At 34.4% G+C, this 72089-nt stretch overlaps 1 protein-coding gene across 1 annotated transcript; it reads left to right on the top strand.

The window, feature by feature from the left end:
- Positions 1–24107: 24107 nt before the first annotated feature.
- On the top strand, positions 24108–47916 carry LOC149555262 (GDSL esterase/lipase At4g10955-like). The gene is made up of 2 exons (XM_089833608.1): positions 24108–24185; positions 46773–47916. The coding sequence occupies exons 1-2, from the start codon at positions 24136–24138 to the stop codon at positions 47752–47754; spliced, it is 1032 nt and encodes a 343-aa protein (XP_089689734.1). The 5' UTR covers positions 24108–24135; the 3' UTR covers positions 47755–47916.
- The last annotated feature ends 24173 nt before the right edge of the window (positions 47917–72089 follow it).

The following is a 72089-nucleotide window of genomic DNA, read 5'->3' as shown; positions in this document are numbered from 1 at the left end:
ACTATCCAATGCACTATCTTTGGTTCAACCATGAACTCACTAAGAGAGTTCATTGCGAGTGCAATATTTGGTCTGCTATTGACCAAATACATAAAAAAACCAATCAACTATGTATATAAAGTGGAATCTACATCCTTCTCCTTGGATGTATCTACCTTCCTCCAATTTGTGATCATGGGTGTAGACATGTTTTTTCAATCCTTCATCCCGAATCTCTACAAGGTCTCAATGCAATATTTGCCTTAACCAAGGAGAATCTCTCCAACTATCTACCACACCTCCATGAAGACAAATTAGTGCATACTTGTCCTAAATCCTTCATCTCAAACTCTTTTACAAGAGCTCTCTTGCAATCCTCGATGAGCCCTAGCGCACCTATAAGAAATAGGTCGTCCATGTAAAGAACAAGAATAAGAACATTACCCCCAACCACCAAGTACTAGAGGTGAGCATCTACTTCACTTTTCACAAATCTCTTTTCCTACAAGTATGTATCAATGTGCTCATACCACTTTCTAGGAGCCTGCCTAAGTCTATCTAAGGCTTTCTTCAATTTGCACACATGCGTCTCCTTACTATGTGATACAAAGCCTTTTGGTTTCTCTATGTATACCTCTGCCTTAAATTCACCATTAAGGAATGTTTAATTGAGATCCATTTGATGGATTTTCCATCCCATTTGTGCTACAAATAAGATCACACCTCATGTAGAAGTATACCTGGCCATTGGAGAAAATGTCTCCTTGTAGTCTATTCCCTTCTTTTGAGAGAACCCCTTGGCCATGAACCTTGCCTTATATTTCTTGATGCAACCATCTCAACCATTCTATATATTATAGATCTAGCATGATCCAAATACTACTCTATCTATTTGTCTAGGCACTACCTCTCACACATTGTTCTGCATTATTTATTTATACTCCTTAACATAGTATCTTGCCATACCTAATGTTGTGTACCCTCTTGATAGGTAGAAGATTCACTATCTACCAACTAACTAACTAATGCCATGTAGTCATTAAACTTGACTAGTTGTCTCCACTCTCTTGTACTCCTTCTAGGAGCTCCACAAACTCTTGAGTATCCCTTTGTGTCTCTTGAACTTGACAATTCCTACTGCCAACTATAGAGGATGAAATATCAACCTCTAAGTCTTCTAGATGCATTCCTTGTTGCTCCATCCTCTGTGAATCTTCACCACCTGATCCTACACTTGTACTAGTAACTATACTTGTGCTTTGTTGCCCTTGTCTAGGCCTTGGAGTTTCTACTAGTTGTTCACTACTGATTATTTGCTGGAAAATCTCTGGACCTCCTAATTTCCTTGTCCTCCGTGAACTCAAAATCATGTCTAACAATAATTCTTTTGGTCCTGGGGATAAAAATCCTATATGCCTTTGAGGTTTCACTATACCCAACAATGTACCCCCTCTCTACATTCTAGTCTAATGTGGTATGTGTATTGCTTGGAATATGACAATATACCAAACTCCCAAATATTCTAAGGTGACCAACATTTGGCTTCTTTCCTATGAAAGCTTCCTCTAGTGTCATATTTTTTAGTGCCTTGTGTGGAACCTTATTATGAATGTAGACTATTGTACTACATGCCTCTACCCATAAATAATGGGGCATGTGTTGGTTATGTAGCATAGTTTGTGCCGCCTCCAATATAGAATGGTTCTTCCTCTCACCAACTCCATTCTGCTATGGATTGTAAGGAATAGTCCACTCTCTCTTGATTCTATTTCCTTTGTACTCACCTCCATTGTTTGACTGAAGAACATTTATTTTCCTTCCTGTCAAGTTCTCCACAAGAGCCTTGAATTCATGGAACTGACTGAAAACCTCATCCTTGGTCCTCAAGAAGTATATGCAAGTCTTCCTGGAGAAATCATTGATAAAAGTAGCATAGTACTCATATAATCTAAGATATTTTTTTGACATTGGTTAAAAAACACTTGATTCTAAAAGATTAAGAACACCCACAAATCTGGTATCACTCCTTGGAAAAGATTCTTTTGCAAAGTTTTGGAGCATGCATCTCTTACATACATCATCATGCTCTGTGATCACCTATGGAACACTTGTCATTGTATCATGAATCAATTTGAGTGCTCCATGATGAATATAGCCCATCATCCTATGCCATAGCTCTCTAAGATCTCTAGGATTATTGTTGCTCATGAGTGCCTTAGGAGTATCAAATTGGAATATATAAAGGCGATCACTCCTAAATCCTATAGTTATTTATGATTTCCAATCCTTATGCTTAATCAACACATGTGTCCCTTGAAAGAGTACATTATACCCCCTATCCTGAAGAATAGATGTATAGAAATCAAATTCATACCTAAGCATGGTACATGCAACACATTTTGAAGTGGAATTATCTTTCCATTCCCCCTCTAAAATTGAACAATCTTATTCCCAACTGGGTTGAGTTTGGACAAGTTTCCCATAGAAATTTGGATATTAGTGTTCTCCTCCTTATAACTAGAGAAGTACTCTCCAACTCCTATCATATGAAATGATGACCCACTATCTATATACCAAAAACACTATGAGGTTGAGCTCACCATACAAGCTATAAGTGTAAACTCATCTTTCATTCTACTAGATAGTTCTTTTGCACTTGCCAAAGCTACCACCTACTTCTTTGCCTTCTTCGTTTCTAGGCTATCACTAACATAGTGACCATACTCATGACAACCAAAGCACTTGACCTTAGAAAGGTCCTTCTTCTTCTTCTCGCTTTGTGAATTTGATCCTTTGCTATACACCTTCTTTGCTTTCCCATTTCCTGCTAGGGAAATGTTTTCTTGTTACACCTCACTTTTCTGACTCTTGTTGGCCCCATTGACAAGACTTAGTCTAAACTCCTCATGAGTGAAATCAGTCCATAGTCAATCCCAACTCAATAAGGTATCTCATCCACTAAAAACTTGAACAAAGCCACCCCATTTCTTAGTAAACCTATTTTGGGCTATTCTCAATAGCTCTTCATCACTAGGGCTATCTCCAATAGCTACTAACTTGTCCTTGAAAAGTCTAAGCCTAGTGAGGTAACTTGTGATTTCTTCTCCCTAGTTCATTTTGGTATTCTTCAACATCTCTCTAAGAATCATCTTCCCACTAATGGTAGAATTCTAGTACAGGTTCAAAATGGCATCCCACATCTTCTTTGTTGTATCTATCTTTGAGATATGTGGAACAATACGATCCTTGACAACATCAATGATTATCCTTTTCACCTTGGCATCTTCCTTCTTCTATGTTGGAAGTTGTGTAACTTCTATAGGAACAACTACAATAGTGGTAACATAATCGTTGATACTATTCCCTTCAAACAATAAAGAAAGTTGGGCCTTCTAGACACCAAAATTCGAGGCACCATCCAATCTGTCTTGATCTCTTGAACTAGCTAAAGTCATCTCAAGGGATAAAATCAAATTTTTATTTAATAAATATAAAGAGATCAATTTAGGTTTTATAAACATTGCACTAATACCATGTGAAAATTCCTATTGTAGTTACTAATTATTAATCTCCTATCTTAAATGATTATTAAACTACCAAAAAAAAATTCTTCATGGCTAATATCAAAAAATAACACAAGTGCAACTTCACCAATAAAATATGAAAAGAAATTTACAACACAAAGAACACAATATTTTCAGAGAAATCATCCTTGGGAAAACCTCTATGGGAAAACCAGTTCTACAAATGAGGAATTATATTAACTTCAGCAAAATAAGAGATACAAAATTCCTTGCCTCTCACTAGAAGAACTTTGAAAATCTCCTAATTCTTCCAACTAATATTCCTACACTATTATCCCTGACTCTATCATTGTTCCCTTGGTAATACTGTAAGATAGTTTGCTATCATTGTAAACTCATTTGCTAACATTGCAAATGCTTCTAAAAACGTGTACCCCAAATTCCTCCTTGACCCACTTTTATACTACTCTTGTTGGAAAACGAATGGTTGAGATTGATTCTTAGTTGATAGTCGAGATTAAAACAACTTAATAATGCTAACCAAGTCAGTTTCTAGTTTCTTCTAAAAGTGGTCTATTAATTAACAAATATTTGTCCCAACTCTAACTAATTTATTAGTAAAAAAATTACTTGCTAAATAATAGCATATGAACAAACAGTTGTCCAAGCTACCAAAACTAACAATGTCAACTTGATTTCTAGGGAATGTTGTAATAAATATGTACATCAGAAGACATGCTAGTTTGTATGAATCATTGGACAATTTACACATGACAACATTTGGTGTCACAATAGAAATACTTTCTAGCATTAAATTTATCGATCAATTAACTAAAAAAGGGCATTAAACAGACAATCCTAATAACTTATTTTTTGAAGGAACCTAAAATGAATATAATGGGAAAGACTTCTAGAATATGATGGTTACTTGTGTATAACTTAGATTTTTTGAGTTCCTATGAAAACGTCTAATTACTACATGAAAGAAATATCAACAAATAAATATTGAGTAATCCTTCTCAAAAATTATAAATAATGTAAGAACTTCCCAATAAACAAAAACTCCTAGAATGAGAATCCTTAGCCTTTAACATAGCTTTATTTGACCAAAGAAGAAGTTTAGATTAGTTATGTGGAGTACAAGAGCATTTTTTTGAGATTGAAGAAGAAGAGAAAGAGTGAACTAAGGGAGTTCATAGCTAAATTGTAGGTGGGTGATCATGAGTATTAGAATGAGATGCTTGAGTTTCTTTGGATGATATGTATAAGGTGCCAATAATTGCATGAAGAAAAAATTATTTTCTTTTTCTTCCCAAGTCATTAGCACAAATTTTATGGGCTATACTACATGTACAAGGAGGTTTTCTAAAATGCCAAGATAGAAACCAGCCATCATAAGATTTCTAGAGTTTATGTGAAGTGTATCATAATTATTTATTATCTTATCATTTAGTTGTATGTAATTAAATCACTAATTCATAATAAGTAAAGTGGGAAAGGGTCTAAACCCTTCCAACAAACTGAACATCATGTCTAAAAGAAACAAGATAAGGATATGAGTAATGAAACCTACTAAATATAAAAAATAGCTTAAACAAACATGACAAAAATTTGAAAAACAAAAATGGATGTGTAGTTGAAAATAAAATCCTTGAATTACGTCACTAGTTATTAGTTAAGGAATACTTATATTTTAGATTTTAAAGTGTACATCCTTTCATTTTGAAGGTAGATCCTTGTTTACAAGTATAGGATTATTTTGTACCAAAAATGATACATAATCATTGATATGTCTTGTATAAAAAACATGTAAGTACTATCTGTTGGGAATATAAGACTGCCAAAGATGTGATTTTCTATAATTGGTTGATTATACTATACTAATTTACATACAAGAACTAGGTGTTATTGAATTTACTATTGTGTTTTATCTCTCAATTGTCTCATTAGCTCTTTATATTAATTTATTTTATTTTTTATTGTTTCAACATGCTATCCTATTTTATTGTATTTGTCATAGGCAATATAGTATTACATTCACTTTTTACTATTATGAATTTGTTTCCACCAATTAATATTACTAATTCTTTGTCATTAATATTTGTAAAGCTTTGTAATTTATTTACCTATTTTATATGTTATGAAAAATATTTCTTTCAAATTTGATTGGTTCATTTTATTTGGTGTTATATGACCCCTTTTCTTCTTTATCTTATGTTTCTTTCACCGAGATTTTTGAAGTAAACATTAGTTTTTATTTTCATTTGTTAAAATATTTAGTCTAATTTTAACTCTTTTGTATCATAATACCTAAACTAAAGTTAAAATTGAAACTTCTAATTCTTATTTTTTGATGAGATAGAATTTATTTAAATTAAAGTTAAAAAAATTATATTCATATTTTTTTAGTAGTATTGTGTTCATCCACAAAATGTAATTAATTCAAAATTAATCAACTAGTGAGAATAATTTATTATAATTATTAAGTTAATATATTATTTAATTATATCAATGATAATTGAACATTTTATTTTGTCAACATTTTATTTTGATATGTCTCATATATAGAGTTAATATAACAATTTTACTATACATCTTCCATTTTATCTTTTCTTGATGAATAGTCCTTTTCTATTAATAAATAATATACTAAGATTATAATTCACAAAAAAGGGTCATGGGATACAAGATCACCTCATGAGAGTTCACATGGCCGAAGCTAGAATCATAAACTATTCATCAAAGAAAACATTTAAAGAAACCTTAGAAGGCTAAAGCAGTGCCTACTAATGGAGGTGGCTCATCACAACCATGGAATCCCTAATCATCTTTGGAATTGGGAGGTAGATTGGAAACAATCTAGTCATCGGTAGTAGCATTAGTGGCCTACTTAACATCCTTCATGTCTAGTCGTGGAGGTGAAATTGCCAATTCTAGGTGAAAAGGTCATTTCCCAAAGACCACTAGCTAAGCGTTAGGAGGAGGAGCCAGGGACCAGCTAGTGCCACCATGGGGTAGGAAAATTGAGTGGCACCTCCATCCATCATTGGCATTGCTGGGAGAGCAGTGGCAAGAAGCCTAGGAATGCAGAGTGTTGCGAGAGGTTGCCTGAAGAGTTGCACCTCTAACGGTAGCCTGTAGGCATCAAGGTATCAACTGAGGCATCTGGAGGTACCTTGGAAATAGTTTAAGGGGAATTTCCCAAGTAATTAAGCAGCTCTTGCAAGTTGGCCACCTTCAAAGCCACCTTGTTTGCTTGCGCTTGAATCTTCATCATTACATTATTACAAATGCACACCTTAGTGTACATAGAAATATTACTATCAAGAAAACTATGAGTGAAAAGAACAACATTTCTATCTTTCCATAGACTGAATAAAATTTCCATCCTAAAGGTATGCCAAATCTAGGTAAATTTTTTAGGGATCCTGGGGGAATCACTCAAAATAACCATATGCGAAGAAAAGGGTTGTGGCCAAAACAACTTAAAAAAATCATGAACCCAGTTCCAATAATTTTGAGCACGTCTACAAAACCATAAAATATGTAGGAAAGACTCTAGTTGTCCATAGAATGGACATCAAAGATCCAAAACCCCGATATGCTTGATCTGAGGCCCAAGGGGGAGACCTTGAAAATCTAGGAACCAATAAAAATGGGCAATCTTGGGTTTTGTAATAGCACTCCAAATAGTGTTCAAGTGCTTTCTTCATTGAGAAAGAGAATATTGCAAATGCCATCTCTGATTAAGCATATCCACCATTGGCAAATTGGGAGAAAGTCATCTATAACCTAGACTTGGTTTGTAATTGATGAAAGGAGTGGAAGGATACCACTTCCAATTAGTGCACCAAGGTCTAATAGAATGAATACCCAATTTATGAATTAAGTGCACTAGAATTGCAAAAAGAAATAATTCAAAAGTCTACCGATTTGAACGGGCAAGATGGTACTAGACTTGCATATCTTCCCAAGATCTGAAACTCATGGAAATCCTAGAGAAAAGATCTTTAGGAGTATTGATGCCTTGTTTGAAAAAATGAAAAGAATTGGCACCTTGAGTCTTGGCAAGGGGAATAATTGGGATGGCAAACAAGGGAGACCATCAAATGTTCTATTGATTTAAAGAGAGCCCATCACAAAACTCATCACTAGACCAGCAAAGCCAAGGCTTTATAGCTTCCCAAGCTTTCCATATGCTCTTGATTACAAAAGAGCCCTATATGAGGATAGGCTCTTGCATGATGAGAAGAATGTGAAAGCCAATCCCCTTCCATGCAGGCTTGTTGACGAGAAATCCAGAATGCAATGTCAAACCAAAATCTTCCAGGCTTCATCTCTAGTGATGGCATGAATAATCCATTTGGCACATAGAGAAATGCTTTTCTTTTGTGTGGAAAGTAGGCCAAGGCCTCCAGACTCTTTTGGGAGACAACAAAAATCCCAAGCAACTCTGTGAAAGCCATGATGATCAAAACCAGAGGCCTAGAGAAAATCACGGAGCAATCGCTCTAATTTTTTATGGGAGGCTTTAGAAGGAGCCCAATAAGAAGAATAATAGACATACATTGCTGCAAGAACTTTTGAGAAAATTTGAAATTTTCCTGCAAGAGAAAGCAGTTTTGTAAGCCAATAATCCAATTTCCTTGTAATCTTGGCAAGCACTATTCCATAGATCCACTAGCGATGCTTGAAAAGAAAAAGAAATGCCTAGAAAGTGGAAGATCTCCCCATGAGTGACCCATTTCCATTCAAACTGGCTAAGCCAAGGTGGCACTAGAAAAAAATACTGGCAATAACAGAGCATTTTATGTCATTGAATAGCAGAGCCAAAGGCTTGACAAAATGTGTCAAGGTAATTTTAGGCATTATTGATGTTTTCTTCATCCTCCAAAAGACTAAGAAAGGAATCATCAAAAAAATGACCATTGACCAACTAGGAAGATTATTCTAGCAAAGAAATGCCATGAACCAAACCTAAAGATATGGAGTGGGCTAGCAAATAGCCAAACCCTTCAGCAACAATAACATAAAGCGCCAAAGCTAGAAGGAAACCTTTCCTAATGGAACAAAAAAGACCAAAGGTATCAAATTGGGAGTTATTGATGGTAATGCAAGCATTAGCATCTCCAAAGAGCATTCCATAGATTGTAAAAAATTGGGACCAAAACCAAGAGCCCAAAGCATAGCCAAAATAAAAGGCCATTCAATTCAGTCATAAGCTTTAGAAAAAAATATTTTCAGAAAAATAGTTGCCTCTTGGACTTGCGAGCCCACTCCATTCCTTCCTAGACATCAATAATGTTGTAAAGAACATATTTGGACTTGATAAAGCTAGTTTTCTTAGGCCACACAATTAAAGGCAAGAGGTGGCAAATTTTGAGAGAAATTTCTTTGGCAATAATCTTATAAGACACATTTAGAAGGGTAATGGGCCACCAATTTTAAATATCCTCAAGATCTCTAGCTTTAGGTATGATTTTAATGTTTCTTTTGTTAGATCAGGACTAATATGCTCCCAGAGATGTTTGTAAAATTCACAAGGAAACCCATCACACCTAGGAGATTTATCATCTTCCATGGAGAAAACCACCTCTTTAAGGTCTTAGAGGGTAAGAAGTTGCTCATAGAAAGCATGTTGCTCAACTGCTAGGCAGTTTGGAGTAACAAATATACACTTTCTAAGAGTTTCCTCTTGAGCAACCGAATTTTCCTGCAAAGAAAAAATGTTCTCATAGTGATGAACAAATGCTTGCAGGATGTTAGGGAGACTAGAGAGAAAAAAAGTGCCTTGTTTGATTTTTTTAATCCCAAAATTGGTATGATGAGCTCGAAGAGCCTAGAAGAACTCCTTCTAAGCTTTATCACCAACCTCCAACTAATAGAGGCGAGCTTTGATTTAGGCTCCTCAAGCAGTATAATTATCCATAATTTATTTATCATGGCAAAGTTTGGAAAGATAGATTTGCAAATCAACATCAAAAGGATTAAGGGTGAGAGCCTTAGGAGCTTTTTTGAGTGTAGAAGTAGTGAATTCATAAGACCACCTTCTGAAAATTGCCAAATGTCATCCTAGATGCGCAGAAAGTGAGCAGTTCTATTAATGGCATCATTTCACCACTAAATCCACCCTGTTTGGGAATGTTGACATGGCTCTAGATTCTAGACACATAGGATATGAGCAATAATGGAAGCATGCATCAGAATAAATGTGTTGAGAAAGAATTGTGACTTGACAACTTTTTGGATAGTTGTTTGCCATGAAATGGTAAAATAAATGGGATAGTGGTTCGATAATGTCACATCTGGCAAGGGAATGATAGGTAAATTTTGATCCTCAAAAAAGGAGAAAAAAGATTATGCAGTAATCATGGCACCTTCTAGACACTCTAAAATGCAGTCAAAGCCAACTCAAAAGTTGGACCAAGTGTGCCAAACCCCACTATGTTGGCCGCAGTTAGTATTGGGATAAAAAGGTCCAATTTATTGCACATGTAGTACCATGCTTCCCTTTCCCTAGTTGTCTAGTTAAAAGGAAAAATTCCATCTTTGTCAAAGGCCACCTCAACCATATTGAAGTCACCACACATAGCCCAAGTATCTGGCAACAAGTTGTCAGCCAGCTAGCCCCACATTTGAGATCTTTCCACAGCATCATTGGGAGCATAAACATTAATGACTCCAAAAGAATGATTGTTAATAGAAAGCAATAGCCAAATAATCCTATGCATGGGGTCAGAACTATACAAAATAATAGCAGAATGAAGATGAGATGACAAGAAAGTAACTACACCACCTCTGCCAGCTTCATGTTGAGAGGAAAACATAATACCATCTGGCCAAATGATGTGAGATGCAAAAGAAAGCATGAAACTAGAGATCTTAACTTCTTGCACATAGAGAAAATCTAAATTTCCTACTCTATGATGGGTATCCCTGACATAGTACTTTCTAGAGAGGTCTTTAAGACCTCGCACATTCCATGATAAAAAATTCATGAAAATTCTTCCATATCTTCCTTGTCCTCGAGAGAGGAGTAACTATTTTACAAGAAAGTAGAAACTGGGTTAAAGCTAGAAGGAAAATCTTCTAGATTGATGGCCCATCATTTCTCCTCTACTTTCTTAGCACGTCCAGGAGGACTAGGAGAACACCATATATTTTGAGTTGCTTTGGAAGAAGCAGCAAGAGGGGTATGAATCACAACCAAGATGTTAGCCCTAGCAGCCACCTTAATCCCTTGTGAAACACTAGGGTTTGAAACTTGTGGAACGCTAGAGTTTGAAATCTGTGAAACACCAGGATTTGGTTCTAAAAAAACCACTTGCGTCCCTAAACTAGCTGGGGTTTGTGCTCTGGTTGAAATAGGAGGAACCAAAATGATCACCACATATGACTATTTAGGAGCCAAGGGAGCATTTCCCTTGCACCCAATAGTAGTCCATTCTTCTTTATTCCCTTCTGCTAGCTTGGCAGGAACCTCTTTAGGCAAGGGTTTAGCACAAGGCATAGCCAAAGGCCAATCCCTAATCTTGTGTTCCACTGATTGGAACCTATAGTAGGTGTTAGGTAGGTTCAAATAAAGCACCTTCGAAGAGAATGTTCGAGCCCCAATCTGTATTTCAACAGAATCCTTAAGATCCTTGGAAAGATCAACCTCAACACAAACACATTTTTGAGGGTGAGCATTGAAAAGTTTCTCATGTTCCTTTGTGATAACTTTTCCAAGAGTATTGGCAATGGACTCAATAAAAGGCCAACATGTTAAGGGTAAACCTAGGAACTTGACCCACAAGAGAACCCTAATCTTTTTTTCATTAGAGATAGTGAAGTCTCTCAACCATCTTTGAAAAATAAGTAGGGAGGAACACACAGAACAAGGACCATTGCTAAAAATCGTGTCTGCCTACGATAGGTTGGTAAAGAGAAATTTAAAAAAAAACCTTTGGTAAGGTTTTTCATAGCATCAAAGTGGACTCCATGAAGAGTCTAGCTCTTGTTAACCCATTCTTGGAGCATAGCTTTAGGAGGAGTCCTACCCACAAAATACCCTATTAAGGTATGTTATTCTAACCAATCACAAGCAGTATCAAATTCTTGCAAATGAAAGATAATATTAGGATTACCTCATGAAAAACCTTCAAGATGAATTTGTGAGGATGTTTGTTCAATGGAGGCGCCATGTCTATTTGGAGCAGCGACATGATCACCAGTATCAACAATTGGGTCACCACTGGCCGGGACCATTATAACCTAGCCTAAAAGCTCCCCCAGTAAATGCAGTTTGACAAGTGGAAACAATAGAAGGAAAGGTCAGAAAAAGAGTCATACACAAGAAAGCTAAAAGATTGCATGAAACCCTAGCAGAGAGAAAAAACCTAAACACCTGTCTAAATAAAGTTTCACAACTAGGAAGATGGATGAACACTTGCTTTCCTTTTTATCTTTCACTTACTATAACAAATAACTATTATAATATCTGAGTTCCATAATTACAATTTTAGAATATTATATTTACATAAGTACAAATTTACTATAATATGTTCTATTTCAACTAGCATGCTATATGTCATTTTTATTATAATGCACTCTAATAACAAGTACACACCACTGTGGCACTTATTTTAGTTTGAATTAAGTTTCAGTTTCATGAATTGGTTGTCAAACATTTGTCTTATTGGTCTTTCAAAAGGGAATTTAAATTTAAGAAGACTAATTATAAACTTAGCAAATTTTTTTTTTGATGGAGGTCATTCTCAAACAAGTTTTAGGTACTCAATATGGGCCCACGCATGCCTGAAACCTCTTGGGCTAAGAGCGAGGACTAAGGAACATCCACGCTACCAAATTCGCCCAGGGCACGATCCCTACCTCATCCCTTATGATGCCTTCGAGCCTTGCACTCAAAAAGACTTGATCCTAATGGACTCTTTGTGAGCTAGATTCCTTTTAGATGATGGTCTTGTTTTCAGAATCAATTATCAATTATCAACAAAAATAACCAAATGCACTTTTCTTATTTATCACAGAGCATTATGAAATCTATGATTTCCATAACTCTATTGTTTCATAATTTGATAACTATCTTCAAATCTTCTCTGCCTCTCCATGAGTTATATTGAGATCTTTCCTTTTATAGACTAAAGGCCCACATTCTGACCTTTGATCATTGTTCTAGTCTCAAACGCTGGGCATGACAGATATAAATTTTCATAACAACAAAAGAATTATGTCCTCAAATGGAGAAGTGACTAAGCACAATGATAGCCTCTTTTTCTAAGATGCTCAGATACAACTCGATCTTCCATTACCATATTGGGAGAATAATTAATTTATGGAATTGAGAGAGTATAGGTATACGAACATTGGCATGAAGTTTTTATTGAGCTTATAATCTTTTTTCTCAGGGATAAAGATACAATTCGAGCTTTAACATAGAGTAGGTGTTGGTCCACAAGGAGATGATGTCTAGTAGCGAAATTCTTTACGGCACATGTGGCTGGTGAATTTCAAGTTAGATGCAACTACTAGACGTTTAGGTTATTGCTATTTTGAGCAGTTTTAATAATAAATTTGGAGATTTGAAAGGAAGTTTATAAGTTTTAAGTCCTACAGATATATGATGTGTATATTTTATTTGTAGTACAATATGGTGTCTTTCGAGCGGAGTATTTCTTTTTTTCCAATAAGATTACAAGTAGAGACCTTTTCTATTGAAGATGGGTAGTTTCCTATATTACAATTCATTAGCTAAAGTTGAAAATTTAGCGGCTATGTCAACAAAATGCCAAAACCAATTGAATGAGGAGCTCAAGAGGAGTTTTGTGACATCAAATCAGCACTATCTAAATATTATGTTTTTCAGCAAAAGAGCAAGCACATTGAATATCCACAAGAAAATTTGGAAATTATTGAAACAAAAATTGTGGGGGAAGAAGATAAGGAGGAATTTTAGTATATATTAATTTAGAAAAATAAGTTGTTCATCAAAAATAACTGTAAAATCAGCTTGCAGATTCTATGATGGACTTTTGGTTTCGCATAAGAGCTCTGATATGACTTTCAGTTTGTATTCTGTTTTAACCTTTGATCTCTAAGTCTGTTATGCCAACAACTTCACTATATAGAGAGAAGCAATGCTAATCATTTTCTAACAATAAGTAATAAAATTTACTTAAAATTGTTGTATTTTTCTTGTGCACTGGTTTAAGTTTTTCTTATTCTTTGTTGCAGTTATACTCAACAATTTCTACATTGCTACTTAGATTGTAAATACAAGGAAACAGTATCAAAATCATCATTACTTCACTATACACAACCTTGGTAACTATTGTTATATAAAATCAGATCTGCCGACTATCTTTTAAATAAGATTTGCAGACTATCTTTTATAGAGATCCTCAACCATGGTTAGCTTCATGTCCTTTAAGTCATGTACGCCATTAGTCATCATTAGTCATCAAAATTGATAGAGACCTAGAGACCTTAGAGATAATTAATCAACACCCCTCTAACAAGCCAATAGTCTAATATGTTGATATTAGTTTTAAAAAGTTAATTTTTAGTCAAAATGATTAGGGGAGAGGAACCAGTAGTCATGAGGGCTAGCTTCCTCAAAATGTAGCCACTACATGGGATGTCGTAAGACCTTCATTTTTTTTTTTGAAATGTAAAATGGACATTGAACTACTTACAACTAAGGTTTGAAGGTGTGACTCATCACGCAACTCGTTAAAATAGTGCACTTAGTGAAATGTGTCTAAAAAATAACTTTTGAACATTCGACCAAAGCTTAATCTAAAAATTTCTACAAATTGAATTTAAAATTATCATTTGCTATTAATAGAATATTGTATAACTATATGAAATGTAACATATATGCAACTTAAATAGACCAAATAGTTATTATTAATCATAAATATTTGTTATATATAACTTTTATAAATAACACAAAAAGAGAAATACTTTAACACAACAAAATTATTTTTTGTTATAAAAATAAAACATTATTATATAAAATACAACATTTATCCAACACAAAGGGACCATTAGTTGAACACTAATTTTTTTTTGACAATCTCACACATTTCATAAGAAAATACAAGGCATTTATTGGTATTCACCTTTTATATTTGTGATGATATATGATTGATATGTTTTACTTTATGCATATACATTGCTACCCCAATAGTTGTACACATAAGAATAGTATGTGTACACTAAGATCTCAATGTTTATTTAAGTGAGCATATTATGTTTTGAGTGACACACACATATTAGATAGCTATGATATTTTGTTTGAGACAAAAAGTTATTTATTTCATTCATTAATGAATTCATTTATTTATTTTTTCTATAACATTTATAAGTTTTCATGTGTTCAAGTATTGGTATATTTTTTATCAACATTTGGATTTTTTTATATTTACAAATAGATCAACTAATTACAATATATAGTAAAAATGAAATGTGTTTGAAGATTGGACTCCATGTTACGATAGAATGATCAACTATTGGACCCCACTCAACTATTGGATCCTCTCCCCTAGTGGATCCTTAGTGACTATTTAGCAAACTAAAACCTAAAAATTTATATGAAAGGTATGGAAAACATAAATATTTTTTTAAGTTTCCCCTTTAAAAATATATGTTCTACTTTTTATTAATATGAAAAACAATTTATTTTACTACTTTTTATTAATATGAAAAACAATTTATTTTACTGACAATAATATAATGTTATCACTCTTACATGTAAACAAAATAAATCACAATGAAAATTATTGGAGGTTGACAGTAGAAGCGTGCTGAGTTCATTAAAAAAATCCCAATAGAATATATTCAGAATGAGAAAGAAGTTATTATTATTATTAATCATGTTGGAAACCTATAAAAATGATCATTGAAAAGACAGGATTCGATCATAATTCTGTGATAAGAAAGAAAGTAAAGTGGGTTTGACAAATTTCATTATCTTTGACAAGAAAGAAAGTCAAGGTTTGATTTAATAGACATCTTATCACATTGAAATTTCAGTAACTTCAAGTTGAGAGTAACAATGGCATTCATTAAATACCCAGCAAAACAAAGCAATTACTCGCACTGTCCAACTGAAATGTCTGGTCACGACCCCAACATTATCAATTAGATTAGTGAGCTCGCTAATCCCAACCGGTAATATTTGCATAAAATCTGTTTAATAGTTTTTGGATATGAAATTCAATTTAGAAATTCAAATTTAGGGAAAGATCTCTGTCCCTCGTGAAACCCATAAAACCTAAGCTCCATATTTCTGCTTGATTATATATATATATATATTCTTCATAACATTATTTCAAAATATTTTAAAATATAAGCTTCCTAATAAGCATTGCTTATGCATTAGACTACACATATTAGTGTTAACTAACTCCAAAGGAGTTCCAATTCTATTTGGACTTCCTACTTTAAAATCTTCTATATTTTCTTTACAATTATATATCTTTCACATGAATTATCTAGTTGGATGATGGGTGAAAATCTTTTTACCATTTTATTTCTCTGTAATAAACTTATGCCATCAAAATTAAGATAATCATACCCTAAATTACAAAAGCCATCTCAACTAGGAATCAACCTATAGCTAGGATTCTTATCCCAAATTGTGTATTCATAGTTTTCTAATTAAATTAGTATAAAGGGGACCTTAATTCTTTATAGAAAGAAACAATATACCCCATATCACAACAATCCACATCTTTGACAGTAAAAATCCAAAAAACAAAAACCTCTACAACTACATCATCAAAACTATACTAGAATATATATAGCCATAGGTCTTGTTCCAAGATGAAACTTTTACTTACACACCTAGATTACAAAACATCATTAGAGAACTATCAATCAGAATAGTAGTCTTACTAATATGATGATTAAAATAAATATCAACATTAATCAAACACTTTAGACTATTTACAACTATTAGAAAGAGGGAACAATGAGAGGGCAAGAGGAGTGAATCAATGTTCTCACAATTTTAACCTTTAAAGATAAATATAGCCATAACACACTCATTTTTATCGTGGAAACTCTTCTAGAAAAAAAAATACACAATGGATGATACACACAATCCAATACTCTACAAAAATATTTTCTCTTATATATGTTAGCAATGCACTTATATTCACACACATTGTCTATAGCTCACTACGAAAAATTAAATAAGATAAAACTAAACTGTGTCTATTATAATTTAATATAATTACAAACAAGGATCTAAAATCCTAAAATCACTAATTTCCCTTAAATTCAGCTCTAACATCAATCAACTATCTTAGATCTGGATTCTCTTACCCAAAACTTGTTGTTGCACCTCAATCATTAACTAGCTACCTTTCCTCTAATAGTGATAACTCTTCATTGACAAGACTTAGTCTAAACTTAGTCTAAACTCCTCATGAGTGAAACCAGTCCATAGTTGATCCCAACTCGATAAGGTATCTCGTCCACTGACAACTTGAACAAAGACACCCCATTGCTTAGTAAACCTATTTAGGGCTATCATCACTAGCTCATCATTACTAGGGCTATCTCCAACAACTGCTAACTCATCCTTGACAAGTCTAAGCCTAGTGACATAACTTGTGATGTCTTCTCTCTGAGAATCATCTTCCTATTGGTGGTAGCATTCTGGTACAAATTTAGAATGACATCCCACATCTTCTTTGTTGTATCTAGCTTCGAGATATGTGAAACAATATGATCCTTGACACCATCAAAGATTATCCTCCTCACCTTGGCATCTTCCTTCTTGTATGTTGCAAATTGTGTAACATTTGTAGGCATAGCTACAACAGTGGTAACATAATCCGTAATACCATTCTCTTCAAATAATAAAGAAAGTTGGGCCTTCCAGACACCATCCAATCTTTCCTGATCTCACAAACCAACTAAAGCCATCTCAAAGGATTAAAGAAAATAATAATTCTAAAGAGATCAATTTAGGTTTTATAAACCCTTAATTTCTTTCCTGGAGAAAAACTCTACTACCCTAAGCACTACTCTAATACCATGTGAAAATTACTATTGAAGTTATTGATTATTAATCTCCTATCTTAAATGATTATTAAACTACCAAAAAAAAATTCTTCATGGCTAATATAAAAAATAACACAACTGCAACTTCACCAATAAAATAAAGAAAGAAATTCACAACACAAAGAACACAATATTTTTAGACAAATCATCCCTGGAAAAAACCCTAAGGGAAAACTAGTTCTACAGATGAGGAACTATATTAACTTTAGTAAAATAAGAGATACAAAATTTTTTGCCTCTCAACGGCAGAACTCTGATATCCTCCAATTTTTTCTTGTTGATATTCCTCCGTTGTTATCCCCAATCCTATAATTGTGCCCTTGGTAATGCTACGAGATAGTTTTCTATCACTGCAAACTCATTTCCTAACACTACAAATACTTCTACAAACTTGTACTCCAAATCCCCCCTTGACCCCCTTTTATACTACTCCTATTGTAAAACCAACAGCTGAGATTGATTCTCAATCAACCTTCAAGATTAAAACAACTTAACAACCCTAACCAAGTCGATTTCTAGTTTCTTCTAAAAGAAGTCTATTAATTAACAAATATTTGTCTGAACTCTAACTAATTTGTTAGTAAAATAATTACTTGCTAAATAATAGAATATGGACAAACAGTTGTCCAAGCTACTAAAACTAAGAATGTCAACCTGATTTCTAGGGAATGTTGTAATAAATGTGCACATCAGTGGACATGCTAGTTTGTATGAATCATTGGATAGCTTACACGAGAAAACATTTGGTGTCATGATAGAAAAACTTTATGGCATTAAATTTATTGATCACTTAACTAACAAAGGGCATTACACATACAAGACTAATAAATTATTTTCTCAAGGCATCTAAAGTAAAAATTTAATAGGAAAATATAGACAATCCTAATAACTTATTTTCTCTAATAACTAATTTTATCAAGGAACCTAAAATGACTCTAATAGGAAAGACATCTAGAATATGATGGTTACTTATGTATAATCTAGATTTTTTGAGCCCTTATGAAAACATCTATTGGCTACATGAAAGAAATGTTAATGAATAAATAGTGAGTAATCCTTCTCATAGATTCTAAATAATGTAAGAACTTCCCAACAAACAAAAACTCCTAGAATGAGAATCCATACCCTTTAATGTAGCTTTATTTGACCAAAGAAGAAGTTCAATTTAGTTATGTGGAGTACAAGAGTATTTTTCTGAGATTGAAGATAAGGAGATAGAGAGTGAACTAAGGGAGTTCATAGCTAAATTGTAGGTGGGTGATCATGAGTATTAGAATGAGATGCTTGAGTTTCTTTGGATGATATGTATAAGGTGCCAATAATTGCATTAAGCAAAAATTATTTTCTTTTTCTTCCCAAGTCATCAACATAAATTTTATGGGCTATGCCACATGTACAAAGAGGTTTTCTAAAATGCCAAGATAGAAACCAGCCACTACAAGGATTTCTAGATTTTATGTGAAGTTTATCATAATTATTTATTATCTTGTCATTTAGTTGTATGTAATTAGATTAGTAATTCTAAATAAGTAAAGTGGGAAAGGGTCTAAACCCTTCCAACAAACTGAACATCAAGTCTAAAATACATAAGATAAGGATATGAGTAATGACACCTACTAAATAGAAAAAATAGCTTAAACAAACATGAAAAAAATTGAAAAACCAAAATGGATGTGAGGTTGAAAATAAAATCCTTGAATTAGCTCACTAGTTATTAGTTAAGGAATACTTATATTTTAGTTTTTAAAGGGTAGATCCTTTCATTTTCAAAGTAGATCCCTATTTACAAGTATAGGATTATTTTGTCCCAAAAATGATACACAATCATTGATATGTCTTGTATTTTAAAAAAGTAAGTACTATCTCTTGGGAATATGAGACTACAAAAATGTGATTGTCTATAACTAGTTGATTATACTATACTAATTTACATACAAGAACTAGGTGTTATTGAATTTACTATTGTCTTTTATCTCTCAATTGTCTTATTAGTTCTTTGTAATAAATTTATTTTATTTTGGATTGTTTCAACATGCTATCCTATTTTATTGTATTTGTCATAGGCAATATAGTATTACATTCACTTTTTTCTATTATGAATTTGTTTCCACAAATTAATAATACTAATTTTTTGTCATTAAATATTTGTAAAGCTTTGTTATTTATTTACCTATTTTATATATTATGAAAATTATTTCTTCCAACAATTCATCACTAACAAATACTTCTATGATAATAAAACCCTCCATGGTGAAAGATCCATTTGGTGGAACCTTAAGCTTGGTAATAAACCCCTTGCTCTTACCCAAGGGTGCTCGGCTAAGTATTGGACTAACCTTGGAATTAAGCAATTCATTGATATCTTTGAAATGGACAGACTTATCCCTTGGGATGTTTTAAAGAATAAATTTAAACTTCCCAACTCTCATAAAAAGACTTATAGAATGATTGTTAAAGCTAGTAAAGATATCCCTACCCTGTGTCATGTGGACTCTAATAGTTATTTGAAGATAAAATGGCCTGATGGTATCATCATCTCCAAACTTAAAGCAAAGAATATTTATTCTATTTTAAATTATAATGTTGATATCATCAATCATATTAACAATATTTGGTATACCAATTTGGATATTTCTTCTTGGATGAAGATTTTTGATTATCTTTGGAATAGTTCTATTGATCCTAAAATTAAATGTTTTAAATGGTTACTTATTCTCAATAAGCTGTCTATTAGGAACTCTTTCTCTGATATTAACTATTGCAGCATTTGCAGAACCCCAGAAACGGGAAAGCATATTTTCTTTGAGTGCTCTTTTGCCAAAGAGGTTTGGTTAATGTTTGGTATTTCTATCCCTTCTAATTTCAGTATTTTTGAAGTTATTATCGGCTTTATTTCTAATGCTAGAAAAGATGTTAATATGTTTTGGGATATTACCTCATCTAACATTTTATGGAAAATTTGGAAGTGCAGAAATGAAGAAAGGTTTCAAAATATCCCTAGAATGCTTACTGAGGTTTTTCGAAGTCTCACACATTTTAAAATTTTTTCGCAGATTTAGATGACCATGAAAATCAACAAGGCTAAATTCAAAAGATTGCTCAAGGACGATCATACTACCTTTTTTGCTAATGAGGTTAATAATGGATTTTTTTGGAGGCTGCACCTGGATAATATACATGCTTTCATTCAAAACTTCAGTAGGTTTAGCAAAGAGATTAAAAGAAGACCTCACAATGTTTCTAGTGAGATGATTTACATGCGGAATCAAATTCAAGATCCGAATAGTGTGGTTTGGATGGATGGCCCCTTGGGCTGGATGGCTTGGGTGGACACCTAGGTTGTTGTGCTTTTCTTGGTGTCATGGTCTATGTTTTTGTTTTGTTGTTTCGTTGTATAAACTTCATTTTTGAAGGTGTGAGGCTTGGCCTCTGAACTCTGTTATTCTGCGATCTCTTGTATTTTTGATCTCCTTATTTCTAATATAAAATTTTTTGATTGGTTCATTCTATTTGGTGTTAGACGACCCCTTTTCTTGTTTGTCTTACTTTTCTTTCACTGAGATTTTTGAAGTAAACATTGTTTTACATTTTCATTTGTTACAATATTTACTCTAATTTTAATCTCTTTTAATCTAATTTTAACTCTTTTGTATCATAATACCTAAAATAAAGTTAAAATTCAAACTTCTAATTCTTATTTTATGATGATATAGAATTTATTTGAATTAAAGTTTTAAAAAAATATATTCATATTTTTTTAATACTATTGTGTTCATCCACAAAATGTAATTAATTCAACATTAATCAACTAATGAGAGTAATTTATTATAATTATAAAGTTAATATATTATTTAATTATTTCAGCATTTTATTTTGATATGTCTCATATATAAAGTTAATATAACAATTTTATTATACATCTTCCTTTTTATGTTTCACTTACTATAACAAATAACTATTATAATACTTAAGTTCCATAATTACAAGTTTAGAATATTATATTTACATAATTACAAATTTACTATAATATTTTCTATTTCGACTAATATGCTACACGTCATTTTTATTATAATGCACTCTAATAACAAGTACACACCACTATGGCACTTATTAAATCAAATCTGCAGACTATCTTTTATAGAGATCCTCAACTATGGTTAGCTTCATGTTCTTTAATTCATGTCAACCATCAGTCATCATTAGTCATCAGAACTGATAGAGACCTAGAGACCTGAGAGTTAATTAATCAACACCCCACTAACAAGCCAATAGTCAAATAGCTAAATAATATGTTGATATTAGTTTTAAAAAGTTAATTTTGAGTCAAAATGATTATTGGATGCTTAGTGGCTATTCAGCAAACTAAAAGGTAAAAAATATATGAATGGTATGAAAAACATAAATGTGTTTTTAAGTTTCCCCTTTAAAAATATATGTTCTACATTTTATTAATATGAAAAACAATTTATTTTCTCAACAATCATATAATATTATCATTCTTACATATAAACAAAATAAATCGCAATGAAAATTATTGGAGGTTGACACTGGAGGCCACAACTTTGGCCCTGAGTTCATTAAAAAATTCCCAATAGAATATATGCAGAGTGCGAAAGAAGTTATTATTATTAGTCATGTTGGAAACCTATAAAAATGGTCATTGAAAAGACAGAATTCGGTCATAATGCTGTGATAAGAAAGAAAGTAAAGTGGATTTGACAAATATCATTATCTTTGACAAGAAAGAAAGTCAAGGTTTGATTTAATAGACATCTTATCACATTGAAATTTCAGTAACTTCAAGTTGAGAATAACAATGGCATTCATTAAATACCCAGCAAAACAAAGCAATTACTCGCACTGTCCAACTGAAATGTCTGGTCACGACCCCAACATTATCGATTAGATTAGTGAGCTCGCTAATCTCAACCGGTAATATTTGCATAAAATCTGTTTAATAGTTTTTGGATATGAAATTCAATTTAGAAATTCAAATTTAGGGAAAGATCTGTGTCCCAAGCTCCAAGCTTTCTCTTAAGCATGGAGCATGTTATACACTACATATATTTGTGTTAACTAACTTTAAAGACACTTTTATTTTATTTGATCTTTTTTATTTTAAATTATTTTCTGTTATTTTTTCCACTAAAAAACATTCACAAGAAATTCTAAAGGAACTACTACTCTATTTGGACTTCTACTTTAAAATCTTCTATATTTTCTTTACAATTATATATCTTTCACATGAATTATCTGGTTGGATGATGGGTGAAAATCATTTTACCATTTTATTTCTCTATAATAAACTTAAGCCATCAAAATTAAGATAATCATACCCTAAATTGCAAAAGCCATCTCAACTAGGAATCAACCTATGGCTAGGATTCTTATCCCAAATTGTGTATTCATAGTTTTCTAATTAAATTAGTAGAAAGGGGACCTTAATTCTTTATAGAAAGAAACAATATACCCCATATCACAACAACCCACATCTTTGACAGTAAAAGTCCAAAGAACAAAATCCCCTACAACTACATCATCAAAACTATACTAGAATATATATAGCCATAGGTCTTGTTCCAAGATGAAACTTTTACTTACACACCTAGATTACAACCCATCATTAGCTATCAATCAGAATAGTAGTCTTACTAATATGATGATTAAAATAAATATCGACATTAATCAAACTCTTCAGACTATTTACAACTATTAGAAAGAGGGAACAATGAAAGAGAGCAAGAGGAGCAAATCAATATAACGAAAACACACTCATTTTTATCATGGAAACTCTTTTAAGAAAAAAAAACTAAGGAAAAGATGATACACACAATCCAATACTCTACAAAAATATTTTCTTTTATATATGTTAGCTATGCACTTACATTCACACACATTGTCTATAGCTCACTGAGAAAAATTAAATAAGACGACACTAAACTGTGTTTATTATAATTTAATATAATTACAAACAAAGATCTAAAATCCTTAAATCACTAATTTCCCTTAAAATCAGCTCTGTATCAATCAACTATCTCAGATCTGAATTGTCTTACCCAAAACTTGATGTTGCACCTCAATCATGCATCCAGCTGCCTTAAACATTAACTAGCTACCTTTCCCTAATCTCACCCATCAATTTGTAAATTAGTTTAACGATTTCGGTGTAAATGGGTTTTATTATTTCTGAGTTCTTATTTAAACGACGTAGGTGCCACAACTTAGAAGGCAGTTCGTAAAAACTATTCTGAAAGAATATATGCAGTTTGAAAAAGAATACAGCAAACAAGTAATTGGCAGACATAAGTTGCTTATGGAGAAGACAAGATTCTATGATTTGACTAAATTCTTCTTTATCTCCTGATATATTATATCAGCTAAGATTTCAAATAGCTCTTCAAAGTGAGAATAAATGCTGCATTGATTAATTCATTAATTTTTCATATTGTTTAAAAAAATCGAACAACATTCTGCACGCCTCTATAAATCCCTCCGATCAGCTCGTTTTCTCAAGCAAGTTACTCTCATCTTCCGTGTCTGTGAACGTCCATCTGCAATGGCCGATCCCAATATCGATGAGATTAAAGACCTAGCCAATCCTGACTGGTAATGTTAGCACAGAACTTATTTCCATGTAAACTCTAAATTTCAGTTTACATGTTTTTGCTTGTCTTGTTTTGTTATTATTTATTGCCATTATCTATTCAGTTTCTCGCATTCGCTTACTCTTCTCCGTTTCAATTTAGAACTTCAATAAATACTCTCAATCTGCGCTGCTATTTACTTCTCAATGGTTTCTGAAGTATTTCTATTGTTGAATATCTAATTATTATGGGGGAATAACAAAATATAGGGCGAATAAAGTAATACAATAAAATTATATTTCTGTCTTTGTTAAGGGTTAGGGTTTCACAGTTGGTGTCTTCTGTTGCTTCTGTGCAAGTTTTAAATCGGGATGGGAGGTGAGGAATCCCTACAGGCTTCCCCATCGAAACCTTAAATAAAAGATTGCATCTTTTACTTGTAACTTTACTCTTCGTCTTCGCCGTACAATTTGGACTCTTTCTTGCAGTGTATCAAGCTAGAGGATAGCGCAGCTTTTGCTTGTAACTTTACTCTTCGTCTTCGCCGTTCAATTGATGATCTGCTCCATGATAGCTCAGCTCAGACGGATCAAGCTAGAGGTTTCATCCAACGTGATCAACGTAATATTGACCAGGATAGGAGATTGATTGATTCTCATTGGAAACTAAAGAGAAGTCTTGAAATTAATGCGATGGGTAAATGGGTTATTTTTATTCACTTAGGAAATAATGTCCAGGCTATTAGGGTTCTTAGGATGGTCATTAGACTCGTAGAAGCGATTTGTTGATCTTTCTGATGCTTTGTAAGAGAAAATCGAGGTTTGACTCTTTTGACTACCTAGGGCCTATATATACCTCCTACATGGATCTTCCTCCCTAGCTTATCATTATAATTTTGGAATATAGGTGTGTTAGGAGAAATATAAATTCCTGTGCACAACTTCTCATAGTTGCAATGAAGTTGATATTTGTTTGGACCTATGTTAATTTTTTCATTAGATTAGTCATCCCTACTTTTGTCACTTTTTATTATAAGTTTGGTTTGTTGAAACAACCTATTGAATATGAATTGCAGTGAACTTTGTAAGAAGTGTGATCATTTAAGTTCTAAATGGAAATAGAAACCTCTTAAAAAGTATTGGTCTTTAAAGGAATTCATAGATTAGAATGACTTGGGTGTTAAGACAGATGAAGATGACTAGAATTCATTTTATTCTCTATGTATATCTTCTCTTGAAAACGAATTGATCCAAAGGCCTAAAATGACTTGTTGAAAGGTATTTTTGTTCCTTGTTTGACTAAATTGCAAAATGTTTGAGTTGTCCCCTCTTTGAAGGATAATGATATTTTGGTTGACTTGACAGTCTCAAACTCTCGAGAAGAGTGTTCTGTGGAGGTTTAAACAATAAGGAAATAAACTGTCAAGAAGAGAGCCTTTGCTTGACTACTATCCTACCCAAATGGAGCTTCAAGAGAAGGTTAAAAAAATCCTCTACTATCCCTACTTAGATGGTCATCTAGGAGAAGATTACAAAAGGTAATAGGGTTTGTGACTCTATAATTGGTAAGAAAATTGACTTGATAATTTCCCCTACTTAGATGGAAAATAAGGATGCTAGACAAGAAAACAAGACTTATGATTCTCAAATAAATGACAATATTAATACCCCTATTAAGAAAGATTATATTCTGAAAGTGAATAAATAAAATAGGAGCCTCCTAACTACAATGGTTGAGCCTATTGTGAATGATTACTATAAGGGATAGATGGGGTTCAAAGATCTCACAGATAATATGACTTTCCTTGGTTTTTCCTCCACACAACCTCAATATTATTTTTCACGATTTGTCTTACTTCGTCAATTTATTCATCACCTTACTTCTACTCCCTTAACATACACCATTGATATGTCTATTATAGACCCTATATGTTTACCTGACATCTTTTTGCCTCTTAATCCTAGCCCTTCACTTGAATTTCTATTTCCTTTTCTCTCTCTCTCTAGTATTTCATTAATCTCAATCATTAGATTCGAATGGGTTGGCCTTTACCTCTATTTTACTTGTCCACTTCTTAGAATGGTCAATATCTATTACATAAGGATAGGTAATCCTTACATATTTTATCTATCTTGATTTAACCTCTTCATTGAATGGTTTGCAAATTGTCCACACTTTGTCATATAATCATGGATTTTCACTTAGTGATTATAGATTGTGACAATTGTCCTTCCATTGCCAATTAATATGTGATTTTACCAATGACCCCAATTGATTACCAAGTTAGTTCTCAACCACTAATCAATGTATGATTTATGATAGCTATCAGATAATACCTTTCTAATTACGAAATGGTTAGGTAATGGAAATTTTCTCCTTTGATCTTCTAGTTCCAATTATCACAACAATATCACCATTTAGCATAGATGGAAATATCATTAATTCCTTTAGTTTCTCAAATACACTTGAGATAACTGGCTTCTAAACATTGATAGTTAGTTCATATCATCATTCTAATCTACTCCCCCTCAAACCATCCTCGTACTTCATTCTATATATGATCTCTAATCACTTACTCTAGTCTTCACCTATGGTCTTTTCCTCTGGTCTTCTCCTCCTTCGACAACACTACTAGACAAGTAATATTTAACAACATTTCATTGCTAATTTACAATCTATCAAAGAAAACCTTGTAAGTAGCTCATGTTGACTCTAGAGATGCCTCCCAAGTCTTCTTCAAATGACTCAATGCAATAACCTATTCTTGCATTTGAGACCCAAGCTCAATAATCTATCAGTTGAATCTATACTTGGTAGTGCCAATATTTCTTCTTGTGTCTTTATGCTTCTGTGCATAACTACCATGACAAGAGATAGAGGTTCTTTCACATCTAATATATTCACCATTCTCCTATCCTTCTCTTTTTCTGGTTGTCTTATCTTGTTCAGTGTCTTCTCCACCTCTTCACTGAATAGAGTAAGTGAACTTGCTAATGGAACAAGTTGACTACATTGGCTTTCCAATTCTTTCCATGCATCATCCTTCTTCTTCTAAAAATATCTTACAATTCCCAAACTATTTGATATTTTAGTAATGGTGTTCCCTACTAATGTAAGGATTATTTTGATCTCCTTTACCAAAGTTGCTAGTTTGTTTATGAATTTAGTAATATTCTCTACCATTTAATGTGTCATTTTCATCTTCAAGTTCTCTTCAATGATGTTCATAGATGTAGACTACAAATCTATTTCTCGATCATAAATAGCCTTGATCATTATGTTTAGTTGATCAATAAAGGTATCATCTTGGTATTTTTCAAAATTAGGTACTAAATTTTCTAAGATGTTTCTAGCCATTTTCAACACTTGTTTATTTCTCTTCTCCTTGTCTCTGATATCTTTCCTCTTCACTTTTTAAGAGTACTTCATCATTTTTTGAGTTTTAAATTATTGACATCCATAGGTGTAGGAAACATTTCATCTTCACCTAGATTTCCAACTTTGTCCTTAATTATAAGTTGACTAGTTACCTTTACTTTACCATACTTGGCTCAAGAGTGAGCTTTATTATTACTTGATATTCTTTCTCACTCTATTCATGTTGATCCTTTTGTTGAGCCTCATCAATAATTTCATCTTTCATCTTTTCTATAATTTTATTTTCCTATACAAAAGATAACTTAGCTTGACTAGTTATGTCAACGTCTCCTACTTCATTGATAGGTGTCTTCACATGTTGTGCTTCTAGTTCCTTTGCCTGTAGTGGAATATCTTTTATTAAGATTCTAGTTATCTCTTCAATGGTATAAGTATCATTTTAAATTAATAGATAATAACTATCCTTTTAGAAACTTATCTGATTTAGAATCTTTGTCCTTACATCAATTATCTCATCATGTAATGACTAGAGATCTTTGACTAGTTTTCTTACATTGCAATTTCTTTTATTCCAAATTTCTTCTTATGATATTCATATAGTTTCTTTGCATCTTATTAACTTATCACTAGTTAAGATTCAATCAAATTTGGTTCATTGATGTCTTTATCCATTTTTAATGTAGAATTCCATCTTGTATTAATAATCTATACAAATTCATCACAAGGTAGTGAATGTAGCTCAAGAGGAGTTCTATTGAATTTATGCAAATATGAAAGAATTGCTTCTTCAAATTTCTTCTTGTCTTCTAAATTTTCTAAGAAGTAAATTCTCATTACTATTTCTAATCTTCTATATTCTTTTATACATTTGAAAAAAATTTCAATTGTTGGTGTTTTTTTGTACACTTGTCTTTTATTCAATTCTACACTATGTTGATCTGACTATGTGCTTTTTGTTTCTTCAACATTTTCTTGTCTCCTATCATGTTTCCTTTCCCTATAAATTTGCTTTGTTGCATTTCTCTTCTTCTTTTCCAATTCAACCTTTTCATCCTTAATGGCTAACTAAGTAGCCTCTCTCTTTACTCTTTGGTAGGTAGAGGGGATATTGTAAGATGGATCCTCTATCACCATCTATTTTTCCCCAAATCTTCTTGCTCCTTCACATGGTGTCTATTGGGATTAACTAGTAGACATGCTCATTGTTGAGATTGGTGTCTTTATCTCCTTGATTGTTCGAGTAAAAATTTTGTCAACGGCTCAAACCATTTTCTCATGTTTGTCCATAGGTTTGCATAATAGTATGTCAACATGAAGAATGGCCTCTTTTACATTAACCTCATAACCCATTGATGGTAGCAAGTGGGTGTCAGTTTCAACTACATATAGAACACAAGAATATGTGTCTCATAGAATATAGATATCATTTTTATATTTTCCTATGACACTAGAAAGAGCTCCTATAAAAAAAGTATGCATGTTAGCCTGATGTATTCTTTGACCATTCAATGTTTTCTTTCCCTAAAAAATAGTTTTGAATGGAAAGTAAAATACATACAAGTAGAGATCCATACTTTACTAAATGCTTGTCCTCCTTCTTTAATATTTACATATCCTCCATAAGTTGTGTCCTCGCTACTTCACATAGGTCATAGAATTCATTGTTCTTCAAAGTATCGTAAATGGTGTGTATTGCACCCATTAGTACACTTTTGGTTCAATTGGATTGATGCACTCTATATGCAATCAATCTTGAAGAAAAATGTACTTCCATGTCTTTAGTGATCTCAAATATCACGAGTCATCCATCATATTTTGATTTTGATTGGTAGCCAAATGTGTTGGTATCTTTCTTCTTGTGCAATCTTTTCCTTGAGAATGGAATCTTGTCACTCTGTGAATGATTCTTTTTGACAAACTATGTTGATTAGCTAAGCTTATTGTGAAAAATAAATCACAACCCTAAAATCTTGCTCGGCAACAACTAATGATGAGTAACAATTTTTCTTGGCACCAATGGATGCCAAGTGAACTTAGCACATAAAGGGAAACTCAGCACAAGTGTATGTTGAGTGAGCTTAGCAGCAAGGAATGTCGAGTGAGCTTGGTAGCCACTAAAAAGTGGTGCTCAAAATAAGAGGATACCGAGTGAGCTCTATAACAACTACAAATATAGAACTTGGTCAAATTTTAGACTAAGTGAGAAATATACCAAACTACCATTAAAACATAGAGAGTTGAAAGTTGAAGCTTTCAACTATGAACTTCTCAAAACGCAAAAACTATGCAATAATGAATAGACAAAGAACAACAAAGATATTTTTTTTTGTTTGCTTGCTTTCTTTCTATTTAAATAAGATAAACTATTACAAAAATCTAGGAGCATTCGGCTTCAACCAGAAAAACCCTAAAATCTTCAAATTGATACAACTTAAAACTTATAAATTATAGCTTGGATGACTGCATACAACAATGCCTGGAGTAATCACCACTTCATAGGTTGAATCAATAATAACTTATAGAATTAAAAAGATCCAAACGTGAAAAACTTTTATCTTTTGAACATCTGACTTGATCTATTGATTGATTTCCTTCTTTGCTCTATGCTCTTGCACTTCTTTGCTCTGCTCTTCTGTAACTCTCCCAACTCTTTCCTCCAACTGATTGAATGAAATCATATTCATTCCTTTTATGTCTTGCTAATAATGGTTCCCTCTCATTTTGAATTCAAACTCACCTACCGTGCATTCAAGATTTTTGATGCTGTTAGGATGGTAGGTGGGCATTTGGCTTGCCAATGGGAATCCTTTGGTGTTTCCATAAATCTTGAAATCAAACTTACTACATTCATCATGTCTAGCCAAGTTGCAGTAAAATACATCAAACTTCCAACCATACTCTTGTATAGTGTTGGATTCACACTTTTGCTACAATCTTTCTTGCTCAACTTCAGACCTACTACTGTTGGTGTTGGGGCTACCTTATTGTTTTGCATTTTGAATCTCTCCAAGATCTACAATGCATTTTTTTGTGAGATGAAGATGTCATCATGCTTTTTTTTACTTGTATGTCTAAAAATTATGTTAAGAGACATAGGACTATCATTTCAAATTCATTCTTCATGGCCTCTTTGAACTCACCAATTAAAAAATTGTCATTTCTAGTGAAGATTAAGTCATCAACATACAAGAAAACAATCAACACATTACCATTTTCTTCCTTGATGTAGAGAGTGGGCTCAGCATCACTTTTGCTAAAGTCATTGCTCATCAAATATGAGTCAATCCTATTGTACCATGGATGTGGAGCTGCTTGAGCCCATATAGAGCTCTCTTCAATCTATACACTTTGTGTTCTTCACCTGCAACTTCATAACTAGGTGGCTGCTCCACATAAATTTCTTCTTTCAATACACCATTCAAGAAGCTGGACTTCACATCCATTTGATAGACCTTCCATTTGTGCTGGGCTGCAATTGCTATGACAGAACACACAATTTCCATTCTTGCAACCAAGGCATATGTCTCATCATAATCTCTACCATCTTGCTACTTGTACCCCTTGACCACTAAATGTGCCTTATGCCTATCTATTTTCTTGGGAGGCAAGAGTAGTTAACTCCAATTACTTCTAAACCCATTTCACTCCAATTACTTGTTTCTTGGGAGGCAAGGTAGTTAACTATGATGTCTCATTTCTTTCAATAGCATCTATTTCTTCATCCATGGCATTACACCATTTCTCTTCATTCACAACTTCCTCAAAATAAATTGGATCACTATGAGAAAATAATGCAAAATTGACACTCTCATCATAATCTTGCTCATACCTTTCATCTTGGTATATCTCCCTTTGACATTTAGTCTTTCTTGGCAATAGCGAGGCGAGAGTGGGATCTAAATTCTCAATATTGCTGCTGCTACTATTTTGCATAGTAGCTCGGGGTTGTCTTGATGTGCATGGAGTTGTTGCTTAGCATGTTAAGGCTTGCTTCCCTTTTTTCCTTTGTCTACAATCTATGTTTTCTTCTTCATCATCATGTTGATCACCAATGTCATCTTCTTCCTCTTCAATAGTAGGAACTTTACTTGAAGTGATTGAGGATTCATCTACCGAGCCATCCCATGACTGATTTTCAAGAAACTCCACATCTCTTGAAATGGTGATCTTCTTTTCAATTGGATCATACAATCTATAAGCCTTTGATTCTGAGTTGTACCCTATGAAGATACACTTCAAACCTCTGTCATCCAACTTTTTCCTTTCTTTCTTAGGCACATGAGCATATGCTACACATCTGAACACTCTCAAGTGCTCAACTATCCATCTGCCCCTTGACCAAGCCTCAAGAGGTATCTTGTCTAAGACTAATTTTGTAGGACACATGTTGATCAAATATACTATTGTTGCTAAAACCTCTCCCCAATATTCAATTGGAAGTCCCTTTGCTTTCATCACGCTTCTTTCCATTTCAACAACCTTAACATGGTGTCCAAATTCTTTTTTAGTCAGGGCTTTAAATTCAACAAATTTATGAAATGATTTAGATTTGTTCTTCAAAAAATACACCCATGTCCTACGACTGAAATCATCCATGAATGTCATAAAATAAGTTCTCCCCCCAATAGAAGTAGTTTGCATAGGGCCTATCAAATCAGAATGTGTGCTAATTCTAATGGTGCTCTAGCCCTTCTAAAATTTCTAGAATTAAAGGGAAGCCTATGCTTCTTACCCAAAATGTAAGCCTCACACTTTTCATAAGAATCTACTATGCTTGACAAACCATCTACCATTCTTTTCTTGGACAACAAATTTAAACCAGCAAAGCCAAGATGTCCATACTTGAGATGCCAAAGCTTGGAGGGGTCTTCAATCACTCTCCTGAGAGCTGATTACTGATGTACTACTATACATGCATGCTTGGGAGGTGCAACACTAACTTGAGAAGAGAAATGTGTCTCTATCTTCAATGGGTAACATTTTGTTCTTTGTCATTTGGACTACTGCAAGTAATCTATTACTCCCATCATTCTCATGAATGACACACTTGTCATTTTCCATTAGCACTTTGTATCCATTTTCAATGAGTTGTCCAACACTCATCAAATTGTGCTTCATATCGGGGGCTAAATACACATTTTGTATCTCCTTCACACCTTGCTTGGTACAAACCATGATAGATCCTTTTCCCACTATGGGAATGGTTCCATTATTTCCCATCTTAATTTTAGACTTAAAAGTCTTATTAATTAAAAAGAATAAAATTTCATTACCACTCATGTGGTTACTACATCCACTGTCAAACTACCATACCTTAGGGCTGCCTTCTTTAGCCATGTTAGACATGATGAAGGCTATGGGATTATTTGCATTTCCCATGTTCACATCAGCCACATTAGCATTCTACTTTGACTAATCACCCTACTTCTTCCACCATTCACTTGCATAATGCCCATACTTATGATACTAGTAGCATTCAACAATTGCTCTCATTTAAGTTGTAATTCTTCTTACCTCCTCTAGAACTATTTTGAGAGGTGCTTGCTCCCTCTTGATTGCTTGCTCATCATGAGCTTTCTACACTAGTATTCCTTTGACCATTCCTTCCATGACCTCTACTTCCTTCTATGACTGAGTACTTTATGGATTTGAGAGGGCAGCATACATTACCTAGACTATAACATCATTAAATCCATTTATTACAAACTCCCACAAATCATTCACAACCATTATGGTTTTCATCTTCTTTGCCCATGTATCATAATTATGTCCATTAAAGGATGGTGGTTGTTGCCATATCTTTCCTGCATCTCCTGCCATGTCAAATATCCCAAAAAAACAAATGCCCTAACTCACTATGAATGTGGGGCCTCAAAGGTTTGATACCATGCAAAAAGTAAATCACAACCCTAAAAATCTCGCTCAACAACAACTAATGCCAAGTGATAGTTTTTCTCAGCATCAATGGATGCCGAGTGACAAGAGGGTGCTAACTAAGCTTGGCACAAGAGGAAGCCAACTGAACTAGGCACACAAAGGGAAACTTAGCACAAGTATATACTAAGTGAACTCAGAAAAAAGTAATATCAAGTGAGCTCAGTAGCCACTATAAAGTGGTGCTCGATAGAAGAGGATGCAAGGTGAGCTCGGTAACAACTGCAGATACAAAAATTGGTCAAAGACAAGATCGAGTGAGTCTTAAACCAAACTATCATTAAAATGTAGAGAACTAAAGGTTGAAGCTTTCAACTATGAACTTCTCAAAATGAAAAACCTATGCAATGATGAATAGAAGAAGAAAAAAAAGATATGCTTGCCTGCTTGCTTGCTTTCTTTCTATTCAAATAAAATAAACTATTACAAAAATTTGGGAGCATTCAACTTAAACTGAAAAAACCCTAAAATCTTCAAATTGATAAAACTTCAAACTTTAAACTTACAACTCTAAATGGCTACATACAACAATGTCTAGAGCAATCACTGCTTCATAGGTTGAATCAATAATAATTTATAGAATGATAAAAGATCCAACATGTGAAAAAATTCTGTGTTCTGAACTTCTAACTTGATCTGCTAATCGATTTCCTTCTTTGCTCTATGCTCTTATACTTCTCTGCTCTGCTCTTCTACAACTCTCCTAACTCTCTACTCCAACTAATAAAATGAAATTAGGTTAATTCCTTTTGTCTCCTCCCAGAAATGTTTCCCTCTCATTTCAAATTCAAACTCACCTACTATGCATTCAAGGTTTCTGATGGTGTTAGGGTGGTAGGAGGGTGTTTGGCTTCAGGGGAAAACCTACTGCATTAAATATTTCAACATATTGGTCATATGCTCAACTTAGTACAATCCTTATCCATTCAAGATAAGATTCTATAGGAATGTCTATAATGCAAGTTAAACCTTTTGCCTATGAATGGCCATGCTTATCCTTCATTACACCATTCAAGAACATGTTTGTGTAATCACTTCTAATATTTTCTTCGCCCATCTCCTCAAATTTTAATTGAAAAAATGATTGAATATCATCCAGTTGCAAAATGCATGATCGTAGTTTGGCAAATGATCCAACCATTTCTACTAAATTGTTTTGTCTAGCTAAGGTTTATATACTTTCCTTGATTCCTCCTTGTTGCTAATCAAAACCATCATCTCAAAATTCTTCTCCATTTCTTCAGATAGAAATAGAATTCAATAATAAACCAAAAATTGTAGCTCATGAATGACCTATTAGGGTTCATGATAATCACAATCACAATTATCTTTCTCACATATTAATACCTCTCTTGCTCAATTGTTTGATAATGCTTATTATAGCTCTTGAGTAAACAAATGAAAGTAAAGGAGTGAAATGAATCACTCTACAACTATTTATCATTGAAACATAGATGTTACCACTTCTAATAGTTCCAAAAATACCTTCACTAATGGTAAGAATAGTTTCTTTTCACCCGTTAATGAATACTTTCTAGTTGCTTGTTTATTCAATTGATATGATCGATTATAAATGATCTTGACTTTAAGAACTCTATAATTTCCCAACATATCACTAGTCAACCTTTTCAAATTTTAAGATAACATAGCTTTGTATTGTATCTTATCACTTCAAATTTCCTTAATCAAGTTTGGAGATAGATAGGATTTTTTCATGCATGCTCCTCCTAAGAAAGTGCTTTTCTTACATTGATAATGAGTTTACTCCACTAGATCTAATAGTTGATTTTCTATATCTTTTTCACTTTGTTTCTGATATCATGAAGACATGCATGAATCTTCATCTTTTCTTTTTACAATTAGATAACAGACCAGTTTTATGAACCTATAGTGTTTTGCAATATGTCTACCCTTTCTTTTACAACATCTATAACCTTATTGCATTAAAAACATAGCCCTGGCTGATAATACCCAAAAGTAACACTACGCACTCTCAACTTGTAATTTTAATTTAGATGTCCTATTTTTTTCCCACACAAAGCATGTGGGATTTAATAATTATTTTATTTTATCAGTGCTCACTGGTAGAAATGGTGATGTAGAAGTCTTAGATCTACATTCATTAGCTTTATTTCCATACTTATTGCATTTCCAATAGTAACCATGATATTTACTATTATGATTTTTAAGCTTAAATCTACACTCATAGTTAACATGTCCATACTTAAGACAATTGTACCAATGACCTTGAAAACATTTGACATTTTAATAGTTTTTTCTTTACAAAAATTTATAGTATGACCAAACTTTCCACACAAATAAAGTGACTTTTAAGATCTTTTAGTAGATATCCTTGTAGTTTCCTTTGGACTATTTTTATTCTTCTTGTATTTGAGTTTAGATGACTCACCAATCATGTCTACTTTTGTCCTTTGTATCGAAAACCAATTATGTTATAGGCTTTTATTTGGTTCTTTAATTTCTCGTCCAAATTTTCTAGACTCTCACTACACAACTTCAAGTTCTAATTTGAATCTTTATATCTTTGTGGCTCACTCTTTATTTTCTCTTTTTTATCTTTTAGCCATAGGTACTCAATTGCAATCTCTTCATTCTCCATAGTCATTGTAAGAATTTTTTCACGCATGATAACATTATTCTATGATATGATAAAGATGCATTCATCCTTCATGTGTGGTGCATTTTCAAAATTTCAGTGGTCATCTTCAACAATTTTCCTAACATCTTCAACAAATAACTTTCCTTCAAAAATTTTACAAATTCTTAATATGTAGGGGTGAACTAGAATTAACAACCCTAACAAATTTAGAATGGGGAAGACCAAGATCCACCTGTTTGATTGGGATCAATTGATACAAAAGGAATGGTCAATGCATAAACTAATTAAAAAGGAATTAATAGCTTGGATTCATTTCCCTCTCAGCTCCACCTTAAGAGGGTTTAAGAAAGTAGATATGCAATGTAAGACTGAAATATATAGATATGATAAGATGATAAACTATATTGAAATGGAAAGGGGAAAAATGAGACACCTTAAAAAATAAAAACTATAAAATGAGCTATCAAATGAGCTTTGAAAGGGCTGAACCCATTCTACAAACCATAAAATACAAGATTTACAAAACCCTGAAATAAGTCAACAAATTGACAGCGCTAACCTCCCTCTCCAAGAGTGACCTTAACAACCCTAAATTCAAGGGTGACCTTTTCAACCAAGAAGAAATGTATCTGATGCAAATCTTGATTCCTTAGTTCCAAAGAAAGCTAAAAAGTGTGTCTTAATCTATAACCTATATGATAATCCAAGATTTGAAACCAAAAAAATAAAGGGTTTTTTTTTTGTTTAGGGAGGGTTGGGGGGAGGGGTTTGCCTCTTTCAAACCCCAATATTGGAATTTAGCTTAAATTGGCCTAGAGATATAATGTTAGCAAGTAGTATTGATAGATCTAACACAAAGCTTTGAAAATCTATGAATATGCTCTTGAAATTGGAAAGTAATCAAGTGTGTAGATTCAATATCCTTAAGTCAAATTAAAAAATGCTAGAAAGGATGTCAAAGTGATACCAAAACCTTCATTAATGAACATGCTTGAATTATTGCAACAAAAATCTTAACCAATTTCTTGATTATCTAATTTTGATTACCTTTAGCATTCTTTAGTACCAAGCTATTATTTCTTATTTTTCCTCATATGTGTGGATGAAATATTTTAGCTCATGGATGTGATCCTCCATGATACCTTATCTATCTAATTTTTCAGCTAGCTCCTCGAATACTTCCCCAAAAACAACATCTATTTTTATATTGGACCAATTTCTAGATTTGGTTTTAGCCTCTAACCAGATAAATGTGTTTCTTGTATTGTCTAAATGCAAGGAAATCAATCATTTGCCTATACTATTTTCCCACATAGATATAATACTACAATTTTCCCCTTTTCTAGTGATGAGATAATACTTGGATATATCCTCCTTAAAAAAAGGCCTTTTAAAGTTGCATAAAGAAACAATAATGTTGACTTCTAGTTCATTTGGCTAACTTTTGTTCTTAGTATGTGAAGTGGGTCTTAGAAGTAGGACCATTAATTTGTGTCATAAAATTTTCATGGGATCAATGTGATTTGGTGAACCACAAAGGCTCTTAATCTTTAGACTCAATAACTATTTTTATACCTAGGATGATCATTTTATCTTTACATAGAGGGTTAACCCTAGTGGAATGAGAGGGGGGTGGGGGAAGCTAGAGTGGGTTAAATGACTTTGTGGATAGCCATAGGTTTACTAAGATCCATGATTAAAGGGGCTCCAAGGGATTAAGGTTTATGCTCCAACCAGTGGGGACTGGCCCATAGAGAAATTGTAAAGGTGATAAATTAAACCTGATAGAGGGATGACCCTATTATTTTGAATTACTAACTAGTTGAACTAGGTTAAAAATAATATAGAATGGAAAACTAAGTAAAATTATTTTTCAAGGAAATAGTTCAAGTGAAAAAAACAAAGTATGTCATCTCTATAACTCCCATGGGGTATTGTACTATAATAAAATTTAAAATTGACTGATGATGTGGATTTTTTGTGTTAATTTTATCATTGAGATGATGTTTGCTTTTATTGGCACAAGAGGAGGAGACAAACTAGTAGGTATGAACCATAATTTTATTTCTTTAAAAAAATATTGTCATAAATCTAACATGTCATATTGAGATTCATTTAAAGGTCACCAATATTTTAATAAATGGTCCAAAACTGGTTGATTTATGTATGAGTCTTTTCACGTTCAAGAGCATAATTTTTAGTAGCATTAAAATTTAACCCTCCTATATAGATTTAAAATTTATTATCATGAATTTTAATGTCCATTCTAATAAACTCTATAGTAATAATTTGAATTATTTTATGTTCTACATATTCTTGAGGGTTTAGAAGCTATTCCTAATCCAAATTAGGAAATTATTGGTAGGGAATAGAAAATATAGAGTTGAGAAACTATGATCAATTAATGAAAAATAAGAATCTTCCAGAGCTATTCAAGAGTGGTGTTTTGGTTTCTTTTAATCCATTAAGGGATAATAACATACCATTTCCATTAACTTTTACAATTGTTGGAGGAAAAGGTATGTCACAATAGTGAGCATCAATTTTACTATCACCCCATAATTGATTACTAAGTTGATGGGGCTGAAATGTGAACGGTTGAAAGTGTTCAAGAGGATTTTAGGTAACTCAAACTTATTTACCATGTTTTTTTGATAAGAGAAAATGTCCATCTAGAATTCAAATTTGATATGATAATGCTATTCTTATCTTGCCATATGATATTGTCAATTTCAGTATTATGTTACACTTTAGTCTAGAAGATATATTGATGATTGTGTATGGATATTACTTTCTAATCATCAATCATATCAAAGACAAAGTAAACATGAATATGCATGTCTTCTCATTTTACTCATTGTTTCATAAAATTCCAAAGGCATGTCTACTCTTGTACAACAACATCTAATATGTGACCTTAACATGCATGTATTTGACCTTTCTTCTCATTGTAGTAGACCTACCAAATTTAAAAGAATAGTTAAAATTGAGTTGATTAAAATTCAACATCATCCCCAAGAGAGGCCTTGTTTCTCAGGGAAGAATAATGGTAAATATGTCAAAATCATAGTTAAGGGAGAAGCCCTTAAATTTTTCCTATTAAATATAAATTTAAAAGAGTTAAGTGTCCATCCATCTAAAGAAGAATCAAATTAATGAAAGAAGATGGATCTTAAACCCTATATGTGTAGGAATATAACTATATACTTGGAAGATCTAGGTTATGAATAAAAATAGGTAATTTAATAATAATAAGTAGGGACAAAAATACAAAAACCTTTTTTTTAAAACTTGATTTTTTTAGTGTATAACAATAAGGGAAAAATAATTTAAAAATAGGTAAAATTGATGATATTATATCAAATGATGAAGATACTCCTATTGCAAAAAAATTTTATACATGATTCAAAAGAGTAGGATTTTAGTATTCAAGGAAACTAAACCAATAAATACAGATGAGGTAATGGTGTTTTCAAAGATTTAGTTTTGAAAGAGGTGGGTTTTTTGGAACAAGAAATAGGGTTTTGTGGAAACAACTAACAAACATGGGAAAACCAAGAGAGAAAATTCTCGTGCTTAGTCATGGTCATGATAATAATATAGTGCCTAACCTCAAAGACCTAAGTTGCATATATGCAAGTAAGGTGAGAGGATATAAAGATGAGGGCCAAGAAAATCAGAGCTAGGTTATGGAATTCTATGACTACCCTCTCTATCATCATGGGTGTAATCATTCATATGGAAGCTATGGTATTAGTGTTAGGAAAGAGGAAGATAAAGAGAAATCTCCGAATTAAGATTGGTAAAGGAGACAAAGAGATAGGACAATATGAGACTAGTGATCTTGAAAAATGGTTCTTAGTAGGAGATTATGTAGATTGTGCCAAAAATTGGGGACATAAATCTTTTCCTAAGAACTAGTTGTTTAATTCTAGATATTATAAGAATTTGGTATAACTCTGATACTATGTAAGAAATTGTCTTAGGAGAAATTCACTCAAGATCAAGGAACTCAAGCGCAAGCACAAAATAGACCAACAGAGTATGAACAGAATAACAATATCAAAATGAATTGATGTAATGTCATGTACTAGTACACTAGGAGTGCCTAAATATAAATGCCTCTAAACTAACTAGGAGTTAGCACAATGATAAGTCAGACAACTAAGCACATGTCCACTAAGAATGGATTATCCTCCATTGAGTATAGAAGTTAGTGCAATGATGAGAGGATAAGCTTAACATGGGTGTAGCACGTAAAATTATGTTGTAGACACCATGTGCTAAAATAAGAGTGCTAATAAATGTGTTGTCAACATGACAACTTAGTTAATTATGCAAACTCTAGAGTTGTAGACACCATGTGCTAAATCAGAGTTTCTTACTCTAGTGTTGTCGACATGAAAAATCATATGAGTACGCAAACTCCTAAGTGTCTCACCTAAGAAATAATAAAATAATGCACTAACCTAAGTAAACTTAAGTAAGTGTAAAAATTAAATACTTATTTACACCAACACTCCCACTTAAGTGCAACTTAGGGGAATTCACTTAAGCTTACAAAAGCTAAGATGAAAAACCATGATGGGTCCCAACTACTAGGCCATGTTAGGTACCCATGTACAAAATGCAATGAAATCTCTCGTAAAGCAAAGAAATGGGTAAAACTCTATGGGAAACCCCCCCCCCCGCCCCCTCCCAAAAGAGAGACAAAGAGAGATAGAGAGAGATGAAAAAATAAGATGCATGGATGGATGGAGTAATCAAGACCCCCCATTTTGACATATATCAAGTATATACAAAAGAGAAGTATGAGAAGAACACAATCCTGAAAGAGGAAAAGGTCCCCCCCATAAGAGAGAAGAGGAAGAAAGGAGACAAGGTAGTCTCCCCCCTCCAAATATAGAGTGTCGAGCAGTGATAACAGCTCTAATATAGAAGCTTATCCATGACTATTGAATAATATTCCTCCCCTTTGGAAGAAACAATGTCATAGGTGCAAATGAGATGCTTCCCCAAATGTGTAGAAAAAATCCTAAAGATGACTGGAGTCTTTGAAACTTGCTCAACTATCCCTGTGTTGATGTCATCCCTTCCAATATTGCTAAAAAGAACATGGTAAGATCTAGCAAGGATAGATGTAGAACATATCCCAAAGAACTAACTATTTCCTCTAATGATAAAGAGACCTCCTGCAATTTCTATACATAAAGGCTGATCATGTAGATAATGGACAAGAGGGTCGAAGTAGGCCCTCGCAAAAATTGAAGAAGGATCTTCTTCATCAAAGAGAAGATTGATTTCATCAATGATGTCTACCAAATTTTCTATGTGTGACTCCATAAACAAACTTGAAATATTTGTCAAGAAGTCATCCACTGATGCTAGAGCTAGAAGACTAGGTGTACCCTACTATGTTGGACTGTACGGAGCTATCACTATGGCAATGAATGCATGTGAAATGTTTTGATACTATGACCCCATACTGTAATTGTCAATAGAATCCCACATATCTGAATCTATTGAGTCACTATCATTGGTGTCACTATCAATTTCCATAATACATGAAGTATTCTCTCAACAAAGAGAAGATGAATGGCATCAATGATGTCTCCCACATCTTCAATGTGAGAGTCCACGAATAGCCCTGCAATTTTTAGAAGGAAGTCATCCCATGAAGCTGAAGTAAGAAGACATAATGTTTCCTATTGCACTAAATCAGAATCATTTGTGCCTAGAACACAATTAGTAGTAGCAATAAAAGCATCAAGAGGTGTGATCTCATCTAGAGTTGAAGGTACGATAACTGGAGTGACGAGAGATAAAATGTCCTCTAGAAATAGAGGAACTCGTGGATCTCCATATGCTTCCCAAAGAGCCATCCAAACATCATGAGGAAAACTTGCCATTCTAAGAGGAGAAAAGCATTCCTTACTCATAGTGTTATACAGAAAGAGAAGACATTTAGAAAGATATGCCCAATTAGGATTAGGAGGCAATATCTTTGAATAGAGATAAGGAAACACTTCCTGATGTTCTCTTATATGATCAAGTATCAAAGAACTCCATTTGTGATAGGTCCTTGTCAACTTTGGTCTAACACCAAACTGACATGTGTGACAAGACTCCATGAGATTAATTAATGAACCCCCCATAATGCAAAAAATCAATCAACACCCCCCCACCTAATGTATGATTTCACACTTTATAGGTAGTGTGTGTACAACAAGCCACTTTTTAAAATGTACAAAGTGGACTTCTGATTTTGTTTTTTACAACTGCCTTTTGAGGTTTAAATCCACCACTAAGTACTATAGCTCAGATGTACAACAATTTTGAAAAGTAATCAAAGAAATACAATGTAGAAAAGGCCCTAAGTCTAAAAGTGATACTTTTATCCACACAACCCTATAATCTGATTATAGATTTGGAAAGTAGACAAAATATTAAGCACTTTAAAAAAAATGAAACCTGAAAATGTGTCCAGATGACCTCAAATAGAGCATTTCAAGTTGCAAAATGTTGGATTGGATAGGTATAGTCACCAAAAAACATAATTTATGACAAATCCATGCACCAAAACTAGGAAAGAACAACACCGCTAAATAGTTCAAGAAATTCTACCCAAAATCAAAAAACTGCTCTGATTTGGAGTCCAGATGATTGAGTTATGGCCTCCCAAAGTTAGATTATCAAATCAAAACTAAATTAGAAGAGGGGTCTGGGAAGCAAAACAATGGCTTAAATTTAATCATCAAATGGCCATCGCAGCAGTATTATTTGGCATGGAAATGATGGTTAGATGATTGTCAAATTTAGGCTCATAAAAATTCGATGTGAACAAAGAAAACCCCCTAGCTAACATGACAGGTATGGTTGCTAACATGGCTCCAGGTGTGCACTTATGTGGATGTTGGACTATCCTACGCAGATTCTTGGCTGTCACCAGTAGGAGGTACCACGTGGGCTATAGGTCTGATGTGTGGCTATTGATGAAGTAGATTAGTCTTGATGTGGCTTTGTTAGTTATGTATGAGTCTGATCAGGGTGTTTGTGTGAAGGCGGGAATCCACGTGGCAAGATTCCATCACCAACGGAGTGGGTAGAGAACCTAATAGGAGGACTTACCGAGAAAGAAAAGTTTTTCAGGGAGGGTAGTTGAAATGCTAGTGGGGTGTCTTCAACCATTGCCAAGGAATGTCACCATGCCCGAGAAACCTTTTTACTGCCGATGGGGAGTGTCAGATTTACGTGGGCTAGCAGCAGTTATTCTGAACGATTAGTGAAGTCATGGGATATATCCCACATTCACTAAGGGTGTTGATTTAAGCTCATTTAAAAGTAATAGCCTACAAGTTTGAAATAACAAAGCCGCCCAAGGTTGGAAATGAAGTGGCCACTAGGGTAGTGTCGCTTGCTGAATTTTTGAAGGCTATACTTTGTGGCCGTACTTTGTGACCATACTTTATGGCCAAAATGTGAAGTGAATGCCAGAATGTGGTTGTTCGGCCAAGAATAATGGAATATTCTAAAATAACAAGGAATATTCCTTGTGGGACCAAGGTTTCACCACCCGATTCTTGCAAAAAAAATTTCTCTGTAGGCCATGTAGGCCAAAAATTTGCAGATAAAAAATAAAATACTGATCTAAATTAAAATAAATTACAAATCTAATAGATCATATTGTATTTGCAAATCGGGTCTTCAAGTGCAGATTTGCAAAAAAAAATTGCCTCAAATTTGACTATGGCCTAGGGTAGGCAAATTTATAGTCGATTTTCACTAAGTTGACATTCTAGATGCAATGGCAAGGTCCACTTTGGCTCTAGATACTCCCAATGACTATGAAACTCCAGATCTGAGTTGAGGTGTCCTCAGAGAGGTGAAGCAAGAATGGTCTCCAATGGCTATGTGAAGAGAAATTCCCTCAGCTCTGATATCATGTAAGAATTTGGTATAGCTCTGATACCATGTAAGAATTTGTCTTAAGGAAAATTCACCAAGATGAAGGAACTCAAGCACAAGCATAGAATAGACCAATAGAGTATAATCAAAATAACAATATCAAAATGAATTGATGTAATGCCATGTACCAGTACACTAGGAGTGTCTGAATATAAAGACCTCTAAACTAACTAGGAGTCAGCACAATGATAAGTCTCACAACTAAGCACATGTCCACTAAGAGTGGATTATCCTCCATTGAGCACAGAAATTAGTGCGATGATGAGAGGATAAGCTTAACATGGGTGTAGCATGTAAAATTAAGTTGTACACACCATGTGCTAAAATAAGAGTGCTAATAACTGTGTTGTCAACATGACAACTCATATGAGTGCATAAACTCCTAAGTGTCTCACCTAAGAAATAATAAAATAATGCATTGACCTAAGTAGACTAAAGTAAGTGTAATAAGTAAATACTTATTTACACCAATAGATATTCTTTCTTGCCTAGTTTGATTTTGATCTTATGCCATGCTTTTTATGTCTCCTATTTTGTTAAAAACTCTTATGGCTTGGTTCCTCAATATAGTCTTCTTATTTAGGCTTAGTACTAATGTTATTTTTCTATTCTATTAATATCCCCAAGACTTGTACTCCCCATATGGAATATGACATTTTTTTTTCAATTGTTAAGGGACTTTTCTGAGTGTTCTAAGAGGTTTTTATGCTTCTTGCTAAATCTTAGTCTAGTTTTTCTGTTATGATTTTTATTTGAATTGATTATGTGATGAGATTATAACACTTTCCCTACTTATATGATTTAAAAATAAAATAAAAAAATCATCATTATAATTTTTTTTAATTTCATAATCAGACATTAATTTTCAGGGTGAATCAACTTTTCCAAATGTATTGGTCTACAAAAAATAATTCATAGCACAAACAATAAGTGTATAAAATCTGTCACACTTAATTCATTAAAAGTGGTAAATATCAAGAAGTAAAAACTTATATTTATTTCATCTCTTTCTTTTCTTATTGCGGATTTGACATGTTAGATGTTTTTTTAAGACTCAAAAATTATTGTATAATGACTTGTTAATTAATATATTTAACGTCAATATGTTAGAAAATAACATTTAATCAACTTTTTTAGTTTTAGTCCTAAGATACCTTACCCCTTGGAGAACTCTTTTGAGTCATAGAAACCCAACACTAGGATAACATGTAGTATTGATGTGTCTTAAATATCCTTCTCTCATGTCTAAGTTATGCTTCTCCCCTCTCTTGTTCACTAGGCAATGTGCTTACAAAAATGTGGCATGTGAAACATCATCAAGTGTACATTAAAATAGATAACATTAAGTGACATCTAAGAAGATAATTTTGATTAAAACACCAATTGTTCATTTATATCCATCTATGACAACATGATAATTCATAATTTGATCAAAAATATTGAATTTCAACTTATTTAATTTTTGCCCTCTTATTATGATATAAAGAATCTCTTGAACATCACAGAACATTTAAATAAAATATATTAATTAAAATTGGTTGATTTTTCTTAAAGATCTAGCAGCTAGAGTAAAATAGCGGAGTGCCAATAGTCCACATAGAATGTAAATTTATCTCAAGTGCCTTCTATTCTACTTTACTTCCTTGTCGTCCAGCTCCTTCCTACTTAGATATTATACTTTACTTCCAACTACTTACAAGTGACAAAGACTACGATCTCAGAATTATATATGTTCTGTGTAGAAGTGAGGAGGAGTATGATCTGCCTCAGAATTAAATATGCTCTGCCTGGAAGTGACAAATACCATGATCTGCCTCAGAATTGAATATGTTGTATATGAAAGTGACAAATACTATCATCTGCCATGTTTTAACACCCTACCTTCCTCTTCTTTCCATACCTGCAAACCCTCATTTAGATGAAATTGGCTAGTTATATTCTGCTATGGTGGATTCTCACATCATGTCCTACTAAACCTTGTTTATTTTGAAAAGACTCCATGCCTTTGTTATTATTTATTCTATAAGCTATTTGGTGAGATTCAATAATTCTAAAAATCTGGGCTCCCCTATCATATAACTAGTATGACTTTACAGATGAAGATTCCTCAACAAAAATATAATTACTAACTTATATGCTCATCTGTCTTTTGCATCTACTCAACTAAATTTGTGATTTCATGAATTTGGACTGGAATGAGTTGTGAGTTGAATAGGCATATGCAACTTCTTAAAATTTTGAACTTTCTGTTTGGGTGCACCAAATCAGAATTGTGAATAGTAATAAGTATTCTAATTTTGGCCAAAAAATAAGCATTTGCTATTCCACCTAAATAGGTCGAATTGGAATACATATTCCTATTCCAATTTTATTTATTTTAGAAAACATAATTTTTTGGGTCCAATTCCCCAATCAAATTCTGACTGAACCAAACAAGAATAGAAATATGTATCCCCATTTTCTATTCCACAAAAACTATTTCTATTCAACAGCCAAATGGACCCTTTCCCTTTCCCGCATATGTTTCCTTGTTCTTCGAAGAAGTTCTTTGTTGTTTGGAACTTGAGAATTTTAAAATGCTCGTGTGTTTCCTTAACGTCTACTCCTTGCAGAAACGCTCTAAATAACATGTAATAGTTTGTTATTTTGATATTGACATGATTGAAGTTAGAATTAGAAAAATGATTGGTGTGCGTAATGGGTAAATGGCAGGGGAGACTCCAACGCCAGAAGGCGCATTGCTGCTTGTCTGGTGAATGTTGTATACCAACTCGAAAAGGGCAAGAAAGAGGAAGGAATAGTGAAGGATTGGTGCGACACGCTTAAATTCAAGGTAGAAGAAACCATAAATGATAAGACAATATTTGGAGCCGTTTTCAAATGGGTAGGAAGCCCCCCTTCAAATGGCATAAGAGGCGAAGCTGAAGGAAAGCCCCCTTCAGAAGTTGTTGCCTTCAGAGGTACAATTCCCTTTTATATTCTAGGAAAGGACGTTAGCCCCATTTGGAAAGCGATTAATGCACGCCACAAATCAATGAAAAGAGGTGGTATGGGCTTGAAGTACTTGCAAAGGAGTATTAACAAGCACGGACCTCACAACATCTGGATTGCAGGCTATTCACTGGGAGCCGCCATTGCAATGGCCGCTGCAAGAAATTTGGATAAAGAAGAGCGAAATAAAATAGAAGCGTATCTATTCAATCCCCCCTTTTTTTCACCAAGACTGCCCGAGTTGAAATTCTTTGAGGTGGTCGGAACAGCTTTAGCAGCTCTTAGTGATTTTTGGCGCTCCCTTGGTTTAGGTGATCCTGATTTGTTGCATTTCACAATGATAAATGATCAGAAATTGCGTGGCTTGTATGATAATTTCATTGGGATTAGTGGTTGGATACCCAACATATATGTTGGTGCTGAAGATCCCGTTTCCTGCTCTTACATCCGCTATTTCAAGGTGATGGAAAATTTATACAGCCAAACAAGCCAGACCCTTTATGAGCGCATGAAGTACCTCTTCTGTTATGAGGTAGCCGAGCACAAAACACCCTGGAATTTGATTCCCTCGGCTAAACTCTTCGTTAGAGACACTAGCAGGCATGATATTAGTCAGTGGTGGTTGAAGAGCGTCAAAGTTGATGGTAAGGAATATGTCCCTCCAGTTGAAGCCAAGAATGAGGACCAAAAATATGCAAAGTAGAGTTTTAGATGTGTTTTAATATCATAGGCAGGAAACCTGTCCCTCCGATGATGGAGAGGGCAATGCCTTAAATAAATGTGCTTAATTTTCATGGCTACTAATATGTGTTACTTCTAAAATTTAAGATTTCTTATATTGGAAGTAGAAACAATTTTAATATTATACAGTATTGTATAGTATAATCTCGGAGTGTTCACTTAATTTTTATTAGGGTTAAATTTGAATGGTTAAATTTAGGGTTAATTTATCTTTTTAATAATGTTGATTTCACAATATATGGTAGGTAACTTAAGCAATAAGATTACTTTTTCTTTTTCCAGTGCATTCGTTCACAAGATCTTCCAATTGATTCTAATTTATTTCATATTTCACATTAGATCCTGGATTAAGAAACAAGATTATGACATCAATTAATTTGTTGCTCATCTTCATAGTACCATCCCATTTTGTATTATGATTGCATTTAGTACCAAAATTAGCAAGAAGATTTGTTGCTTTATTTGTTTTGAACTATATTCATGCAATATTTTGCACTTATCAAAACTAAGGAAAATCAATTTAATTTTTTTAATGATATATTTGATAGTGATTGAAGCCATATAAGTACCTTTAATATTGTCAATAATGTTTAGTGAGTCCCCAACTAACCAAACATTATTGCATCCTTTTTCTTTGGCTAAAGTAATCAACTACAATGTAGTCATTGCTTGTGCCACATGGATGGATTATAAGCCAAGTAGCATAGCAATAGACACAATAAAACCACCTCTATCATTTCTTAGAATGCCCCCACATATAGCTTTTTCTAGAATTCCTTTTGTCACTTCATCAAACTCAGCCTTGATCCATCCAATAGGGGGAGTATTCAAAAACAAGTTTTCTATGCCCTTTTTCAAGGCTATTTTTAATCTAGCAAAATTCAATTTGTTCATATCATCTCCATTATCATTCATAAAATCTTTTCTATTAGCCATAAGGTTTTCATTAGCATTCTTGAAAATCTTCTCTCGATGATATTAGGTTGGGTCTTCTTGTCCCTAAAAATTCTTCATTTCTCTCTTTCCAAATGTTCCAAATAGCATGAGGGGCTAAATTTTTCCAAATTTGAATATAATCCTTGCTAGTGATTGGACATTACCATTGTTCAAATAATTCCAATATTGAATCAAGAAACATCCAGTTATCTTGCAATCTTTGGAGAATGGACTTAGAAGAATAAGAGCATTGAAAAATAAGATGGATAGTTTATTTAGCTTCTTAACAACTAAGGAAATAACATTTAGGAATCATAAGACTTTTTAGAAAAATTATCACTAGTTAGAACTTTGTTTTGTAAGAAGACCCCCAAAAAAACATTTATCTTGGGAATTAAATTTTTATTCCAAGCATGCACCTAGAATGGAATTTCAGCATTTTTGAACAAAAAATAATACACTAAATAAATACAAAACACCTACCATCAAGAGTAAGAGACAACCAACACATGAGTTTGAAGTTTCCTAGCAAACCAAGATTTTAAAGCTAAATATATTTTTTATATTTAGGAAAGCTGAATTATAGTAATTTAATTTATTTATCATGTCTTCTATAAGTTATTTTAGAAAATTATGGTGGTGCCACATGATGATTAGAATACCATGTTTGAAGCTTGTGCAACATATGGGGATGTGTATATTACAATCTCTAAATGAACTATACATTATTAGTAGAACTATTAGTTTGAATATATACTTTAAGCATGTTGTTCCTTCTTCTATATTTTTATTGTTATTCGTCTGTTTTTTAGATGTGTCCCTTATTACCTTAATCATTTTTTTGGAATTATGGGCAACATGTTATTAGATTTGTTGTGTTACATCATACCTAAGTTAATCATTAGGAAGAGAGAAGGTATTGATTTCATGCCATACTTTTAAGGTTCTTCATGTTGCTTACTTCTTATCAACCATAAATTTTGGTAAGTAATAGTCTAGGTATAAGAGTAGTCTCCTATTTAAAGTTATATTGTTATGATTTTAGTATCGGTCTTTACCTTATTCCTATGCTTAGTTGTGACGTGTTATTATTGAGTACTATGAGTGAGGTTGTTTAATGGATAAATTATATTATGTTGATTTATTTCAAAGAGTTAATTTTCACTTTGTAAGATCCTTATGAGGGATCAATAATTATGAATTCTTTTATGATTTAGAGATTAAACCCTAGGGAATGGATATTTAGATGCAACTAGGGGGAGTGTCTCTCAATGTGGGTAAGGACCTTGAAGTGGTTAGACCTAGGTAACCCATTTTTTATTTTAGTAATCAAAAGATAATGTAATAAATCAAATAAAGGGAAAAACAATAATCAAGTTAATTTTGTGTGTTTCCCATTCCTTAAGAGCTAGTACGGGCTAAGGATGAGACTGGAAAAAGATGCCTTTTGAGACTAACATAGCCAAACATTATTTTACTCATGAAAAGACTACTCAATTACACATGAGCCTCACTTGGGGACCAAGGTCTAGGGTGACTAGACAAGGGTAACCCAAGATAGAGGTTATGTGATGATACTCTTTCCCTTTTGCACTTTAGTATCCTACCCGATTAGAGTTATGAGTACACGTATTTGATGATCCATGTAATATTTTGGTTTGGTACGTCTATCTTCTTAATAATTGTGGGTTTATTTTATTTACTAAGTTTTTGGTGTTGGTATGTAATATCATTAACCATGGTTGCATCTCTATTTCACCAAGTGGGTGGAAGTCAATGCTTGAAACTATCAAAGGGATCTTCCCTAGAAAGGGTTGTGTACCTTCTTATTTATTTATTTTATGAAAATATTGATGTATTTATTACCCTATTTATGACGAACCAAGTATGTGATGGTTCCTAATGAGAGAGATGAACTATAAAATCTCTAAGAATATAGATAGGCAAGGCTATCAATTGACAAGCTCTAAAGGCTCAGGTCCAATCCCTTAGGGTTTATCTTTAAGTTTTCTAATGTAATTACTTCATTTATTCTCAGTAATAATTACTAAGATATAAATAAAGTATTTAATATGATCATGTATCTAACATGTTGCACCTAATTGATTCGATGACTGCAATTGAACATCCTACCTCTCATGGTATGCAATAAAATGTATTCATAACAAAAGATTATCCTAACATGTATAATCTTTATTTTAATGTTTCTATTTGAGTGATTTAACAAATGAAATTATAATGTGGCTTCAAGTAGTGAAATTATAATTGTCATATTGTAATTATTGCTATATTATGTTTAGCTATGCATTTTGTCCTTGAACTAAGGGTTTCTTAGTGGGGAAATATCATTTTAACCATGTTTCAATAATGCTCTAAGGGATACGAAAAAGGCTACAACAAAATGTTGAATTGTGAGATTCTCATTGGGAGGTCTTGGTTTCAAATTTACTTAAGCTTAAACATAATAATAATAATAAACATCTACAAATAATAACAATAAATAATAAATACCCTTAGCTTTGACTCTTTAATGATTAAAAAAAGCACTAAGGTGCTAATTTTATTTGTTTTAGACTATCAAGACAATTAACAACTAGAAAATATGTGGTCTTCAATCCCATTCAAGGTCAGTTTTGAAAAGAGTGTCAAATCGCATGTTTTCCTTTATCATTTTCTTGAGAATTAAAAATCAGTGTTGGTGAACCCTTAGCCTCTGTGTGACTCAATTCTTTGTAATCAATATGATGAGTAGGTTCTAATTTTTCTTCTTAGTTGGATATTATGGATGTATTGACAGTAATCATATGTTTTGACCTTAAAAACTCCAACACCTACATAGACAATAGAAATGCAAATGAATCCTTTTATAGTACATGATATATGATGATATATTTATAGGACAACATCTGAATTGTAGTATATGAAATCTTGTGTTCTATTTAATAGAACCCTAATTGAACTATTATTTAGACAACTTATATCATATAACATGTAAAACTACTCGATACTCCATTCAAAAGACACATAATTGAACTACAAATAAAAATGCACATCATATCTCTTTAAAACTTGTAACCTTAGTTTCAAATTCATACTAAGCAACTCAATAATAGCAATAAGGCAGAGTATTTGTATCTGAACTAAAATCCACCAGCCACACGTTCCTGAGTTTGCTGTGGCCCCCGTAAACATGGTGTCGCTAAGAATTTCTCTGCTAGACATCATCTCCATGTGGAACAACACGTACTCTAAGTCCCTACATAGCCAAGGATATTATTAGTTCCTGCCGTAGCAGGAAACTATTGGTAATGGTGCAGTTTAACTAGTGATTAGTGTTCTCTTCTATAACCAATCAGAATGTTTGCTTATCCCTTTAGAATGTTCATTTTTTCATATTGCTTATTTTAAAATTAATGAAGTTGATCGACAATTAGTAGCAGTATGTGCAGATCGTCACTTTTGCAGATTCCAAGGCAAGAGAAGACGCTAAAATCAAAATAATTTTGTTGGGGTTAGCATTCTTGCAGAGTGAATTCGTAGCTGGCATTTTTGGCAGGAGTACCAAGGTCTTGGGCCTGTCGTCATTGCGGGAAGATCAAAACAGCAGCTGGCAAGTAGAGCTTTCCTCCCTTCATGCAGACGTGACATCTGGCTGTGTGTTAAGCTTTGACAGATGCCTATGATCTTTTTCCTGCGACCACCATGGCTGTGGAGTAGTACCCCTACGTCTTCACTTTTTGTAAAGCAGATATCGATTCCAACTGGGGCTTAACTATTGCATTTCTTCTTGTTCTTTCTCTTCAATTCTGCTGATTCAAATCATGATACAAAATCCAATCTGTGGTTAATATTCTTACAAATATCTTATTTCATGCGCTATTCAAAGAGGTACGAGCAATTGCTTTTGTTGTTCCTGCCTATGCAGGTTTCGTGTTTTTTCCCTTCACTTTTCCTGATTGCAGAAGATCTGCAATACCAATAGGCTCAAAAGCCTCATCATTTGCCATTTTCCATAAACAAAATTGGGTGTTTTGCGGGCGGACATTATTTTTTTTTGATTGAAGCTGATCAAAAAATATTGGTTGATTGGTTACTAATTTTCTTGAGAGTTCGCAGCGTATTTGAGAACAAAGGAAAACTTTTGTATACTTGCACTTTCAATTAGTAGTACACCAGGGAAAGGGCATAGACTTTTGGGCAAGGAATCACAGCAGATGTAGAATTTTATGTTTCTTTTCTCGTTTTATTTCTCTAGTTCAAGTCTATCTAAGCTTTACATTTTTTGCAGAGTGGTTACAGCCTCATTTATTGGTTCGAGATGTTATATTTGGTTAATAGATTTCAATAGTTCATTTGAATTTATCTTTAAAATTGCCCTGTGCCATGGCATAAACTATTGCACAGGTATTGAACTTAAAAAGTGATTAAACTTTCCTCCAACAACAAATGAAAAATAACTATTATTTAGGATTTATCTTTCAATTGCTATTTCTATCCGTAAAGTTACATAATTTTTAACAATTATTTTAATTCAAATATTTTTGGTGTTTTCCTGTTGGACTGTAGAGAAGGTTTTCGATTTGGAAGAAAGTGATATCTACTCCCAATGCTAGAGAAGGCACGTCTCTCTAGACTATTCTCTGCAAGAGTCCTTGGATTTGGCGAGCTCAGTTATGCGGGCAGAGCATGTGGTTGTGCAGAGTTGGCAGGTAAGGAGCATAATATAGACACGAATCTGCATGCAGAGGGGGCATGCAGGTGAAGAAGCATTTTGTTCTACCTTTTTAACAATAAATATTTCCGTGTTGTTATCAAGTCCTGTGGCGTGGAGGGACGAAGCATTTACATTGTCCAATTTCCATTGAAAGTGAGGAGCTGGCAGATTAGTCTTTGGCTAAGAGGCAAATCTGAAGTTAGAAATCAACTGATGACTACTAGATTCCCCTCACTCTGCCAAAATCAAACTTGTAAGTATATTATTTTCATTGTGAGACTTAACTTGATTTTTCAAGAGCTGCAATGAAGAAGACATATCGTGAAGGTTGGTGAGCCTTTCTATGGTTCTGGGGATATTGCCCACAAGCCTTGGCTAGAGGAACTTCAATTCACTCTAGGTGCCCAGCCCCCAAACAGTGCATACTCTAACATGGACTATTTTTCCTGCAGTCTTCCAGACATCTAGTTTACTGGCATGTTTGAAATCTTGCTTGACAAGAAATACCCATCTTTTTCTCTTTTTCTATAAATCTATTTCCTTGCTTTTGGACATTATACCTACGATACATTTGTATTTGAAATGATGGCTTCGAACTACTTCTTTCAACTAGAAATAATTCCAGTATATTTGTTAGTCACGGTCTTCATGCTTTATGCTTTATTCTGTACATGTTTAAAATGTTTTAAGACTATACATTTTTTCCCATGATTCTCGTAGGGTTTTACTTTTTGCAGGAGTGAATTCTAATGGTAATCTTTTTGAGTTGATGAGCTTTATCTTTGAAATATTTTCACCATTAGTGCATATGGGACATGACCAGTAGCATTAAACTGAAATTATATAATATATAGTAACGCGTGATTTAAGGAATAAGGTTAAATCTGAAGAAGATGCTAGATGTATAAAGCAATGTCTTTTCCTTATTGGTAATTTTATGGGTTAATTTCCTAGATAGTTTTTCCTCCTATTCTAAGAACCCTTTTCCGAGTGTGCATCATCCTAATTTTTTCTACAGTTATTTTTAATAATAATTTATGTCATTTATTCATTGTCAGAGGTAGTATAAGGATTATTTTGTGAAATTACTATCTTTGTGGTTATCTTTACCATGTCGTTCACTATTCAAAAAGTCTATTGACTGATCTTTGAGGTTCTCGATTTATTTGTATGATCTTTTTTACTAGCTCTCCATCAATATCTTGCTAGTATTGAACTATACAGCATATGATTCTATTCTTTTGAGATTAATATGTCCATTCACATGATATTTCCTTATACTAAGGACAATCATTAGTTATGCTTTATTATTACTGTTAGTTTCTCATTAATAATTATAGCACTCTTATAATATGTCTTAAATAGTTTTATTATTGATATATTGACATTGAAATTCCTTCTTTGAACTATCTATTAACGAATGCTCTTTGTTTGAATAAACTAAAATAGTGAAATCATTACTCATTGTGCGATGCTCAAATATTTCTGACATTTTGTACATGCCTGTACACTAATATAGAGATTTGCTTTCATGTTGAAATTAAACGTAGAAGCATTCATCTCTTATACTTATCTTCATTAACGATCAAACAACAACAGAGAAGGAAAAGTAATATTGCTTACATCACACTGAGCTCGTATAATTCTTTGACATTGCTTGTGCGACCACAAGTAGCCTTTATATAAAGTGGTAGGAACAATAAAAGCACACAACCTGGAAGTAAACTCATTAAAGTTATAGAATTTTGGATTTATATCCTTTAAATGCAGTCCCTCGATGAAAAATAAAAATCAAGGAACTTATCCAAGATTTCATATTTTGTTGCACATCTTTGACAATTATCAAAATTCTCTCCCAACAATTTTTCTTCATACTGCGTAGGGAAGGGAAGATGGAAGCAACAACTTTGGAATTGTACTTCGATCTTGCTAACTCCATGTGTTTTGAAGTTTTTAAATCATTCTCAATGATTCCAGCCCGTGGAACTATCTATATACATTGGCATGCAGGGGCTAAGGCTCAAATTGCTTCAATTGAACAAGCAATTGTTCAAACTCCTAAGTTGGTTGAAGCTCCTGTGGTGGTTGTGACTAGTTCTTCTAGAGGAATTGGCATAGCTATTTCTCTAGCTCTAAGTGGAGCAGGCTGTAATGTGCATGTTTATGGATCACGCATTAACATGCGCAATGTTGTCTTTTCATTTTTTAATTATCATGAATTGACTATGTACTTGCACTTTTGGAAATAGAGAGTGGTTCATTGTATAGGAAATTTGTATGGGATGGAAAATTGTTTATAATGTTTCTAGTGCCAAACGCCAAAAAAATGTTTGTCATATTGCCCTCTTTTTTCAAATTTATATTTTTGTTACTTAATTCTTCTTATGTGTCCTAAGGTATTTATCCTTTCCAACCCAACTATGGAAAACATTGGTAACTTCTTCAGAAAGTTTATTAGTTTCTACAATTGTGAAACATTGTATTGAACAGTTTATTAGTTTCTACAATTGTGAAACATTGTATTGAACTATATTATTATATCAGCTTGTCTTGTTTTTAATGTTGCCTTAAAGGATGTTAGAACACCTAAGCTAGTTCTTTCTTTCTTCCCTACAATTCGTAAGGCTACTAGAAACGTTGGAAACAAAATATTATTGGAATGAGTAGCACTAACTTTTTCTTTCGCAGTCACAGCTGATTAAATAGGTTATGTTACTAGATTTGCACTTTGTAATGGTTATTGTCATAACTATTCTTTCAATCTTCAATCTAAGGCAGAAATTTAGCTACCCGGCAACCCTTATTTTAATTCTGTTTCTGAAATAGATTATGTTACTAGAATTACACCTTGTAATGGATATAGTCATAATTATTCTTTCAATCTTCAATCTTAGGCAGGAACTTAGCTGCCCTGCAGCCCTTGTTGAAGATTGAATTGCTTCTTTATTCATGCGAAAAGATTGGAACCTCAAGACAAACTTTATGCCAATGTTCGTTGACCTATAGTCTCTCAATCCATTAATTTATTATTCTCCCAATATGGTAGTGGCCTGCCGAGTTGTATCTGACCATCTCAAAAAATTAATGCCCATCATTGTGTTCAGTCACTTCTCCAAAATGCCATATCTCTTTTGGCATTATGAAAACTTATAATTCCGGTGCCCAGCACTTGGGACTCAAACAATGACCATATGTCAGATTGTTGGCCTTTAGTCTATGAAAAGAAAGATCTCAATATAACCCATGGAGAGGCAGTGAAGATTTTACGGCAGTAGTCATGTTATATAAAAAATAAAGTGAGTTATGGAAATGACAGATTTCGACCACAATGCTCAATGATAAGAAAAAAGGCAAAGTGGATTTGACTATTAATGACATCTTCTCAGGGCAGAATAGCATAGGGTTTTTCTTTAGGAAATTGTTTCGCAATATTTGGAATAAAATGCAATTCACCAATGTTTTTTTGTCGGGAAAATTGTCTTGTTGTTGGTGGGAAATCAAACTGAATGCATCATAAAGCATCACTTAAATGGGCTTGTATAGCCAAGCTAATTATTCTTAGCTATTTTTTCAAACAATCAATATTATCTGAAACATCTCAGATTAAGTAACTAGCTTATATATAAATATATAGGGAAGCCCATAAGTTATGTATAAATATATAGGGAAGCCTATAATTATCAAGGCTTTAATTTTTAACATATATAGTCGAGAACTCTTGCCTTCCCTATATATATATATAAAAGCTAGTAGTAGTGGCACACAAACATGGAATAATTAAATAATTACATAGTGATAATTTTCATGTGACAATTTTTTTCTTATTAATTATTGAAATTAAATTTTTTTTTAAATCACTACATAGTGTAGTGGTGAAGTGGTGGTTTCTTTGTTTTGCCCACCAAGATTCAAATCCTTATAATTAGACTATTATTAGTATGGAGAGGTGCATTAGTTTTAGTTATAATAATGTAAATAGAATTATGAAAACTTGGATGCCAATTTGTTAGTCCTGCCTATTTCATGCCACTTTTATCTATTAGATCATTTCTGAAAAATGCATTTATCCTATGCTCTACAGAAAACATTTCATTAAAGGAAAATTTTATAATTTAATTTCTATTTTATGATTGGCCTCTGCTAATTTTCCTGGTGGTATTTTTTATTTTCTACTCAAAAAATATAGAGAAATTTATTTGAGAACATGTGGATATTTCTTACACGTACTTAAAATCATTTGGTAGGTGGCACTGTACTTCTACATTTGGTATACATAGTACATACATAGATAGTTGAATTAAATACACAGACAGGTGGAAAAAATAGAGCACTGCTCTGAACTGGACAGTTGTACATGGTTTGTAATTAAAGTTTTTTTGTTTGCACATTTAGAATTGCAAGTATTGTATTTCACATTTTTTGCCAAGGGATATTGAGGAGAAACGGTCAGAGAAACTATGGTAGTTGATGGGTATGTTGGGGTTTTCTACAGATCATATTGCCTTCATAGGTATTTTTTATTGTTACACACCCACCCCTTCTCTGTATTACATATGCATGACCCCCATCTATATCTGTGTCTTCATTTTTGAAGTTGTAGCTCTTCCATTTATATTCAATTGCTCCTATTATTTGAGAAGATTTGTTTCTCTATTATGAACTCCTAAATAGGTCCTCTATATTCTATTGCGAAATGTGCTTTCTTTTTCTTTTTCGAAATGCTCATGACTTTTGTAGATCTGAGCGGCTTTCTTTCATTTTGCAGATAATTTGGCCCCTTGTGCTTGAAAAGAGGGCTTCAAAATCTTTTGTCAAATGTATCTAAATTTTGATTCTTTTTGGATTTGGATTGGAATATGATATTTATATTTAAATCTTGTAGGTGTAGATATCAAATTCTTCATTCTTCATTTGTGGAGGTTGTTGAGATCTATGAGTAGGAATGTAAATCAATTTTTTGGGTTATGGCTATTGGTCTAATGTGTTGTTGGTCGTGAATCTTCAATGTCAAGCAGTATAATAGCGTGTAGTGATGGAGAAGGGTTAGACGACCATTGAAGCATTCTTGGCCATTGGATTCTACTATCTTGTTTAGTAGCCCAGTGCAATGTCCCCTTCTCTTTAGCCTCTCAATAGATTTCTTAGTCTTTTGTCCTTCGAAGGTTAAGGAGAAATAATTAAATTGATTTCTTATAAAGTCATTAAATACTTTTAAAAAAATATTAAAAGAAATGACTTTATATTTAATTAATTTATTATTAGGGAATCGTCTAGAAGTATAGCTTATCTATTGTTGGAAAGGAGGAAGCTTCTAGAATAGTGCAATAAGATAACACTTATGATTCTTCTAGAATGTGGGGCAGGAATGATATAAATAGAGGAGAGAGCCTCATGGGAAGGCATCCCGATTTGTTATTGATATTTGCCTATGTATTTGTGGAGTCAAGGGCCTACAGATAATCAATTTGTCTTTGAGAACTAAAATTCCAAATGATAGCAATTTTGAGGGTGTGAAACATCACCTAAATTATTGCTTATTGAAGGTGGTACTATAGTCACTTCATTGTGCCGAATTTGTGGCCAAGGGCCAGGTGTGAAGAGGAAGAATAAGTAGGGCATTTGCTATAGGAGCTTGTTGCAGGAACATTGTATTATCTTTTCATTAGGGCATAATACTTGGAGATATTGATTGCATTGTCAGTAGAGACTCAAAGCAACTTCAAGAACCAGGTTTCTCTTGTTTATTCATGCATATTATATGCTACTATTGTAGATGTCAGTCTTTATCAGAATTAAGTATTTACTTATATATATGATAATAGAGTTTGGATTTGATATTAGTTTGTATTCAGATCTTGTAAAGATGTCTTCATTGTAGATGCATCCTATTCTCTTAGTGCAGTAATAGGTGAAAGGAAGAATTATATTCATTGTGCATTTTGTAACCATTTATTATTAGTAGAAAATTAGAGTAATTTGTGATCAATTTGAGCAAGGCTCATTACACCCAGACCCTCAATTCTCATAGCTAGACTACCACTACATTATGTAGTGTGGCTAAGTATACTCTTCTCTTTTGTCAGCATAACGCATAGGATCTCACCTTTAGTGCTTCCTAATTATCAAATGGTACCGATAAGTTGGGGAATTTAGCACATTTGGATTGTGCATTGACCACTATCCACTTAGAAAGTAATTTATTTTTTCCATACGTGGGGCCTTCAATTGACCGCCAATTTGTATTTTGACACACACACTTCTATGGCATAATAGTTTGCAATCATCGTTGATAATCTGATTGGTTCCAATTCTAGAGCTTCCAAGTTATTGTCTATCATGTCTAAATGCACACCCATATTGCTTATATGTATAATAGTAAGTACCCTCCAATTGCAGCCATGGCTTGAATTTTAAATTTATTTATTTTACAAGATGAACGTTCTGCTTTCGATTTTTGAATCGTTAATGTTAACATTTTAATGTTTGTTGCAGACAGCTCTTGTTATTTGCTTCAAATTTTGTAATGAGTGTTTGTGCAAGGTTACAATTGTTTGAGTTTTATACATTTTCTTGGCTTGATGACTTTTATTTGATAAAATTAATTCTAACTGACAACATAGAATTTTGAAATTTTGTGTTGATGAAAACAACTATTCTCATGTAATGATTATTCTTAACATAGAATGATACACTTTTACATTTGTGTATGAAAATCAAAATTTATATCTATTATAGATTTTCATACTGCACTATTTAGATTTATGTTTTTACAATCATATCATTTTGTATAAAGAATAGCTACAATCTATATTGAAATCTTCTTTAATGGTTGCTAGTATGGATAACAATAGGGGTGGAATGGGTTTTGTTTGACAGTATTTCCTAGTTTCTAGTATTGGGACCCTAAATTTTTTAGGTATTTTGAGTTGGCATTTTGCAAATAGTGGATGGTATGTGAGAAAAGATTATTTACAAAACCAAAAAGGTGGCTCGATAAAATAGCAGTCAAAAAATATATCAGAAAAGTGTCCGTTGGTCTCTCACTACTGGCTATTAAATTACTTAGTCCAACTGCTTGTTTCTTTATTTTGCCCAGTGACAACGCAAACGCCATTCAACAGCACGGCCAAAGTCTCATTTGACTCCACACTACTCAATGCATGAGAATAGTGGGCGGTAGATTATTGGTTTTCTTGTGAAAAATTTGGCTCGGTAATTGGTTTTCTGGAGTGTTTTTTTGAAAAAATAAGGGCAAAAAAGACAGGGCACTAAGCAAGTAAGGGCACAGTGGGACCATGAGAAGAACCTCCTTATAGCAATATCGTGAGAATGCTCGAAATAACAGAATACAAAGTGATAGCAGAACTCAGAATAAATCTACTGATCGCAGGCCACTTCGAGGGGGTAACCTCCTTTGAGCAAGCTCAATACAATAAATTCGTCCGTGCCCATCAAGGGCCTCAACCTATTCTTATATACTGGGTACGATCTAGAAAAGTAATACTACCTATGCATGTGGGATAATAAAATAAACTCACGGGACGACTTACAAAGCATATGCGTCCAAAAACTCTACTCTAACAAAATAAACAGAAGGAACACACAGGTTCCTAACATCCCCTCTCCCTTAGAAAAAAGCTTTGTCCTCAAAGCTTAAGGTGTGGAAATTGTTGTTGAATCTGAAGAAGGGGTTCCCAGGTAGCATCCTCTAGTTGCATGCCATGCCACTGAATCAAGACCTCAGAGATGGAGCGAGAGCGAAGCTGGCGAGTGCGCTGGTCAATGATTGCCACCGGCTCCAGGATAATGGATCCTTCCGTATCCATTTCAGGGAGAGTAGTTTGTACTCTGACAGTGGTACCCAGAACTTTCTTTAGACAAGAAACATGAAAAACTGGATGAATGCGGGAAGAAGGAGGAAGTTCCAATTTATAAGCAACTGAACCAATCTTCTGCAGAACCTGATAAGGCCCATAAAATTTTGGGGCCAGCTTATGACGCCCTTTCAGCTTTAGGGAGGATTGTTTGTATGGCTGTAGACGAAGAAAAACCATATCCCCAACTTGAAATGAGCGCTCAGAACGGTGTTGATCTGCTTGCTGTTTCATCCGATTACGGGCCATGTGAAGATTATCCTATAAGGTACGAAGAATTTGATCCCTGCTGCGGAGAACTATGTCAACTGCCTGGACTGGTGAGCTGTTGGGAGTGTAGGGAAGGAGCACTGGAGGTGCCTGACCATAGACTGCTTCATATGGAGTCATTTTAGAGGCAGTGTGGTAAGAGGTATTGTACCACCATTCAGCTAAAGGGAGCCACTTGGCCCACTGATGTTGCTGTTCGGAAGTGAAGCAACGAAGATAAGTTTCCAAGCATTTATTGACAATTTCCGTTTGACCATCAGTTTGTGGGTGATAGCCTGAACTCATCTTCAGTTTGGTGCCAGTTTTCTGAAACAGTTCAGTCCAAAAATGACTGGTAAAAGTTGCATCACGATCAGAGACAATGGAAGAAGGGAGTCCATGAAGACGAAATATCTGGTCCATGAAGATTTGTGCAACAGAGGAGGCAGTATAGGGGTGGCTGAGGGCACAAAAATGACTATATTTCGAGAGACGATCAACCACAACCAAGATCACTGTCTTGCCACCGGATTTAGGAAGCCCTTCAATGAAATCCATAGAAATATCAGTCCAAATCCGTGTAGGGATGGGCAATGGTTCGAGCAAGCCAGGAAGGAGGGTCGTTTCACCCTTGTGGCGTTGGCAAGTATCACATTCAGCCACCATCTGTTGAATCGTCTGTTTCATTCCTTTCCAAAAGAAGTTTCTCCTTGCTCGCTCATAAGTTTTGAGGAAGCCTGAGTGCCCTGCTGAAGGAGAAGCATGGAGTTCATAAAAAATAGCCTGATGTAGAGCTGGGTTCTGAGGAAGCACTAGCCGACCCTTGTATCGAAGAGAAGCACCATCCCAAGAGTAATGTGGTATAGCAGAAGGATTATTGGCTAGCTGGTGAATGATTTGAGATAAAGAAGAGTCACTGTCATAGCCCTGCTGAACAGACGCTAACCAATTGGGAATGGGCTTAGAAATAGCGGAAAGGGAAGCTTGATTATCAAATGTGCGAGAAAGAGCATCTGCCACAATATTCTCCTTACCCTTCTTGTAGGTGATCTCATAATCATACCCCATGAGTTTGCTGACCCATTTCTGTTGTGTAGGAGAGGATACCCGTTGTTCCAGGAAGTATTTCAAACTTTGGTGATCGGTTCTGATGCAAAAATGACTCCCTAAGAGGTATGGCCGCCACTTCTGTACAGCATGCAAAATAGCCATCATTTCTTTTTCATAAGTAGAGAGGGCTAGATTCTTACCAGAGAGGGCTTTGCTAGTGAACGCAATAGGATGGTCATCTTGCAGGAGAACAGCACCCAATCCATTGCCGCAAGCATCACTCTCAATAGTGAAGGGTTTGGAAAAATCTGGCATCGCGAGAACAGGTGTACTGCACATAGCCTGTTTCAGTTGTTCAAATGCAGTCTCAGCAACAGGGGTCCAGGAGAAGGCATCCTTTTTTAACAGAGCTGTCAATGGTGCTGCAATTTTCCCGTAATCTTTGACAAACTTGCGGTAGTAGCCAGTCAACCCCAAAAAACCCCGAAGGCTCTTGAGAGTTTTAGGATGTGGCCAAGTTTTCATGGCATCTATTTTTGTAGGATCCACCCGCACTCCATGGTGTGCAACAATATGCCCGAGATACTCCACTTCCTCCTGGCCAAACACACATTTAGATAGTTTTGCACAGAGTTGATGATCAGAGAGAAGTTGCAAGACAAGCTCCAGATGATGGAGATGCTCAGCCCAAGTTTTGCTATATATGAGGATATCATCAAAGAAGACCAGAATGAATTTCCGGAGGTATGGTCGAAATATGTTATTCATCACTGCCTGAAATGTTGAAGGAGCATTCGTGAGGCCAAAGGGCATGACTAAAAATTCATAGTGACCATCATGTGTGCGGAAGGCAGTTTTAGGTATATCCTCCTCATTAACCCGAATTTGATGATACCCAGAACGAAGATCTAACTTGGAGAAAAAATGAGCCCCATGAAGTTCATCAAGAAGTTCATCAACAACTGGAATGGGAAACTTGTCCTTTATAGTGAGATGATTAAGTGCTCGGAAATCAATGCAGAGTCGCCATGACCCATCTTTTTTGCGAACAAGCAGAACTGGAGAAGAAAAGGAACTGGTACTAGGGCGAATAATACCTTGCTTCAGTAAGTCACGGACAAGTATCTCGATTTCGGTCTTCTGATGAAATGGGTAGCGGTAGGGCCTGATGTTGGGCGGAACACTGCCAGGAAGGAGCTGAATACGGTGGTCCTCTGGACGAGAAGGAGGTAATCCCACAGGTTCAGCAAATATACCAGAATACTTGTCCAAAATGTGTTGGAGATCGGCAGGAGTGCTAGAGACTGCTGATGGCTGCATCTGAATGGAATGGAGCTGAGCGATGACACCATGTGAATTCTTCTTAAGAAGTTTTTCCATACGGTGTGAACTGATGATGCTGAGAGACCCTGGTTGTAAGCCTTTCAAAGTGTGTTGGTGCCCCTCGGCTGAAAACTGCATCCAAAGTTCAGCAAAATCCCAGAGAATGGGGCCAAGAGTGCGTAACCATTGGGCACCCAAAACCACATCACAGCCACCTAAGGGTAAGGAAAACATGTCAGAGCGCATGTTATAATCTCCAATAGAGAGATGCACATTGCGACATTTCCCTTTACAAGGTAAAGTGCCCCCATTGGCAATCATGACTTCAAAGCTAGAGCAGGGATGGATAAAGCAATCAGCCTGTTTGGCTATTCGTGGATCAATGAAGTTATGAGTGCTACCAGAATCAATGAGTATAGTAAGAGGGATCTTCTTGAAAAAACCCTGGACCCGCATGGTTTGTGGAGCATGGACAGATATCTCTGGTGGAGCTTCTGGGGAAGGAGGTTCAGGCTGGTGAGGCTCAACCTCAGCATCCACTGTTTCCTGAGCATCTACATATTCTTCCAGTTCCGGTGGAGAATCCACATCCAAGAGATAGAGCTTTTGCTGAACACATCTATGGCCCCGAGACCATTTCTCATCACAATTATAACAAAGCCCTTTGTCTCGCCTAACTCGCATCTCTGTTTCAGACAAGTGCTTGATCGGAGTAGTTCTGGGAGCTGGTATGACTGGAGGGTTGTGAGAACCTGTATTTCTGAATGGAACAAAATTAGATCTGGAGCGTTGTAGAGCACTAATCTTGTCTTCCGCTAACTTAGCCAACCCAAGGGCTTCCATCATTGTAGTAGGTCGAAACATTTTGACTTCTGAGCGAAGTGCATCCTTCAGACCACTGACAAAACAACTACGGAAGAATTCATCAGACAAGCCCTCTGTGTGATTAGCTAATTTTTCAAACTCTGTCTGGTATTCTCTTACAGTGCCTGTTTGACGCAGTTTAGTGAGTGCTCCTGTGAAATCATCAAAGGAACTAGGGCCAAAGCGCTCCAAAATGAGGGTGCACAATTCGCTCCACGTTGGGCCTACATTAGCCTTGATGTACCAACGGAACCATTGAAGAGCTTCATGTTCCAAATGAAAAGATGCAAGGGAGACTTTGTGGTTATCCAAAGTATTATGCAAGCTGAAATACTGCTCTGCCCTATAGATCCATCCAGTCGGATCAGAACCATCGAAGCGTGGAAAATCAAGCTTTGGTCCACGGAAATTGCCAGAAGAGGACCCAGTATCTCCTGAATGGTTTCGGCTCATGGCTGACTGCTGAAAGTTAAGACCCAGAATTTTGTCATCCAGATCTTGAAGTCTGGTTTTGAGGGATGCAATTTCCTCTTCCATGATTTTTGCTCCTGTACGCGTAACAACCATAAAACAAGGTTTTTTTTTTTTTTTTTTTTTTTTTTTTTTTTGAAATGGGTAGAAGATGAGAAACAAAAACTTTTTTAGTTACGGCAAACTTGGATTTGGGTAAAACTCATATAGGAAATGGGTGTTCGACGGGTGGTGGGAGACTATCTGGGGACAAGGGAAAAAGAAAAATGAGGGTTTCAAGGGTAGGGAGGCGAAATGAGGCGAACAGTCCAAGAGGGATAAGGGAGCAAAATGAGGAATTGAATCTTGTGGCTCAGTTTGGTGGCGATTGGATGAGAGGTGAAAAAGATAGGGCAAACCCTAAAATTAGATAAATGAGGGATTTAGGGCTTTGATATGTAAAATTTGGGGTTGGGTCGCCAAGGAAGGAAGTATGCGAAATGATATTGCAGACGTTCTGCGGAAGTATGAGCAGAAACAGAAAGCAAACAAGGAAGCTATGACTAAAAAACAGTCGACTTAGAAAAATTCACTCACAGACAGAACAACTGAAAAGAGTTATTGCAATAACAAGAGATATTAGAAGTGAGAGGAACCTGAAGGCCACGACAGAAAAAAATTTGATGTAATTTCCACCCAGCGAGCCCAAGAGAGTGCTCTGATACCAGATGAGAAGAACCTCCTTATAGCAATATCGTGAGAATGCTCGAAATAACAGAATACAATGTGATAGCAGAACTCAGAATAAATCTACTGATCGCAGGCCACTTCGAGGGGGTAACCTCCTTTGAGCAAGCTCAATACATAAAATTTGTCCGTGCCCATCAAGGGCCTCAACCTATTCTTATATACTGGGTACGATCTAGAAAAGTAATACTACCTATGCATGTGGGATAATAAAATAAACTCACGGGACGACTTACAAAGCATATGCGTCCAACAACTCTACTCTAACAAAATAAACAGAAGGAACACACAGGTTCCTAACAGACCAGGACATCACACCGGAGCATCATAGTGGGACCAGGTAGCAGACAGGCTCAAATTTCAAACAGGCTCGTTTCCAAAGGAAAAACAATGGCTGGGCCCAACCCACAACAAGATAGGGGTAGGCTTTTAAGCCAGGGTTTCCAGGTGCACTTTCTGACTTTTTGTTTTGTTTTATATATTTGCTCTTGTTAGTTTTGTTTCATCCTTCTTTCCTTTGATCAATGGAAAAACAAATTGTGGATACACAAACAATGGAAAAACAAATGGGGGATATGCAAGCATTGGGAAAACAAACCATATCATTGGTAAAAAATGGTCAAGAAATTCTGGTGCACTTTGAAACTAACCATTTAGGTCAAGTCAAAATGGCATCACTTGGCAAGACAGGGAAATATATTTGGGTCAATGTTAAACAGTTCAAGGGCATTTTAAAACGTAGACTTTCTCACTTGAAAGGGTCACATGAAAAGTAGAAACACAGGTAGAGATTGCATAAACTAGAGAAGAAACAAAAAGATGTTGTCAAAATGTACCCCCCTCCACACTTAGATCTTGACAGTCATTTGCGTGGTAGCAGCAACTTTGTTGATTCTGTCACTTATAGCCCTACCTCCACACCTCTCGCATGGTGCCCAGATCTTTATGTGCAAGAACAATTGAGGGCCAAGAGGAGGTTGGAACTCCTAGAGGCTAAGGAACAAGAAAGTTATCGTAATATGCAGGTGTTAATTGCATCAAATAAAACTCTTGCAGATAATAACAACATTTTAAAAGCTCAAATCTCAACGCTGCAAGAAACACTTTTAGCAGGGAAGCTTGAATGGCAGAACATGAAGGATGAATGGAAAAATCTGAATGCTACATTGGAAACAAGCAAGGTCACAACAAATATCAAGTCATCTCATTATAAGGAGAGACCAATTTTTCACACTAATTCGTTGAGAAAGGCAGGGGTTGAAGAGGAGAGGAGAAGTTTTTCAGAAGTCACCAAAACTTGGGACAAAAATAGCAAACACCTTGATATGGCAAGAGAAGAGGCAAAGATTCGTGTGAACACACAAGATGAAGAGGTCAAGGAAAGGCAGCACAGGGCATCCAATATAATTATCAAAGAGATAAAAGATTATGGGGAAGGCGAACACACCCTCGACTTAATGAGGGATTTCCTACAAGATGTGTTTTTGTGGCAAGGAAAAATCTGTCAAGCTTGGAGGTTTGGCAAACCACAAGCTGAGAGAAATAGGCCAATCAAGGTAGTCATGCCCAGCATTAGCAACAAACAAAATTTACTTAACAAAAAACAACTCTTGAGGGGTTCTCGCTTTGTTATAAAGGAGGATTTAACCATGAGACAACAAGTAGAAAGAAGAATGGAAATGGAAAAAATCAGAACAGCTAGAAATGAAGGCAAAAGAGCTTGGATGTTCAAGGGAAAAGCAATTATTGCTCATTTTGGCTACCGCTCCAATGAAGGGCAGCAAGAAGGCAACAAAGGTGTGACAGCAAACACATTAGCATGCAGCAATACAACAAGATCAACAATCACGCTTAGCAATAATAACTCAACTTTGAGTCTTTCACATCAAAACAAATAGCAATTGAACTTAACCCAGGCGTCCTTAAGTTTAGTTTGTTGGAATTGCAGAGGTTATCCATGGAGATGTGGGCCTGGGTTAGGACCTATTGCGGAAGGCAAAGAAATTATTTGTCTCATAGAGACACATGAGCATGAGGGATGTAAGACCCCATTGTTTGAAGGCTACTGGAAGATGGCTGTGTGGAATGAGGTAGTGGGAAATGGTAAAGGTTATGGAGGTATAATGGTTCTAGTAAAAGAAAGGGAAGGTCGTGCCATTCAGTTGGAAAATACTGATTCTAATAAACAATTCATATGGCTCAAAATTGTGGAAAATAACACTCTTATTAGGATTGCAGCCTATTACTTTGCTCCACAAGTATCTCAAACTTATAAAAAGTGTGGCTTAGATCACAATGACCCCTATGCTGCGTTAAAGAAAGATGTTCCTATTTTTTCGCAACATGGGGATGTTCTTCTTGTTGGAGATTTCAATGCTAGGACAGCAAATTGGCAAGCAAGTATTTTTAGTTCCAAAGTAAATGATAACCCTATTTGGCTCACAGAAGAAAGAAATCATCAATGGGAAAGAATATCCGAAGATGCTAAAGCCTGCAATCATTTTGGGGAAGAATTGATCACTCTATGTGGCACATTTGATCTCATAATTTGCAATGGTTTGGCTAGATGGGCTAAGTCAGGCACTTTCACTTGCAACACATACAACGGAGCAAGTGTGGTAGATTATGTAATTTGTTTGCAGAATTTGTATGAAAATATTGAAGAAGTTGCAATTGGAGAACACATTTGGGATCTCAAATCAGATCATAGACCGCTGTATGTAAATTAGTATTGGGCACAGGATAGGTAGATTGGAGCAAAAACCCAAGGCCCTCAATAACCCCTTTCTCAGGGCAGAATTTTGTTAACTTCAGAAAACAGTAACACTTTCAGAACTACTCTTGAGGAACTTTGTATGGGACACCCTATGTATAAACATGGTGTTAATAGTTATGATTTATCAAATTTGATTCATGAGGCTCTTTCAAAATGCAAGAGAGCAAAAAATAGAAAATCTGAAACTAATTGTTTTCTAGCCAATGCTTGGTTTGATAAGGAATGCAAGAGGGCTAGAAGAAACCTAAGGGAGTCAAATAAAACTAACCTTGACATTAAGGCCTACAAACAGATCTTAAAAAAGAAAAAAATAGATTTTATGTTCACAAGGAGAGAGGAGTTAATTTTCTTGGGCAGAAATAACCCCAAACATTTTTGGAAAGAACTCCAACCAAGGAGAAAACAAAGTGAAAATAATAATATTACTGCCACCCAATGGTTTGAATATGCTAAGAAACTTTATGAACAAAAGGGTGGAGTGGGACAGCCACCTTTGGTCAATGATGATACAAATCTTTTCACTCTGCAAGAGATAGAGGCAGGGATTAAGAAGTTAGGTGGAGGTAAAGCAAAAGACCTTGTTGCGCTCCAAGCAGAATATCTAAAGTGGGGTATGAAAGCTCTTGCACTGCACATCACTGAAATTTTCAACAAAATTTGCCAAGAAGGGTTTTTGAAAGATTGGACAATCAGCCTTGCAATACCACTTCTTAAGAGTGGTGATGTTAACAATCCCTCCAACTATAGGACTATAATGATCAATCCCCTCTTTGCTAAACTTTTTGGCAGCATGATAGAAACTAGGATCAGCAAATGGGTAGAAGAAAATCATAAACATGCTAAAGGGCAAGCTAGTTTTAGGCCAAAGCACTCGACAGTGGATCACTGTGTCACTTTGAGACACATTATTGAAAAAGAATGGGAGAAAAAGGAAGAGGTATTTTGTTGCTTTGTCGACTTTAAAAAGGCTTTTGACACCATCCTGAGAGACAAGCTTTGGTTTAGGATGGAAGAATTGGGGATTCCTATGCATCTCAGAGTTGCTGTTCAGAGGATGTACGAAGAGGTGAAAGTTAAAATTAGAACTTCAGATGGCATTTCAGAATGTTTTAGGAGCAATATCGAGGTCAAATAGGGCTACCCTTTATCTCCTACTTTGTTTGGTTTATATATTGACAAACTAGAAGAGTGGTTAAACATGCAAAAGGGTGAAGGCATTCAACTAGGTGAATTTGTTATAAAGCTGCTCCTATATGCGGACGATCTCATTTTAATTGCCAAATTTGCCTATGGTTTGCAAGATCATCTATCTTCTCTTGAGCGCTTTTGCGGAATGGTGGGGATGCAGGTCAATATCAACAAGACTAAGGTTATGATTTTCTCTAATAATAAAAAACAACACCAACATGAATTTTATTACAATAGAAGTGTTCTTGAAGAAGTTGTGGAGTATAAATACCTTGGCATCGATTTCAACAAAAAACTAAGCTAGTCTAGCTATAGGTATAAAAGGATATTAGGTGGGTGGAAGGCTTTTTATGCTCTTCAGAATAGGTGCCGTGAAGCAGAGTTGTGGGATTGGAAAACTATTCAAACCTTGTTCGGTCTTCTTGTGCTACTAGTTGTTCTTTACGGGTGTGAATTATGGGCCAGCAACACTACTATAGCACAATGGAAACAAATCGAAGGAATCCAAAAGCGCTTGATCACAAGCAAGTTTAAAATCAAAAGCACTATTCCATATGATATCATGCTAAGTGAAATGGGGGCTGCTCCTATTGAGGCACTTGCTATGGTTTGCCTTCTAAGTTATCTAAAAAGAATCGAAAAAATGGAAGAGGATAGATGGCCTAAAGTGGTCTTTAGTGACACACTATGTCAGCAAAATAGGACATGGATGCAACAAAACATCAAATGGATGAGTAAATGGAATATTCAATTCAATATATGCCCCACAAATAATAAAGAAATAAAGGTCTTTGTCATGGAGAAATTCTACAAGAGAAATTGGAGAAGCGAGATCAGAAGGAAGAAATTATATTATATAAATGAGTTCAACCCCGCTTGTGATCAACTCCAAAAAGCATACATAGGAGCCAACATTTCTTGGAGGGCTAAAATTCTTATTGCTCAGCTGAGAACCAACTCTCACCAACTTCATTGTGAGACCAGACGTTGGAAGAGGCCAAAGGAGGCTTGGGAAGAAAGAATTTGCAGATTCTGCAATTCTGGGAAAGTGGAAACTGAACAACACTTTATTTTAGAATGTGAAGCCTACAAGAGTAGTAGAGATAAATTTGCGGACACTATATGTGACAGTTCTTGGCATAAGCTACTCAACGAAGAGTACATTGAGCAATTGGGTGGACTCATCATCATCCTACACAAGCAACGAATATTGTTACTTAAGTCTGCTTGAGTTGTCTTGTTGTCCCATAGGCTATTTTTAGCCTTGTGGACATTAAATTTTTATCTATCTATCTATCTATATGGATAATATATGCATAGTAAGGCACTGCTGCTATTATGTATAGGCTCTAGGCACTAATTTGCCTCTTTTTTGTTTGGAAGTGAAAGTTGTGTGTATTGTTTTTGATGTTTATTCTATTGTTTCTGATGTTTATTCTATGTAATTTTCATATGCTATATTAGGAAGTTTTCTTTAAATGCCAACTAGTTTGATAAGGTTGGAAATTCGTGTCTGATGACATTTTGATCAGTTTTAATATATGGCATGATTGTCCATTTTCATCAGAATGTTTCCGTGAAAAATATATCTTTTAACTTCATTATTGATTACCAACAATCAAGGGTGCTATGAGAAAAAGAACTTACAAAATGTATTTCATAGCTTTTAAAGCATCAATTTGTTCATGTGAGTGCAGATTGTTTGTGTTTTGTACTAATGTTATGAAAAAAGTAATTTAGAATGTTAAAAATATATATAAATTAAAATTTTAATTTAAATATTAAATTATACATTTTATTTATTTTAAGAAAAATGGTAAATACATATGAAATATCACACTCTTGGTGATGGAAAACGCAATGGGATCAGGTACTTGCTCCAATGAAGCAAATCATTTGAGCAAATCGGTGAGTTTTTTTAATCTTCATGAAATATCCCAAGATGGAAGGAGGCTCAAGCAATAAATCTTATACAGAAAAAGAGACTATTAAATTTTTGCCGTCCATAGTGGTTACCTGAAACAGTAAATGATATTAGAACAAATTTTGACAAGTTTTATCTTCATCAAATCTCTTGAGAATGAAAGAATTGTTTCCACAGTCGGCTGGATGAATAAATTTGATAT

This window comes from Cupressus sempervirens, chromosome 5 (assembly GCF_028749045.1).
Source record: "Cupressus sempervirens isolate cs-2001-9-10 chromosome 5, ASM2874904v1, whole genome shotgun sequence".
Taxonomy (NCBI): domain Eukaryota; kingdom Viridiplantae; phylum Streptophyta; class Pinopsida; order Cupressales; family Cupressaceae; genus Cupressus; species Cupressus sempervirens.
The sequence above is the reverse complement of the archived record's forward strand: the minus strand, read 5'-3'. Positions and strand labels throughout refer to the sequence as shown.

Coding starts and splice junctions, on each gene's coding strand:
- LOC149555262 (XM_089833608.1), top strand. CDS start 24,136: ATGGCCGATCCCAATATCGATGAGATTAAAGACCTAGCCAATCCTGAC. Junction 24,186..46,772: donor GACCTAGCCAATCCTGACTG/GTAATGTTAGCA, acceptor GGTAAATGGCAG/GGGAGACTCCAACGCCAGAA.